We start from the raw sequence: 72089 nt of genomic DNA on the forward strand, positions 1-72089 counted from the left end.
ACACAGAATCATATAGCCCCATCTGCAGCATAACCCTCAGATCCCCACCTGGCTTCAGTTGATGGCCCAGACTCTGAGAATTTACAGGGCCCTTGCTGATAAATAAATGGACATCATCACAGTCCCTGGCTGCTGCAGGGCCACAGAGTCAGATATGGGCCCTGGCAGCACCTCAGGCCCAGATGTCATCATGTACCCTGGTGGCAGCACAGGACACCCAGATCAGTATGGCCCCAGGAGCATCTTGCTCTACTACACCAAACTGACCACAGGTGGTTTCCCAGAATCTGGGTATCCCCATGGGCTTTGGTAGCAACATGGGTGTGATGGCTGTCAACACAGACAGACCCTGGCTATGGTAGGAGCGATGACACAGACAGGGCCATATGTGGTAGTCCATGACTGTAGGTCGCCCTGGTCACAGGTGGTAATCATGCCACCTACATCACCCTGTTAGTCAGGACATTCACGTCATCAGTTTTGCCTCTTTCCACAGCACATGAACCAATAGGCTTCTCTTTCTCCCGTTTCTACACCGTATATTTGATAATCTTATTGACACCTACCTTGGCCGCGTGGCTCCATGCTGGCCTGTGGATTCCTTCAGTCAGCCCAGATAGTGAAGGCCCAGGATAACCCCTGGGTGTCTTTCACGGGCCTAAGCCACTTGGCATCTGGTGAGTCTGTGAATGCCTTCAACCAGGGAGGATTGAAAAGAGCCAAGGGGGCCCATAGGTATCATTCACATTCCTGAGCCAAGTGCAATCAGGTGAGCTTGGGGCTGCCTTCAGCCCGCCCTGATTGTGAAGAAACTCGCTGGACAATGGGTGGCTTTCACTCACCTGAGTCAATCCTGACTGAGGATAAACCCTGTCCAGTGAGTGTCTTTCGCCAACTTGAGCCACCTGGCTTCAGGCGAGCCTCTGGATGCCTTCAGCCTGTCAAGACTGTGAAGACCCAGGCTGGCCTTTGCGTCTTTCACCTGCCTGAAGAGCTTGTCATCAGGCAAGCCTTGGATGCCTTCTGCCAGTCTGGACTGACGGGTTCCAGGCTGGCCCATTGTTGGGGGAAGTCCTGTGCATTTGTCAATAAAGTACTGTTGAGCCTATAGGGAACCAAGATAGGAGGGACTAGGAGTCCAGGAGAACTCTGGGAAGGAGAAACACAGAGAGTTCGAGATGTAACGCCATGGAGTAGGATCCCGGAACTATTCTCCGGTAAGAGACATATTTAGATTAACAATTATGGGGTAATTGCTTAAGTCAGAGCTAGCCAGTAAGAAACAAGCAAGGCCAACAGCTTCATAATTCATATAGCCTTCTGTGTGTTTATTTGGGACTGATACGGCTCTAGAACCAGGCTGGCGGGAAAGCGGCTCTGGAACCAGGCTGGCGGAACGGCTCCTTCTCAAGGAAAAAGCTTCTCTTAACAGCCCATGGATGTCTTTCACACACTTCCTCATCTCCGTTTACAAAATTTTCTTAGACATTGATCTCCAAAAGAACAAAAATTTGAAGTGACAAACCAAAACATGAAAATATGTTTATCTTTTAAAGTAATAGCAGATGGATTTTGGTGGTACACTCCTTTATTTCCAGAACATGGAAGGTTGAGGTAGGCTCATCTCTGTGAGTTCAGGCTGACTTGGTGTATAACTACAGTGCTAGCTCATGGACAGCCAAGACTGCTTCCCAGTGAAATCCTGTTTTGAAAAAGCAAAATAAAAATAAAAATAAAAACAATACCATTGAAAAAACAACAAAAAATTAATGACAATTATTAATTCAACTATGCATACTATAATTAGACTTTTTGTTATTCATATTTATTTCTAGTTACATATTTTCTTAGTTTTAGTTCAACTTTTTGAAACTATTCAGAATATAGACATCTAAACACAATAGAGATACCCTTGTTCATTAATGGTTAATATTATCAATTGAAGTATTTCATTTTCTCACTGAGTCATTTGATTTTTCCCCTCTGAATTCTTTTTAGCTTTCTGTACAATATTTACTTGGAAAATAACGTATTATTTGATGTTTCATTGGGAGATGAATTTTATATTTACTTTATGTTTCTGATACTAAAAATTTATTTTTATTCAACATCGAAGTTCCCAGTTTTTCATTATTTTATCTAGTGACATAAACCACACCATAATCTGCTAACAAATGGAATAGTTGATACAAATATAAATTGAATGCTCTGAAATCTCCAGTAGTCATTTACACCGTAAATTGGCCACACTGCAAAAATAATTATTCTTTTCTTTATGGATTCTGAATGCTAAAAATAATTTATTTTGTAGTTATAATATCCAGCTTTCCTAAACTTACACTGCATCTTGGAAAATATTAACATGAACCATTTGAGCTATTTCTGTCTAGTGGCAACAGATGAATTAACAGTACAAAATACCCAATTTGTGAAAGTTCATTGTGAAGAAACAACATTTCTCCTCCTTAGTAATTGACAACTTTGGCATTAATTTTAATTAATCACACTAGAATCCATTTCCTCAAGCTGGAATAAGTCATTAAAATGCCAAGACAACCTTCTCCACAGGTGTTGAAACCAGATCCTTGCCCATGGCAAACTTAATTAAGATAACAGCTGGATATTTCATCCTAAAAAGGAAAATTCAAGAGATGGTAATAATTTCAAAATACTCAAAGTACAAAAAGTGGTAAATGAAGGCATTGGTATGTCATTTATCCCTTTGTTTTGTCATGTATATTAAGGTTTTCTGTTGATGTTTGCTAATAGTAGAAGCAATATATGCCTAAACAAAAATTAGACAAGCAGAATTGGGTGAGAAGAACTCCAATAAGGCATGTAGGTTTATCACCATGCTATCACTGATATTTGAAAATTCTACAATACAATAAATGTGATATGTCATACATCATTTTTTTAAGAATTTGCATCTAAAATTAACTGAGAAGACACATTAAATAATATCTGATTGTACATGTGTCATTGGAACACGTTCTTTCCAAAGAACAAGCAATCCTTCCTTTTTTCTGTAACAAAATACAGTACATTCAATTAATATAGAGACATACTAATACTTAAATAATTAAACAGCCTGGAAAAGAGGTCTTAGACTGCATCTTGGCGAATCTGATCAAGTTTTCTTTGATGAGAGATGGCTTATTCAGGAGTCTGTGTAAAAGAACCTCCTTTCTGCAGATTCACTCTTGTTAGTGGGTTTTTGTTTGTCATTGCATTCTGATATGGGAGTTCAAAACTCTTCATCCTTTTACTATCTTATAAGGTTACTCTTGTCATTCAAAGTGAGCAGACTCACAATGTGTATCCTACCTGTTGCAGCTAAAGAAACAGAGAAGGCATTTAGTTACTGTTCAACATGCTACCAGAAAAATAAAAATAAATAAATAAATAATAACTGAGACAGAGGGAGGGAAGCAGGGAGGGAGGGAGGAAGGAAGGGAGGAAGGGAGGGAGGAAGGAGGGAGTCTGGATGGAAGGAAGCCCACACCCTTGACTTCTGACCCCAGGTTTTGAAAGGTGCTTCTGCTCCAAAAATCCCTCCCTGGTAGGAGACCATCTTCCAATGCAAAGAATGAGTATGTGCTTCTTTTTACTCAGTCAGTCCTGGCTGTGTGCTGGAGTCTGCGACCTTCTTGTCTTGTAATTACTTACTTGATGGAGTAATGGATCCAGAAAGGATCACCCTCATTCAATATTTTAATTCTTTTTTAAAGAATTCTTGTACTTAACAACTTTTTCATCTCTGTTGTATTTACATTCATTTGTCAAAAGAACTGATTTTAAAATGCTCATACATTTATATTTTGTCTCTAAGATCTAGCATGTTAAGTAAATTTATCTAAATCACATCTTAAGAATAATAAATAAATTGTATCTTTAATTTTTTACATTTGATTAGAAGAAAATTGACATAAATGCATTGTATTGCCTAACGCATTTCATCAAAAATTCTTTTCTAATTAGATCAGCAGGCTGTTTCATGACATATCCTAGGATTGTTGCTGTTGGTAATTGTAATCATTTATACTAGGCACAGATAATCTTTTCTGACAGAAAACATGGATAAGGGAACAATTAAATCAACCTCAGTATATGGAATGGGCACAAACAGAATTTTTCTCAAAGTGGCTTACGAAACAAAAGATGAATGACGGTGAATGTAGCTACTTTCCACTTAATTGAAACACATAAAAGCAAGGTTAGTGCACAGGGTTTAGAATTCATTCTTAAGCATGCTGTCTTTAAGATCTTATTTAATTATTTGGTTATTTTCATAATTCTATACGTTATATTTATGACTACTAATGTTGTCCTACACTTGAGTAATTAATGGGAACTCATTACTTGAAATTCTTTACCAGTATCCTATACATTTAGCCAGATTACCTCCTTTTAAAAATAAAATTTTCATGATACATCATCTTCTTGTTCTGTATGACCTTGTATCCTCTTGCCTTAGCTTTGCATTGAGGTTGGAAAGCAGGACTAATTCCCACTGAATTCTTTAACCCAAGAATTCAAACTCAGAATGACTGTAAATATTAAAGAACAAAGGATACCTACAGTATGCCAATCTTAGTTGTTTCTGTATGTTATAAGGTAATTCATTAACATGACATTTATCCTGATATTAAACATCCTGGATGTCTGAAAAATCATATTTTAATATCCATGACATAATTTTTCATACTATTTGTACAAACTAATAGAGATATCCATAATAGTAATTGAATAAGTTTTAGGTTCTCAGTAGTCATATATCATGGGTGCTTTTTCCAAAATTGGTTTTCCTAAAAAATAACCTGTGGCATTTTAGTTACTCATCTTCATTAACATTTAAATGTATACATACTTCTGATCCACCTAGTAAATGGAAGAAAAATCAAGGGAGGAAAGGTAGAAACAAGCAAAAGGATAATTATTAACATAACAAATGATTTTATAGAGCAGTTGAATATCTCTTGTTTTTATATAATCATTTAATAAATACATTTACTTTATAAATTACTATTTTAATCAATATACAAAGAGTTATATTACCCAACTCCATATTTTCCATTCTCATAGTGTTTAACTGCCTTTGTAGATTAGTGTTTTCCTCTAGTCCTTTCATATTTCTTGTGGTGATATATTATTTATGATTTATTAAAACTTGCCTGAGGGTTCAGAATGCAAAGCTACTCACAAGTCATAGAACCATTCAGTGGTAAGATACATCTTTAATCTCAGCATCCATACTAGCTAGTCATAGAGCCAGGCAATGGTGGCACACACCTTTATTCTCAGGACTCAGGAGACAGGCAGACAGATCTCTGCTAGTGCAAGACCACACTCAACTACACAGCTGATCCAGTCTTAAAGAGAAACAGCTCACAAGGAGGTGATCTCCGCACTTGGGATCACACACCTTTAATCCCAGCACTAGGGAGGTGGAGACAGAAGTGATATGACTGGGAAGAGAGAGGTAAAAAAGGAAAGAATCAAAGGTTTTCACATGGAGCTTTACTCTCCGGCCACGATGAGGAGAGGCAATAGCTTAAGATTACAGTCTGCATTTTGGTGGATAACATTGCACTCTGAAGATTCCTGGAGCTAGCTGGATCACCTTTCAATCCGAGGTAGAGGTAAGAGCTAATGGATGGTCTGCTTTGCCTATCTGATCATCAGCTTGAACCCCAAATTTTGTCTCTGGGCTTTCATTATTCCTGCTGCAATTTCCCTTTTTTTCTTTGTTGTCTGTGCTTTCGGGTGCAGTCATGGACCACACACTGAGATTTTCAGTCTATTCTTAGTCGAATATTGAAGAGTGAGGGAGATACCAACTTTTATTCTTCTTCTAGTTGCCATAGCACTGTGTATTGAAGAGACTGTTTATCAGCATGGGAACCTGTAACTCTAGGAGAATGGGTTTATTCCTGGCCTTTTCTTTCTATCCTGTGGCACTGCATGTCTGTTTTTTATATCAGAACCATATAGCTTTTAGTTACTACTTTTACTTCTAAAAGTCAGTAAATATGATCTTTGCTGGTTCCATTTTCATTGGCCCCTTGGGGATCCATTATGAACTCTCTGTCTTATATGTGTGGAATAATATTTAATATTTTACATATGTAAGTGAAGACTATCATTAATATTTTTATATTGACTATATGGTAGTTTCATGTGTTTTATTTACATTTTTGTACTCATCTAAACTTAGTGGAAATAGATACTGAGTTAGCTAACCATACAGTCTGAACTTAAGTGTGAGGGTAATTCCATGGTACTTTTTAAAAAAAATTATTTCCCTTTCCAAAAAAATTTTACCAAAAGTAACATAAAAAATAGAACCAATAATAAACACTATTCTTTACCACCCTTGGGAACAATCATTGTTAAATTTGTTAAATAGATATTTAATTCAAACATGCACACATATATCAAATAAATATGGATATTTTAATAGCTATAGTAATTAAAATCATAAATTTACAAATGCATACAAATCTTAAACTTTTATTATTAACTTAAATATGTGACTTGTATCTTCTCTACAACGTGTTTTTAATTAATGTTAAGAAATTATTGAGTGTAAGAAGGCATTTGAGGAAAAATTGGAGGAGTCCTTTCTCTACTTTTACCATGGCAGGAATTAATTCATGTCTTCAGCATTTCTGGCAGGAAGTGCTTTTTCCACTGAGCTGTCTCCTGCATTCGATAATGTGCATTATACATAATACTGGTTTGAACATAATGCTTTAAGCTTTGCTATAATGGCAACAACAGTAGAAATGACTTTATTTTCTTTTCCAGGTGATCATAAATAACCATGCAGTGTCATTTGTATTGATATATATGGCATTATTCAAGTTCACTTTCATACCTAGCCAGGAATAAGGAAGAACACAGTTACTTTGACCAGTTCTCTTCTTTACTATGCCAACGTATATTATGTATATGTTATGTATGCTTTGAGGGTGTAGGAACCAATGAACCCCCTTAGAACTGTGAAGAATCTGGGAACTCTTGATGTTATATTGAATGCCTTCTGCATGTTAACATGGACATCATTCCATGGATGCTAAACCCACACATTCTGATTGGAATATCAAATATTTCCTACAGTTTGACAATATAAATGCATGCTTGATTCTAAGCTTGTGGTATTATGTGCTTGTTCAAATCAAGATATGCAGGATTAGGATGATCTAGGTTTATTTTATTCAGGGAGAAATCACTTATATGAGACACCGATAACTCAGGATCAATGCCTAGCTGCTCTCCGTGACCCTATTGGAACATCAAGAGAGAGCAAGCCTGACCCTGACCCCAGACAAAATGCTACACTGTCATGTACATACCAAATGGATGTGGTCAGTGCCATATATATATATCTGATAGATCTCTCACTATAATTATCCTTTTAGTCTAAAGAAAAATATTTAGGCTTGATACAAAACTGTATACAAAGAGAGCAAATATCAAGGGTGCAAATATCAAGTGTGCTCTAGGAGAAGAAAAAGTAAGAACATACACCCTCAAGACTTATTGCCAGTGAAGAAACAAGAGCAAATGACAAGAACTACGTGCAGTCCTAGGGTAAAGGCATAACAGAAATTACTATAGAGCTGTCCTAAGATGGAAAGTTTAAGTCTTGTACCTAATATTTCTATCTAGGAAGAGAGAAAAATAATTGTGACAGTCTAATCTTTAGCCTCATCAAAGACCTGAGAAAGAGGATAACAATAATAGGGTAGGCAGGAAGTGCAGATGAGAAACTTCCAAAGGTGCAGCAAAGACAGAAACGACAGGCTACCTGGACAGTCTCTCAAAGTCTCACAGCAGCATAGAGACAACCAGCATTGGCTAAGGCCTAGGGTGTCTGACTTACCAACATAGAAGCAAGGAGGGAGAAAGCCTGTCTTACCCTGACTTGGCAAGGTTCAGCAGTCTTCTAAGTTATCTCCTGAAAGCACAGTAAGACAGCATGTCCAAAGTCAGTAGTTGAGGTGGGCACAGTTCTTTGCCCAAGAGGTTATTAGTAGAGGAGATAATGGACTCCAGATGTAGTAACATCAGTGCCCAACATATTTTTGGGAATGGCTTGGTGCTGTCAAGTGCAATTGTGTCTCATGTCAATGGAGTAATAATATCAAAACATTCAAACATCATATTCTGCAGGTCTCTCACCACAGAATTACTTTGCTAAGTTTTAGAAACTTGGGAATATGTCCTAGTTAGTTGCTTGGGAATAGCCTGTAGGTCATATCTCCTTCTGTTTCTAGCTTGTCTCCTTTGTGTCAAATCTAACAAGATATTCCCACTGCAATCACCCTAACTTTCCCAGCAACTGTACCAGATACTTCCTTTGCAATCACAGCAGCCTTTCCAGCTATAACACATTTCTCACTAAGATAGACTGTGCACCTTTAATCCATCAGTACTCCTATTACCCCACAAAAACTAAACATCACAGAGAGAGAGAGAGAGAGAGAGAGAGAGAGAGTAACAAGTAAATAAACAAAAAGAAAGTTTTCTTAAGTTGTTTAAGTCAGGTATTTTTTCACATTAATAACAACTGTAAATGATACAGTGGGCATACATATTAGGTCAGTGTGGATAACATCCTAAACACACACACACACACACACACACACACACTATTTACCATTGTACTACTCACAATCAAATAGCTATGGTCTACAAATATATTCTCACCTACAGATGCCTAGATAGAGAAAAATGCAGCATATAGATATCAACAGATATAACACATAGTGTCCCGTGTTTGTAAGGGACTATGTTCATAATTTTTCTCATTGTTTTGACTAAATATTTGAAAGGAAGCTATTTGAGAAATGAAAAGAATATTTTGATTGTGGGTTGAACATAGCATTCACCATCACTTTGAAGGCAGGGGGTCAGAAGCATGGGGATCCTAGCTCACACTATTTGCTTTAAGAAATACTGAAAGATAATTTGAGAACTAACAATTCTCCCCATACCATGTTATTTTTCCTATTCAACCCGATTCATGTAGCATATCATTCTTCTGTCCATTAATTGCCTCTGAAAACAATCTTCCAAATATATTCAAAGTTATACTTCATTACCTACTCAAATTTACTAATCTACTTAACTTGACCATGTATATTAACAATCAGTCAACTCCTTGTCCAAGCTAGCATACATCTGTTAAACTAAAATACAATAACAAAGGCAACTTACAAAGATTTTAGTTTGAGTATCATACTAGAAAGTTAGAGTCTATGACCATCCTGACGGGGAGCATTGCAGGGGGCAGACAGGCTTAGTGGGGAGCAATAGCTAAAAGCTCACATCTGGTTCACAAGTATAAGGCAGAGAAAGCTAACCGGGAGTAACGAGGAATTTTAAAACCTCAAAGCCCACACCCAGTGACATACCTGCTCCAATAAGGCCTTCTGTCCTAAATCTTCTCAAGTATTTCTACCAGCTGGGAGTAAGCATTAAAGTACATGAGCTTATGGTGGCCATTCCCATTCAAACAAAACTAGCAGACACTTGAAAGCAACTTATAAAGCTAATTTTTATCTCTTTATATTTCCACAAAGGACTAAATTAATCACGATACAACATAGTGTTGTAATAATTCTTTGTACAGAGGATGGTGTCTTTTCTGCTTTTCTGATGTCTTATATTTCACTTTATTTTGATAATTTTATGTGATTAATATATAATACTTCATTTACAATAAACTACTATTCAATCTGTGTGGAAAGGAATTAATATTCAGTAGCTATTCTGATCATCTTGAAACTATATTGCCTCTTACATAAAATATAAGCAAGCACTCCACAAGGGTTGGGCTCTGGGGTGTTTTGAAAAGTATCTCTAATCTCCACTCATATTGCATTCTTTACAACAGAAACTCAAACACACTTTCCTTTATAGAATTCTTATTGAAGTCATATCTATCTTAAAAGGTTTAATATCTTAAAATATGCTAAGAGTCTTGGAACTTCTAATCAAAGTAGCTATCAAAATGCAAAATATTACTGTCATTGTTCTCAAAGGGTAAACAGTAATCGTTTGTAGGCTTTGTTAAGTTCCCTCCAGCCTCTGTGATCTGATCTGCACACGAAGCTAGTTCACCATTGATTAAATGCTGTTATCTGCATTGCCTCACTAATCTTGTGTGACATCCAAGCTTTTATTTTATCTTCTTTACACAGTCTCCTTCAGACTCTACAGATGTGAGTAAACTTTAAAATAATCGCAAATCATAGTCATAGTTTCCTCTTCCTCAAGTTGATTTTCACAAAGCACCCTGTAGGTCACTAAGTTCTCTTTCAATACACAATCCATTTTTTTCAAAAACTTAAAAATCTTTGAAAGTGTTGAAAATGTGTCTCTCTTCTATGAATTGCTGTTAATGCTAGACAGTGATATGATGGGCTCAGGTATTCATATGGAAGGCATACAGAGCTCTGGAGGGCAGGAAGAGCAAAGATCAGCTACGAATCTTGATAACCTATATTTTGATAATCATTTGACAAAAGGAATTTTAAGGTTACACCTTGAATCAATATTAGTACTTTTTAGTAGTTTCACTTATAGGGAGGGCATTTCGAGCAAATTAAGTATAAATTAATTCTTCAAAGGATATCATTGCCATTGGCAAACTGACATTTTTGCTGTCAATAAATATAGTAGTGACTTGGAAAATTTTTCTACATGTTTGCACAGATTGTTGTGCTTAAAATCTAGTATATAATTTAACATGTCTGGTATTATGAGACAGGTGTCAGGAAGGAGGGAAAATATAAACTTTAGTTCCAGAAAGAACTTTGATAAGGAAACATTTCTCAAGTGAAGGACAGGCCAATAGATGTATAGAAAGCTGAAATGGAAAACTAAATGGAAGTTTTTATGTGATAATCAAATGATTTCAAATAGAAGCGTAGAGAGATGCCTTTTCCTTGTCTGCCACTTGGTTTTTCCCTGCCAGCCGCTTGGGCTCTGCCAAGTTGTAGTCCCCAATAACACACAATACGCTGTATTAATTATGAAGCTGTTGGCCTTGCTTGTTTCTTACTGGCTAGCTCTGACTTAAGTATTTATCCTAAAGTTGTTAATCTAAGTATTTCTCTTACCGGAGAAGTTTCCGGGCTTCTTATGCCTGTGGCAGTTACATCTTGACTCCCTGTATTTCTCCTTCCCAGAGTACTCCTCGACTCCTAGTCCCACCTATCTTGCTTCCCTATTGGCCAACAGTGCTTTATTGATTAATATACACACGACTTCCTCCATCACAGAAGAATATATGCTGTATGTGGTACATGTGCACATATAAAATAAAAAAGGCAAAAATCAGTTCTAAAAATATTGAAAAATAGAAAATAGTCATGGAATGAAGGGAAAGGCTAATTGTTAACATCATAGCAAAGACAAAGATCCCATCAAACTGTTAATGAGTTATAATTTAAGATAGAAATGAAGATGTAAAATATGTAAAGAACAAAATCTTAAGACTTAGAATTCATTCTATTATCTACAAAAATTAGCCCTCAAATATGGAGGCAAAATGCTTTCTCAGACAAATTTATAAGAAGCCAAGTAACTGTTGATGTCAGTAGACATGTCTTACATGACATTTAAAAAATGTCTTGGAAAAAATAAATTACTATGTTAGCAAAACTATTATTTTATAACATGTAGCCCTATGTATGTGTTTTTGTTTATACATGTCTGTAGCTTGTGTGTGTTCAGGTATGCATGTAAATTTATGTAGTTTTGATCCCAGGAGCCCTCCAGCTTAGACAATGAGACAAGGTCTCTTACCGGCCTGGAACTCACTATTACAATTGGCTGACTGGCCAGCAATATTGGATAGATGCATTTTTCTGTGCATATGCTTCTGGGCTTCCAATCATATGCAGTCATTCCCAGCATCTCTATATAGATTCTAATGATTATACTCAGGATATGGTGCCTGTACACAGAACACTTTATAGCATTAGCCCCTAGTTTGATTGATTTCTTTGGTAGAAAAGGGAATGAGTTTAATTTTTAAATCTGACTAGTTCATATAAAAGAATAATTCTAAATATGGATACTATTGAAGAAAAATACATATCAAATATATCAAATGATGTTTACATTGTCTCCAAAAATGACACCGCTGATTTTCCCTTGTTTTTCAGACATATTTGTACATGCTTACATGTGTATGACAAACTGAAATCACATGGATGAACATTCTCTCTCTAAATCTATCATCCATCTATCTATCTATCTACCTATCATCTGTCTATCTCTATTAATCTATTATCAAAAGTCAAAAAATTTAAAAAGATAATATGGCAAAATTTAACCCAACCAGAAATGTTTATTCTGCTATGATATTCATACCTATTTTATATGCACAAAAAGAAATTTAACAATAATTAGTCAATATAAAATAAGTAAAGAATGGAAGCTTCTTTGCAGGATATAAATGCCTTAAAATTCTCTATAAACTAGACACAGATTAAATCACCGAAGACAGCATAAATATACAATTGCTTTTTTACTCTGTAACTTTCCAGGTAACAGTATAAATGAACACATGGAATAATTTTCAGTCTTGCTGTTAAGTGAAAAGTAAAAGCAAAAGTTTTTAGTTACTGTTCTGCTATATATGTGCATACATATATACATATGTATATATATATTATTCTACATTTAAAAATCCAGAAATATGTATGTTAAATACAATTTATAAGCTGTATGCATGCATAATATTCTACATTTTAGAAATAGAAAAATATTTTAAAATACCGAGTTTCATATTATAGTGGAGGCATGTACAGGACACATGAAAAAGCCACAAATGTCCTCAAGCTTACACATTAAAGTTGTATTTACACACAAAATCACATATTTTAAAACTGACATTCTAAAATATATTTGCCAAGCTTTGATTTTATATATTCAAAACTGGAAATATGAAAATAGAAATGTAACTTAAATAATAAAATATAATTATAAATTAATTCCAAATGAATGTTAACATAAATGGTTATTTACAATTTCTGACCCCATAGGGATGAAAGAAACTTAGTGATAGTTTGAGTCTCTAAGAGACCATGTGCTCTTCTGCAAGCACCATATCTGTTTGTTACATATAAATAGCATCTCCATTCTCTTCAAAATTCCTCCTTCAATAAGAATATACACACAGAAGTATAGTCAAATTTTTCTGATGAAGTTTGTCTTTGTTGATTTTCTATTCACATGATGACAACTATTGTCAAAACAACTTATGGAGGAAATAATTTAATTGGAGAAATGAAAACCATTTAAAATGGGACGTTCTTCGCCATCAAAGAAGTGAGTATGGCAGTCGGCTGGCAAGCATGGCTTTGTGATAATAGCTGCAAGCTTATATCTGGCCCACAAGCATTAATCAGAGAATGAGAGCTAAGAGTTAAGTGGGAAGCTGGTGGGTATTGAACCCTCAATGTCCACCTTTATTAACACCCTCCCACAGCAAAGCAACACCTCCTAATCCTTTCTAAACAATTCCACCGAATGAGAAACAAGCATTTAAATATATTAGTGTAAGGGAGTCATTCTTATTCAAATTGCAATGTTACTATAATTTAATGTACCCTTAAAGACTAATATCTTGCTTATCATATTTTAATCATGAAAGAGTGAAAATTAATTATAATTTCTATTGCCTGTGTAATTAAACATGAAAATGAAGCACTGGATAGTGAGAGAAAAAGTAAAATGAATGAAACTACAGACATTCTTTCAATGAATTTTTGTTTCTGTGTATCAATCTCCCTACCCAACATTTCATCCAGCAAGACATTCATCCAAACAGCTATCTAGATTCCAGCTGTCAGTTGTGATCACTTAAAATATTAATTTTTGCATTGTCAATATCTATCATTAGGTTATTTTTGATCTTTGTTGTTTTGATGGTTGCACAAATAACTGTTTCTCTTTCGTGATTTTTGTGTATGCATATTCTGATATGAATGATCATTTTTGCGTTTTTAATTTATGAGCTCTGAAAATAGCTTTGGATATATGTGGTTTGTTCATCATGTTGCTTTGTTTTCTGTATTTCAGTGAACCCAGATGAAAGTACATAGAGAGTTTCTCTCAGCTTTCAGATTTGACATTAAGGGCAACCATGTTCTCTGGACTGAGCATCTGACGGAATCATAAATCTCTCTCACTGCTTTCTGCTGTTGAGATTCAGTAAGGAAAGGGAATTGTGAAAACTCTGTATGGTGTTTGCCAATAACTACAGTTTTTGTCCTAGACATCAGAAACAGTTGTGATCTATATAATTTCTAATAAATGTTTGAGGAAATTTCCATATGTCTATTATCAGTATCTATGTATCCATCTATTATCTATCTATGTCTATGTGGCACTTGAAAATGACATGTTCAATTCATTGTCATTTATAGGAGAGTAATGAGAACACTGATAATTTTCTTCAGGCAGATAAATAGACATTTTCTGCTGTTGTTCACTGCTGTACTGTGTTGCTAATGGCAACTTCAAATGAAAATATATGATACTGATTTTTTCTTTTGATAATAAGATAATTTAAAATGACTAATGCATTTAAATAACACACCATATATATGTGTGATTATGGATGAAATTAGTTTCCTCCAGTTTCCATAATTTAAAATATAATTAACAATATTAATGCATTCTGAAATAGTCTTTATATGTCAATTTATAATAAACATAGTTTAACTCTAGGACCCTGATCACATAGAACAGCTAGTCTTCTGAAGAAAAAAAGCATACCAGAGGATAGATAAAACAGGAAAGTCTGTGTTCTCTTTTATGAAAGTCTGTGTTCTCTTTTAATTTATCACAAAGCAAGGAATTTACTATCCACTTACTATCAAACAATCCTTTAGAAGAAAATAAATTGTATGATACCCTGATGGTATATAGGATCCAGAGCAGTGAGAACGTGAGTCGATGTGGAATCCCCTGGTGTTATTTTGTTAGTGTAGCACCAACATACTTATTCGTGTACAAAAGCGATGGAACATGGAAATCCTGGTTCATAGGAAAATTATACAGGGCCATCAGTAGACATCTTCCACACTCATCATCATATATAATTTAAACTTAAGAGAAATAGCCATGTTAACGATCATCATTCTGGCAGCATGAAAAGCGCTGAGGGCCCAGTTTTGCATACCTTCATTGTCTGAAATATGTTTGTGGAGAAGAACACCAAAAGAGAGGTGGGTATTATATCTAATATTCTGAGCCTAGGAGTGTGAGCAGAATTTGACTTCAAGATAGCATCCTCTCACAAAGGACGATGTTATAGATCAGTCAAGTGCTAGGGAAGTACGGATGATCATATGACATTTAAAACTATCATGCACTTGAATTGTTTAGTTTTCTCTGTACAAACTCTAGATAAATACTTAGATTAATTGATTGAATATCTTGTTTCCTCTAGAATAGTCTGCAACAGTCTTAAGAAAATCCCACCAAGTGCTGGGATTAAAGGTGTGTACCACCCAGCACTCGGGAGGCAGAGGCAGGTGGATCTCTGTAAGTTCGAGGCCAGCCTGGTCTACAGAGCAAGTTCCAGGACAGCCTCCAAAGCCACAGAGAAACCCTGTCTCGAAAAACCAAAATAAAAAAAGGTGTGTTCCACCACCTCGTGGTGAACATTGTAATTTTAGAAATATTAAAAAAAGAAAATATTAACTGCATCATTTTATATTTTCTTAGTGGAATATGCATGATGGGTATAACATAGACACAGAAACATACATGCACACACATATATGTATACACAGATTTATTTGTGTGTTTGTCATATATCTTGAAATCGTGTCTCAAAAGAATTTTTATTTTAAAATTGAATGACTGTTATAATTAAAACTATATCACATTGAATTCTCAAAAACTGTGAGAGGCCTGGAGATGGTTCAGAAAGTGTCGTGGTTTGAATAAGAATGGCCCCCACAGGCTCATATATTTGAATGCATAGTGTCTAGTTTGTAGACTATTTAGGATTAGGAGATCTGTCATTTTTGGTATAGTTGTTGTCATGTTGGAGGAGATGTGTAAATGGGAGTAGACTCAGGTTCCAAAAGCCCTTTCCAGACAAAATCTTTTTCTTTCTCTCCCCTTTTCTTCTCCTCCTTTCTTTCTTGTCAACCTGCCTACTGATCAAGATATAGCTCTCAGCTACTTCTCCAGCACCCTAACTGCTATACATGTCTTCATGCTTGCTAGCATGATGGTAATAGACTTACCCTCTAAAACTATAATCATATATTTGTATATGAATTGCCTTGGTCATGGTATCTCTTCACAGCACTAAAAGAGTAACTGAGACAGAGGGTAAAGGCACTTTATTGCAAGTCTGCCTGCATGAGTCAGAGGTCAACAGCCCATATGCTGGAAAGAGATAATGAAATAAATGAATAATGTATAAAAGGTAAAACCATGACAAAAGTCTTAAAAGTCAAAGTAATATTTGTACAAAACTGTATAGAGTATACATTTTAGTATTTCTCTGGAAAGATTAAAAATAGACATTAAGTAAATATTTTTAAAATAGTAATATCTTTATCAATATATTTAGCAATTACATCCACAAATATTTGAATCAACAAAATGCAAATATTGTTTCCATATTATGCCTACTACTTATTAATCCACTTTGTTAAAAATGTGATTTTCTGTAAGTGAAGACCAACTATATGTGATTAACTAGTAATTACACTGATTTATCATTCTAGGAGGATGTGAGAAAAGTGTACTTAATTTCATAAAGCAGTATCAACACTTCCACGATGCAATCTTAATTATATGCTCTTCTTGGAGTCAGGATAATTATTGCATTAAAATGGTGCTAAGATATAAAATAGAACTTTTATAAAGAGTTTTTGTATTTTCACTTTAATCTAAATATATCCTCACTAGAGGCTTAATAATGAGCACTTTCACACTGTTACTATGTGATGTGAACTAACCTTACTTGAAGAAAATATTAGTTATTAGAGTTCAAGTAAGTTCACATTTATGACTAATTTAGCACACATAAAAATTAACTGTGCAATTGTTTTTTAAAATGTATTTTTCAGTAGATTTCACAAGTTGAAAGGATTGTTTCCAGAGATAGATGGCAAGTCTAAGTCTACCATGCAATTTGATACAACAGTATTAATATAACCCACATCTTAAGCAAACTTTGCCTCTGCCTGCTGTGTCTCTGAGGAAGGATGCTTGCATCTGTAGAGGTTAATCCAGCCATATGTGCTCAATATGCCACTCCATCTCCTCTCTCAGAACTCAGGTGTCCTTTTCTTTTTAAATAGTTTCCTTCAATGAAAATATTCTTACAAAAGTCACTATTGAAATAAAATAAAGTGTATAATAATGAATATCTGTCATCAACAAATTCTTCGAATGTAATTTTGTATTCACATGTCTTTGGGTAATACCATACTTTTAGAAAGAATTCTTAATTTCCATAAAATACGGAAAATCATACGGCAACTATTTTTTTTGTATCCTTCTTTCACACATTGCATCAATTCTGCAGTTGCAGTTTCACTCTTTCTACTCGCCCAGTATCCCCCACCATCCTTTCCCTAGATTCATTCCTCCTCTATTTCTCTTCAAAAGAAAAAAGGCCAGTCCTCTCAGGGTATCCACCAAACATGACCTACCAAGTTATAACAGAGTAAGCCCAAACCCTCATATCAAGGCTGGATTAGAAAATCCAATAGAAGGAAAAGGTGGCAAAGGCAAGCAAAAGAGTCAGAGATGTGCCTGCTCCGCTATTGGGAGTAGCCCTAGAATACAAACATACAACCATAACGCATATGCAGGCACCTGGCTCAGACACATTCAGGGTTCGTGTTTGTCACTTCAGTTTCTGTGAGCCCTTATGAACTCTGCTGATTATATTCTGTGGGCCCTGTTATCAAGGTGTTTGACCCCTCTGTCTCCTATAATACTTTTTCCTGCTCTTCTATGGGGTTCTTCTGGCTCTTCCCAGTGTTTGGGTGAAGACCCACATGAATAGGCAATGTATTTTCCTAGCTAAAATAGACAAGATAAGATTTGGAATAATTCTTTTATGCAGTCTATATTTCATTTCATTTAGAAATACTTTTAAGAGATAATACAATTTGACTTAGTAATCACCTTAATAAACTTTTCCTTCAAATTTATTTGCAGCATTTTAAAGTTGCAGCATCAAATTGCCAATTACTGGATATTTTAATTGGAATAGATCTGGCAAGTGGCGTTAGTTCCAACACTATTTTTTTCTTGCCACAGACAATCTAGATTTGTGTCTTCCATATCTCTTTTGTGTTGAGATTTACCATATGCACATCCAGTATAAATATGTGCAAAAGAAAGAATTATTAACAGGGAAATTTAAAAAGAAAAGCTCAAAGTGTAAGTTTCACAAAGGCAAAATATTTACAAAGCTGATCATTTTCACTGAGAAAATCTGCACACATTTCTTACTGTTTTGACATAACTGTGAATTCTTGAGAGTATCATTTCCTTTCTAAACTGAAAAATATTAATAGAAAGTACTTATGTAAGTGAAAAGCTATACATCACAGTTTTAATAGCCTACTACTTAAGATTTGAACAGATAGTTTTATTAGATTAATAATTTATTTTCTAAACTGTAACATGAACTTAATAATATAAGGTAAAATGCCCTTACACAATTACATATATATGTAAAAACAGAGACACAGACAGAAACACAATATATATTACATACATGAACACATGTAAAATATATGTAAAAAGGAGTTCTTAATTGATCTAGATAATAAAAGACCTGAGTCGCATATAGAGGGAAATGCTGAGAGATCACAGAGAAGGAGCAAGAGGCAACACATCTTACCTCCTAAACATCTTTGCAGAGGAGAAAGTGATTTCCTGTGTGTCCCCACTTACATCCTATGTCACTTCCTGCCTGTCTGTACAGACGACCAGACCTCTATGGTCAGCTAGTGGCAAGCTCCACTGTCTGACCCCCAGATAGACTTTATTTGTAAAAGAAAGATATCACCCCAAATGTGTGTTACACTAACACGCAAATATTTACAAAATATTTGAAATATTTTAGAAATATAAAAAATTAAACTGGTACCTGATAGGTTTTTTCTCAGTAAAAAAATGGTATAGCTTTGGGGGTAGGAACAGATTTATTAGTAAGAAAGTAGCATGGGCATCAAAATGTGTGTAATTCTCATGTGGTTTTTTTTTGTCACTAAATTACAGTGAAGACACTGGGGCCATTATTTTAAAAATATAAATGGGCATGGTTTATGCTAACAATGGCATTGATATTTTTAATATTTTATTTCATACCCACTAATTACAATGTCTGTCAGAGATTTTAAATGAGTCCAAAACAGATGTTTTGGTCTATCTTCTAATATTTATTAAACAGCTGTGTTCTCATGACTTAGTAAAATTCTTAGCTACTTGCACCTAAAGTTAACACAAGTAACAGCAACATCACCTGTTTTGTGACATCATCTTCTTCTTCATAATTATCTTTCTACACTCCCATACATTCATGATATCACACTCTATTAAGTAAAAAAATCATGCCTTGGTTTAATGATTCCCTGATTCTTCAGTGTTAAATCAGGAAGATGAGAACATTGCTAATTAAATATAGGATCACATAAAAATCATTTTAACACATAGGGAAAGATAGAACAAAATCAACAGTACAAGAGGAGGTTATGTATTACAGGGTTGTTATATATAACATCATATATATGTATAATAGTGAAGTGTAGGATTGTAAGAATACATCTTTTCTACAATATGTAAATGTATATGTAAAAAATTTATGTATGTTAATGGTCACAGATAAGTAGACAAACTTGTAAATATTATACTGATATGTCAGTGTTTTTAGCATGCCATGAAGTGCTGGAGATATTCCCAGATACAACAACAACAAAAGTCAAAACCCTCAGAAAATTTACAAAGTTGCATGAATTCTTTGGACGTGTGTGTGTGTGTGTGTGTGTGTGTGTGTGTGTGCATGCCATCATGTGTATGTGTGTACATATATATATATATTTGTAATGTGTATATAATTTTGTGATTACAATATAATTGTATTATTACATCATTCCCTTTCCCCCATCAAACTCCATCATTTACCTACCCCTTGCTCAATTTCTGTAATGTTACTTGTATGTATTATTTTAGGACTGACCATTTGGTAGTAGATAAGAAATTGATATGGTATTCTTCAGTGGGGAAAATTATTCCACATGCTCTCAGCATTCCCTAGCTGCCTGTAGTTCTTTATCTATGACTGAACCCTTGTGAGTTTCTCCAGTCTTATCATGTCCAGTGGGGTTAATCCTTTTTTGGATCATATTTAGAAAGGCATGTTGGATAATTTCAGGAGTAGCTTCTAACACTTTTAGGGGATCAAATCTCACAGCAAATTTGCTATTCCTCTGGCTCCTATGATCTTTCTCTAATACTCTGCAATAGTATCTGGATGTGGAGTGAAGGTGTTGGTTCATAAATATACCAGTTTGAACTGGCTTCCACATATCTGTATTTCGATATGCTGTCGTTTTCTGCAATGGTCTCTGTTGAAAAGAGAAACTTCCTTCATGAAGCATGAGAACTACCCTTATCTGTGAGGATAAGCATAAATATTTCAGATATAGTTAAGGATTATATGATTTAATGAAGTGGTGGTTGTAAATTCTCCTAATTCAGACAGTAACCAATGAACAGTTACACTGGCAATGGCCTAACCAAGTTCATCAGCTAAATCATCAGAGTTCTCAGAATTCCATGTCTATACTACCAATTGTACAAGCAAATCACATGGCTAAACTATCTTAGAGTGAAAATAATTGTTGACTAAGAAGGGAGTCACTTATCAGCTATATTCTTAAGAGTAGTTCATGTAGCTGGCGTGGAAAACATTCTCCTTGACATCGATATCACACCATTTTGGCATGTAGAGATAGTCTCTTTTTTATTAAAATTCATATAGAACATCAACATAAGTAAGAAATGGCTAGGATGAAGTCTATCATTTTAGGTCCACCCTCACATCTTGGGATTATTCTATTAACTCTGACATACCCCCCTCCCCATTTACTGACTTGTCCACTGGGATTGCTAAATTCCTCTCCTTACTAGAATTCAAACCTTAGGGTATTGGCACCTGCCAAATGATGCCTTTGTAAGTTTAGTGGGGTTGTATATGATCAGAAAGACACATATATATACGTGAGTTACTGAGTCAGCTCTGCACTTAAAGGTTGATGCAGATGTGATCAAGAGGAAATCATAAAGAAGCAGTTTTGCTTTTTCCCCTCCAGCACATTAGCCTCCCTGTGGGTGTTCTTAATAGAAAACTGAACTGTGAGCCAGCTATTAAAGACATATGTTGGCATGGGATCTCTGTCAGCAACACAAAATAAACTAAAAGATGATCTCTGAAAGACAGTGTTTGAAAATTAATGGATTATGTGCATACCCTCCAAAACTGTTTCTTAGAACTTGTTTTTATTTTATGCTGCATTGAGAATAATCCATGACAAATTATTGGTTAATAAGAATTCCATGGAGAAAAGCCCTATTTTCCTGGGAGAAAAACACACAATGCCAGTTAAACATTGTAGAATGGGGACATGACAAATACATACAATACGGTCATGCCAGCCACATAGATGTGCCTATTCTAACTTTCTGGGTCCTCATCAGCATCACTCTACTGAGCACAAAAAGAACACCTAGAGACCCATCGTATTTCAGACTTGTACATTAGAAGAAAAATGGAAGTATGATGTATGTTTTCTGTTTACTTAGTTGTGCTTTCCATTTGACTTTCCAATTTACCTTGGGGAGAAGTTTCTCCATGCTCTGCAGCTGACTTTTACAGAATCAAAATCATACTGCTTTTTTTTATAAGGTGTCATTAGCTGTTCACATAATGATTCACAGTACTACATGGTGATAGAGGATAACTCATATTCAAAGCAGAAGCATAAGAACCTAATTTGTTTTGGTGTGTAGAAACATTTATCAAAACTGACTTAGCATTAAAATGCAAAGAAGGTACTGCTAGTTACAGTGATAATAAAGCATTTTATTCTATAACATTCTTCGAGTCAGAAGGTTCATACACTATGGCATTTTCAACATGGGCCTCTAAAGAATAGTGCTATACCAGCTGAAGCACAGAAACAATTGTCACACAGGTCATATCAGACAGGATCATATTGTCACCGAGTGTTGGGTCCCAGCCTCCACGGATTTCTGTGCTTTGCTTGTTAGCCGATAGCTGCAGGTGCATCCTGTTCTTTAGTCTTGGTTTACAGCCCAACCTTGCCCAACTAACATCAACATCTAGCATGAGGAAAACATGATCTCTTCCACCTGGTGTTTTTCCACTGTCCTGCAAGTATGTATATAAGCCTGCTCCCTCTCTATGACAGAGAGGGAGAGAGAGAGAAAGAGAGATGCGTTCTCTTAGCACAAACAGTTGGATGTCTTGTCTTTCATTTCCCGATACTTTGAACTTGTTCATGGTGCAAACGCCACAACTGAGGCAAAATTTTATTTCTAAAATATGAGTTTGGCCCAAATACAGACACATGACTGCCAGAATACCATTAAGGAGGGGCTTAATATTCACTCTTGATCTTCATTTCCTGTTATATGATCTTTTTTATAATTACATTTTAATTTAAAAAGTTACTTTTCATTTTACATACCAAACCCAGTTCCCCCTTCCTCTCATGCTTCCACTGCCCTGCTTCCCCATTCACACCCATATCCACTCCTCAGAGGGGGTAAGGCCTTCCTTGGGGGATTTTAAAATCTAGCATATCAAAGTGAGGCAAAAGCAAGCCCCTCTCACAGTATCAAGACTGAGAAAAGTATCCCATCATAGGAAGTGGGCTCCAAAAGACAGTTCAAGTCCTTGGATTAGGTCGTGGTTAGGTCCTGCCAGTCCCACCCCAACAGATCAAGTCACATAATTGTTACCCCTATTCAGAGGGTGGTCTCTTGCAGTTTCCCCAGCTGTCAGTCCATAAACCATGAGCTCCCATTAGCTCACATCAATTCCTGTTATATAACCTTATGATGTGTTAAATCTATGGGTAGTTTAGTTCTATAATAAAAGCTAAGCAAATAAGCTTCACAAGGCATTAAAGCTAACAGAGCAAGATAGAAACCATAAACTAATCAAAATGCATACTTAAAAACAAGCACCAGAGATACTGAGAAATTCAGGTGAAAATTCCTGGGGGTGATCATCATCAATACACACTGGATATTTTGGTCATTTCTGTAGCCGCATTTGATCTATAGAAAAAGAGCAACTCAAATGTATAGTAATGGGGTTGGAAAATGGCAAACAAATACAAAAAGTGTATGAGAAGTCTGTATAACCAGCTGTCTAGAGAGAGCAAGGTAGTTCACAAGCAATTAACATAGCAGTAGATAGGAGAGAAAGATTGGTTTGGAATTTATTACTGGGATTATAGGAGCCTCATGGAATCCCACCGGAATAGAGATGTGTTCATGAAAATTGCTCATCAAAGCCACAGAAAGGATGAGCCAGACAGTTTGGTTTTCCTGCACATGGCACAGAACAGGAAGAAGGGAGAGAGTTCAAATATTAGCAGTTAGACATCCAAAAAATATTCTCCAGCTTTTTATGAAGAACACCTGTAAAGCAGGCAACACTAAAACTCTGTGAAGCTCCCAGTTACACTGTTTTTTATGTTTACTGGATTTTTCAAAGAAAAATTTTTTCTTTAATGATCAGTATACCCAAACAGCATACAGCATATAATGTAAGAATCATAGCAGAAGCAGTCCTTCCCTATCCTTGGTGTTTTTCCATACCACTTGTTTTGATATTTTGGATGTAGGCCTTGCCTTTATTAGCTCTATAGCCAAATACAATCCAAGTTTTTACTTAATATGGTATCCACCACTGTGAAGATAAACTGTATAAAAAAATGCACATGGTTCTCAATTCTAATAATACAGTAATAAAGACAATATATTAAAAAACATTTATATTTGTCTGATTTTTATGAATTTTTATCTTTTTAAGATTGTTTACAGGATTTAGATATAAGACAGGGGAAGTTGAATACAAAATTCTAAGTGTATTATCATTCTAATTGTTTTAGTATATTACCACACAAATATTATAGTGATTAATGTGTGAAGAGATTAATTGCATTAAAATATATGTAAATATTTTTGTGTTCATGTACACTGTATCAGAAAAAACTCCTTCACATTAACATATTAAGAAGTATTTTGCAAGCTTATTGATATAAAATTTGCAAACTCATTTTAATCAGCACCAATAAACACTTTACCTTGTAATGTATGTGTTCATATTCTAAAGTATTCAATATCAAATTAAATTATTCATTCAGTTTACCTAAGAATACAATGATGTATTGCCAAACTTAATCTTAGGCTTTTTATTAGTTCAATAAAGTAATTCAGTATCTTAATGTGCTCAATTAGGAAGCACAGTTGTATTCATCCACAGAGGTATATTAAGTTTTACTATAAATTCCAGCCCTGCATAAACTTCTAATCACAATTTATAAAATCAAAACCCACACACATTCTGTCAATATTTCAACATGTGGTTCTTTAGTATGAGAAACCACTCATGTAAGGCAGCAGTAAAATACTAAAAACTGAACTTTGTCAGTGAAATGAACTTTACTTTTGTAGGTCAAGATATTTTTATATCAAAGAACTGATCATATTGCAACATGCTGAATAGCATTCATTTTGTAGTTTTAAATCATCAATTGCATTTATTATTTAAGGCATTAAATTGTATTCAGTTTTATAGACATATAGTCTACTTATATTTAAGGCACAGTCCCTTTCATTCAAAGTTAATTTACACTTAGTAATTCATTGCTTTGTTCACCTAAGACATATATACAGTCTGATCACATGTCTGATAATCACCATTCTGGAAAGGGAATAAAGACGGTCTTTTTTTTTCTTTTTGGTTCTGTATGCCTTTAATACCATCAATAGAAACCTTAACTAAGGCAACGCAATAAAGCTAATAGAAGGTCATTTCTATGATCAAAGATCCTGAATTTTGGCATTAAAGTCAGAAAACATGAAGAATGGAATATTGGTGCTATGCTTATTAAATGGCATGGATCATGATTTTGTTTCAGAAAGGTAAATAGTGAAATGATTTGTATAGACTTCATGTTATTTTAATTTATGACAAAAATGAAACATTAAAAACCACATCCTCAAATATGGTGGTCTTCTCCACCCACAGAAACAGAACTAGGACCAAGAAGAGGGAACTACCAAGTATTGGACTTGATGGCACCCACCAAAAGATATCTCCGGTCCCTTAAACACTAGGCCAGGAAGAGGCTCTTTCTGCACCAACGAGAGAAGGGATGGGAAAGAAACAATACAAAAACACACTCAGTAACAGATAAACAAATATAACACCATGGATTCTAGAGACTCTACACCAGCAAGACTCCAACATTCCTATGCAAATGAAGCAGAAGTGAATAACCTTAAAAACAACATCATGAAAATGATAGAGGCCCTCAAAGAGGATATGTGAAAAGCCCTGAAAGAAATGGAAGAAAAAATAAACCAAAAATCGCAACAACTGGGATAAGAAACACACCAAAAAAATCCAAAAAATGTAACTAATGGAGGAAAAGACAAAGCAAAATTGGCAAGAAACAATTCAAACGATACAAGGGTTGACAACTGAAATAGAGACAATAAAAAAAAAACACAGATGAAGGAAGGCTGATAATAGAAAAGCTGGGCAAATATTAAGATACTACAGATGCAAACATAGCAACCATAATTCAAGAGAAGGAAGAGAGAATCTCAGGTGTTGAAGATACACTAGGAGAAATAGATTCATCAACCAAAGAAAATCTTAAGTCCAACAAATCCTTAACACAAAATATCCAGGAAATATAGGACACCATGAAATATCAAACCACCAAATAGAATGAACCATGAAAAGTTCCCTCAACAAATAATAATCAAGACCCCAAACATACAGAATAAAAAAAGAATATTAAGAGCAGCAAAGGAAAAATGTCAAGTAACATATAAAGGCATACCTGTCAGAATTACACCTGACTTCTCCATGGAAACTGAAAGCCAGAAGTTCCTGGATAGATATTCTACCAACACTTAGAGACCACAGATGCCAGCCCAGACTGCTATACCTAGCAAAGCTTTCAATCACTATAGATGGAGAAAAAAAGATATTCCATGACAAAACCAGATTCAAGCAATACATATCCATGAACCCAGCCCTACAGAAAGTACTAGAAGGAAAAGTCCAACCCAAGGAAATTAACTACAACCAGAACAACGTAGGCAATAGATAATCCCACCTTACCAATAGCCAAAAGAAAAAGGGGGTGGAAATCCACATATAATTCAACCACCAATAACCATTCCATAAAAACCAAAAAACAAAAATGAGCAATCAATGGTATTTAGTATACCTCAATATTAATGGTCTAACTCGCTCTTAAAAAGAAACAGGCTAGCAGAATAGATTTGATGACAGAACCCATCCTTCTGCTGTATACAAGAAACACCTCAGCCTCAAAGACAGACATTACCTCAGAGTTAAGGGTTGGGCAAAGATTTTCCAATCAAATGGATCCAAGAAACAAGAGGGGTAGCAATCCTAATATCTAACATTTTACATTTTAAAATAAAATCAATCCAAAGAGATGAAGGAGGTCATTTCATATTCATCACAGGAAAAATCCACCAAGATGAAGCTTCAATTCTGAACATCTATGCTCCAAGTATAAAGGCATCCACATTTGTAAAAGAAACATTACTTAAACTCAAATTACATATAAAGCCATACACTATTTTAGAGGGATAATTCTATACCCCACTCTCACCACTAGACAGGACTATTAGACAGAAAATTAACAAGGAAGCAAAGGAAATAATAGAAGTTCTGACATAATTGGGATTAACAGACATCTATGGAACATTCCATCCAAATAAAAAAGAATATGCCTTCTTTCTAGCACTACATGGAACCTTCTCAAAAGTCTACCACATACTTGGCAATATATCAAACATTAACAGGTACAAAAAATTGAAATACCTCCATGAATATTATCAGAGCACTATGTATTAAAATTAGAATACAACAACACAAATTGCAGAAACCCTACAAACTCATGGAAATTGAATAATGCACAATTGCATCATTCCTGGGTCAAAGAAGAAAAAAGAAATTAAAGACTTCTGAGAATTCAATGAGAATGAAGGCACAACATAGACAAACTTATGGCACACTTTGAAAGCAGTGCTAAGAGGAAACTTCATAGCACCAAGTGCCCACATGAAGAAACTGGAGAATAATTACACTAGAGAATTAACAGAACAGCTTAAAGCTCTAGAACACATAGAAGCAAACTCACCAAGGAGGAGTAGACACCAGGAAATAATCAAACTGAGGGCTATAATCAATAAAGTAAAAACTAGGAAAAGAATACAAAAAATCAATATAATGAAGAGTTTGTTTTTGAGAAAATCAACAAAATAGGCAAACCTTTATCCAAACTTACAAAATGGCATAGTATGAACATGCAAATTAACAATATCAGGAATGAAAAGGGGCACAGAACAACAGACACTAAGGAAATCCAGAAAAGCATCAGGTCATACTTTGAAAATCTGTACTCCACAAAATGTGAAAATTTAATGGATATTGGCATTTTTCTGATTACATATAACTTTCCAAAATTAAATCAAGAACAAATAAGCAATTTAAATAGACCTACAACCCCAGTCAAAATAGAAGCAGTCATCAAACATCTCCAAACCAAAAAAAGCCCAAGTCCAGATGACCTCAATGCAGAAATCTACCAGAAATACAAAGAACAGCTTATACCAATTGTTCTCAAAATATTGAATGCAATAGAAGCAGAAGGGTCTTTCCAAAACTCTTATGAGGCTTCAATAACGTTGATAACCAAGCTACACAAAGATGCAACTAGGAAAGAGAACTTCAGAACAATATCCCTCATAAACATTGATTCAAAAGTACTAAATAAAATAGTGGCAAATCAGATCCAAGAACACATCAAAACAATCATTCACCTCATTCAAGTAGGTTTCATCCCAGGAATGCAGGAATTGTTCAACATATGAAAATCCATCTATGTAATCCACCACTCTCTCCATACCTCTCCAATATTGTACCTGAAGTTCTAGCTAGAGCAATAGCACAACAAAAGGAGATCAAGGGGATACAAATTGGAAAGGAAGAGGCCAAACTTTCACTATTTGCAGATGACATGATAGTTTACATAAGTAATCTGAAAAACTCTACCAGCGAACTCTTACAGCTGATAAACCCCTTCAGCAATGTGGCAGAATACAAGATCAATTCAAGAAAATCAATAGCACTAATATAATCAGACAAAAAATGGACTGAGAAAGTAATCAGAGAAACATCATCCTTTAAAATTGGCACAAACAACATAAAATGCCTTGGGGTAACACTAACCAAACAAGTGAAAGACCTGTATCACAAGAACTTTGAGTGTTTCAAGAAAGAAATTAAAGAAGACACCAGTAAATGCAAAGATCTCCCATGCTCTTGGATAGTTATGATCAACATAGTAAAAATGGCAGTCCTGACAACAGAAATCTACAGATTCAATGCAATCTGCATTAAAATACCAGCACAAATCTTCACAGACCTTAAAAGAACAATAATCAACTTTATATGGAAAAACAAAAGACCCAGGAGAGCCTAAGCAACCCTATTCAACAAAGCACATTCTGGAAGCATCACCATCTCTGATTCAAAGCACCATTGTAGAGATATAGTCTTGAAAATACCTTGTTATTGGCACAAAAATAGACAGGTAGACCAATGGAATCAAATTGTATTCCCCGATATTAACCCATACATGTATGAACATTTGATCTTCCACAAAGAAGCTAAAAATACACAATGAAAAAAAGAAAGCATCTTTTCTTTAAATTTTTTATTACTTTATTTTTAAATAGTTTGCTTCACATGTCAATCCCAGTTCCCTCTCCCTCCCCTCCTCCCGCACCCCCCCACCATTTCCCCTAACCTTCAACAAATGGTATTTGTATAACTGGATGCTGACATGTAGAAGAATGCAGATAGATCCATGTTTATCACCATGCAGAAAACTTAAGTCCAAATGGTCAAAGACCTCAACCTAAATCCAGCCACACTGAACCTCTAAAAAGAGAAAGTGGGAGATACTCTTGAACAAATTGGTACAGGAGACTACTTCCTGAATACCAGTAGCACAGACACTGAGGTCAACAATTAATACATTGGACCTCCTGAAACTGAGAAGCTTCTGTAAGGCAAAGGACACAGTCAACAAGACAGAAAGGCAGCCCACAGAATGGGAAAAGATATTCAATAACCCCACATATTACAGAGGGCTGATCTCTAAAAATTACAAAGATCTCAAGAAGCAAGTCTCCAAAACATCAAAGGATCCAATTAAAAAGTTGCCTGCAGAAATCAATAGAGAATTCTCACTAGAGGAACCTAAAATTCTGAGAGGCACTTGAGAATTGCTCAATATCACTAGCCATCAGGAAAATGCAAATCAAAACAACTCTGTGATAGCATCTTACTCCTCTCAGAATGGCTAAAATCAAAAACACAAATGACAGGTTATGCTGAAGGGGATGTGGAGAAAGGGGAATACTCCTCCACTGCTGGTGAGATGGTGAGAGTGCCAACTCATACAGCCACTTTGGAAATCAGTTTGGAGATTCCTCAAGAAAATGAAAATCAGCCTACCTTAAGACCCAGAAATTCCATTCTTAGACATATATGCACAGTCAAAACAACAAAGATGTCTGTTCCACTATGGTTATAGCAGCACTATTTTTAATAGCCAGAACCTGGAAGCAACCTAGATGCCTCTCAACTGAAGCGTGGATAGAGAAAATATAGTACATTTACACAATGGAGTACTATTCAGCAGAAAAAAAAATGGAATCTTGAAATTTGCAGGCAAATAAATGGCACTAGAAGAAACCACCCTGAGTGAGGTAACCCAGTCACAAAAAGACGAGCATGGTATGTACTCACTCGTATATGGATTTTATACCTGGATCAGGGGAGTGCCATCCTACTATTCCAATACCGGAGAGTCTGGGAAACAGAACCTTCACCAATGACTGATGGAAGCAGAGGCAGACACTCAGTGCTAAACACTAAGCTGAACTCAAGGAACCCAGTTACAGAGAGGGAGAACTGATAATCATAGGGGTCAACATTTGGGCTTCTTTAACCCACAGAAACTGCTGACCTGAACAAGGGGGAGCTCTTGAACCCCAGACTGATGCCTGGGAATCTAGCATGGGACTGATCCAGACCCCCTGAATGTGGGTGTCAGTGAGGCATCCTAGTCAATCTATGGGGCCTTGGGTAGTAGATCAATATTTATCCTTGGCATACAAATGTACTTTGGGTGCCCATCCCACAATTAGAGTTGCTCTCTCAGCCTTGACTCTTGGGGGAGGGCCTAGGCAATGCCCTGGATGAAATGACAAACTAGGGATACTCCCCATGGAGGGCCTCACCCTGCCTGTGGAAAGGAGTAAGTATTGGGGAAGGGCCTAGTGGAAGGGCATGGGAGGAGGGAAGGAAGAGGAAGAGGGTCCTAGAATTGACATGTGAAGTAACTTTGTTTCTAATTAAAATTAAAAAATGAAAAACATTAAAAATTTCTAACAAACATCACATCCTCTTGAAATTTGACATATCTCCGATTCAATTTTGGGTATCCTACCATTTTCTGCAAATGAAGCACAAATATTCAGAAAATGAGGAAACCTGTAAGATAAATTTTCAAATTCTTAGAAATAAATGTCAGCATAACTTTATTTAAGACTTACATTTGAACTTTATGCATATGAATTTAACATCTTTGAGGTTAGTTACATTTATAGCTATTGTGTTTTTCTCCTTGTTAGAATTCACATAATGCAAAATGGCTGACAATGAGACTATTGGTGTTATAAACGTACTGATCTAGTTGGTCCAAATTAAGGAAGACAAGAAATTTGGAAAAGTTTAAAATAAGTACTTATTAGTATTACAGGGTATTGAATGAGGTAATTGTTTCATCAGTAGCAAAGTGAACATAATATAATATAGAGATAGATTGGAGTATTGCTGGATATTCCATGGCATCTTCCAATATTTCTGTTTTAATTACAGATTTTTTTGTTTCTTGTTAAGTTTTCTGGTTTACTTTCTCAGTGTCTTTTGGAGAAGATTTGAATGTAGCATTTAGAAGGAAATAAGACAAAGAAAATTGCTATGGTGTTATGGCAGAGGGACTTGATTTATACTTGTCCTTAAGCACTTGCCAGAAACATGTGCCAGGGAGGGACTCCTAAGGAAAACTTCTCTAGAGACACATGGCTACTAAGTGAGAGTAGTGGGGCACCAGGGGACCTGAAAAGTGCCTTCGTTTGTTGTCTGCCATGAACTTCAGGATTCAAGCTATGGAGAAACTGAGTATGTCAAAATATAGCTGGAAGTACTCTCTCTCCAAACTGCTCACACCAATGAAGTGATGTAACTGTGGTCACGGTAGACTGTTGTCCACATTGTGTCCCTGGAGAAAGGTTCCATAGGTGCTGAAGCCAGCAACTGGAAGAAGTAATGCACATGCATTGACTATCCAGACCACCGTGCAAAGAAGAGGCAGGATTTAGTCACTGTAGGATTTTATATCTCACTATCACTTGAAATTTCATGGTTACCTAGTGACAGAAAAAAAAACTGTTTCTCGGTGGCACACACCTTTAATTCCAGCACTCAGGAGGCAGAGACAGGTATATCTCTATGAGTTCAAGGCCAGCCTGGTCTACAGATTGAGATCCAGGACAAGCTCCAAAACAAGAGAGAAACCCTGTCTCTAAAAGCAACAAAAACAACAACAAAACTGTTTATCATCCATTTCTTTTAACAGAAGAGGAAGAGAGAATAAATTCGAAGTTTATAGAAAAAAAGTTGATGACATACATAGTCATTCAATGTGTAAACAAATTAAAAATCTAATGATTTTTGAAATAAGTTACTCTGGTATAGGGTACACAATATAGATAAATTAATGAAATTAAAGGACAACAAACATTTTATATGAGGGAAAAAACTTGCAAAAAAGTAAAAAGGAATAAATTTTCCAGTAATAAAATGATAGAATTCAATTATATTAATGAGTACCCTCTAAAGATATGCTGCAAGTCACTTTTTAAATTGAACAATTGAAGGGAATTTTTTAAAGACTGAATCAACTTAATTGTTACATTCTTAATCTTTAACTGAAGTTTTAAATTTGAAAAGATTGACATATTTTGATATCTTTCAGCCATTTTAAGACATGTACCAAATATAATGTGGAGAATGGTATTTGACTCAATTCTTGATGAGTTAAATAAGGAACACTGACTTTCCTCCAATGAGATTTGGTTCCCATAGGCTATTGAGAACAGTAGTTAGAGAAATCTGAATACTCATGATAATTGTGATTTGCTACTAAACTATCTCTAGAGGCAGAAAAAAAGTCAATTATTTCTGTAGTTATAATTGGCTTTGCTATACATGGGCACATAAGAGACAAGAAATTGAAAGTTAATATTAAACGCTACTATAGCTCATCATTTTTGCCGTTTGATGGGATTTTTAAAAACATATATTAAAATTAGGCACAATTATAATATTCTCAAAGTCAAAATGTAGACAAATGCTTCACTGAGACACTTATTTTCCAGATATAATCATGCAATTAAACAAAATTTATTGCACATTAAAGATATCTACATTTTTAAGAAATAGAAGTAAGCAGAATGATTATATTAAAGTATAGCTATACAAGATTCAATCTTGTATTTAAACTGATATGTGTTTAATGGGTATTTATAATTTTAAGTATAAAATTCCCTATTCTTCTACTGTGAAGAGGTACAAAAAATACTTTCTCTTATGGTGCTGAGGCTCCATGTGTATATGTTTGAGCTGTGTCAAATACTAAGTAGGTCAGTTTCAAATCAGATACCAAATGTCCAAATGCTAGACAAGAAGAAGTAAAAGAAGGAGGAGGACAAAGAAGGAGGACAAAAATGAAGGTTGAAGTTTAAAAGAAAGGAAAGAAGCAGAAACAGAAGCAGAAGAGAGAATAAGAAAGGGAAGAGGGAGAAGAGCAAGGAGGAAGAAGGAAGAGGAGGAGGAATAAGGAGAAGGATGAAGAGGAAAATAGAGGAGGAGATTGTGACGATTTTCAATAGAGTAAAGATCACCATGGTCTGTGAATGTCACAAAGAGGTTGCAGATGATGCTTGGGTCTAGTACTAGTGAGGATTACTATTGTGGCTAATACTAAGGAATGCCCTCATAAATTTGCAGAGGTCCTAGGTCAGTCCCATTCAGACTCCCTGGTTGTCAGTTCAGTCTCTGTGGGCTCCTATGAGTCCAGATTAATAGATTCTGTGGCTTTTCTGGTGGTGTTTTGATCATTCTGGCTCCTAGAACATTTACTTCCAATTTCAGCAGGATTTTCCAAGGGTGCTCCACAGCTGTGTAGTTGTATAGGAGTCCCAAGCTTGGACTCCTATCAGTGAGATCATGTGCTGTCTCAGTCTCTTTTGATGGCTTTTGGGATCCAATTCTTATACTGGGTTTACTGGACCAGTCTTTTTTTTTTTTTTTGGTTTTTATGAGACAGGGTTTCTCTGTATTGTTTTGGAGGCTATCTATCGGTCCAGCCTGGCCTCGAACTCACAGAGATCCACCTGCCTCTGCCTCCCGAGTGCTGGGATTAAAGGCGTGCGCCACCACCGCCCGGATGGACCAGTCTTAATACAAGGGAAGGTGCTTAGTCTTACTGAAATTTGATATGCCATGTTTTGTACAGATCCATGGGAGCCCTGCCTTTTTCTGAACAGAAATTGAAGAGAAAAGGATGGTGGAGGGAAGCAGAGGGGAGGTAAGAAAGGAAGGGACTGGGAGGGGAACCTTACTTTGGATTATAAAATTAAAAATATATTTAAAAAATCAGAATCCAGTGCTTGGTATTATAGACCTAATTTTATTAAAACACTCTTTATTGTAATAAATTTATGTTAAAGTAATTTAGTGATGTTAGTACAATAAGCAAGCCTACAGAAACACAACTAAACTGTTTAAATTGTTATTGTAGATATAGTACAGTGGATGAGGACTATTATTATGTAAACTTATTGATGTGGATTTTAAAGGACTTTTCTGAGTGTCTGAATGTATTAGGAGTTTCTTAAATAGTAAACAAGATTTAATAATGTTTTAAACAAGATGAAGGGATATAAGAAAAGAGCAGTAGGGAAATGTCCAGAGATCTACGAGAATTACTTACAACTAACAATCTAAGCAGTAATAGAGAGGCTACCTTAAACAGTCTTCCCCAATAATAAGATTGATGACTACCTTATATGCCATCCTAGAGCCTTCATTTAGTAGCTGATGGAAGCAGGAACAGACACCCACGGCTAAATACTGAGCTTAACTCCTGGAATCCAGTTTCAGAGAGGGAGGAGTGATGAGCAAAGGGATCAAGACCAGACTAGACAAATCCACAGAAACAGTTGACCTGAAGAAGGAAGTGCTCATGGACCTGACTGATAGCTGGAAAAGCAGCATAGTACTATCCAGATTCCCTGAACATGGGTGTCAGTTAGGAGGCCTGGGCAATCTATGGGGCCTCTACTAGTTGACTAATATTTATCTCTAGTATATGAATGGACTTTGGGAGCCCTTTCCACATAGAGGAATACACTCTCATCCTTGACACACTGGGGAGGTCCTATAAACTGCTCCAAATTATATAACAGACTTTGAAGATGGCACATGGAAAGTCTCACCCTTCCTGGGAAGCAGGAAGGGGATGAGATAGGCAGCTGGTGGGGGGCAGGTGAGGAGGGGAGGGAGAGGGAGCTGAGATTGACATGTAAAAGAAGCTTGTTTCTAATTTAAATTTAAAAAAGGTAGAAATTTTAAAAAGAAGAGAGCAGTATATAAGTTTTGCTATGTGCTTTTTCTACTGACTCCTTACCATTTACTGATTACAAAAATTACTCACACATGTATGGATTTTAGAGATGAATCAAGGGAGTACCAACCTACAATACCATTGCCAGTGAGTCTGGGAAACAGGGAGGATCCCAAGAGAGATTTGCAAGATACCCCAGAGAAGGAGAATAAAGCAAAATCTCATGAGCAAATTGGGAGCATGGGGGAAGGGGAGAGGGAACCGGGAAAAAGAGAGGAGAGAAGAGGAAGATATGGGGGAGCCCTCTTTCCCCTATCCTACCCCCCCCCACTCAACCTTCCTGTTCCCCCATGACCTATTCTCTTTTCCTCTTCTCCCCCTCTCTTCTTCCCAGCTTCCCCTCCCCCCACACCCCTCACAGAATCATAGAAGACAGATCTGGCACCAGTGAGACCTCTAGTGATCTAAAGGGATGACACCAACTGGCAAGCTAAGCAAAAGTGGAGAAACCACCTTAAATGCCCATTCCTGATAATGAACTTGATGTCTATAACCATCCTAAAACAGTCATCCAGTGACTGATGGAATTAGAGGCAAACACCCACAGTTAAACACTGAACTGAACCCATGAAACCCAGTGACAGAGAGGAGCAATGAGCAAATTGGCAAATAATGGGCTGGCAAAACCAGCAGAGACAGCTGATCTGAACAGGGGAGAGCTTTTGGACCCCAGACCGACAGCTGGGAGGCCAGAATGGGACTGATCCAGACCTCCTGAATGTGAGAGTCAGGTAGGAGGCCTGGGCAACCTATGGGGCCCTGAGCAGCGGATCAGTGTCTATCCCTGGAATACAAACAGTCATTGTGTGCCCATAGCACAAAGAGGGATGCCCTCTCATCCTGGACTCTTAGGGGAGTGCCTGGACCCTGCCCTGAGTGAAATGACAGACTCTAGATATTCCCTCTGTGGAAGGTAGTGGGGATAGGGTGGGAGGCTGGGGGAGATGGAGGGAGGGTGTGAGGGAGGGAGAGGGAACTGGGATTGAGATGTGAAGCAAGCATTTTAAAATTAAAATAATAAAAAGGTAAAAAAAAGATATGGGGGAGCAGTAAGTTTGAGTCGGGGGAAGAATGGAGGAGACCAGGATGAGAGATAGTATAATAGAGGGAGTCATTACAGGTTTGAGGAGAAACCTAACATGAGTGGGATTTCCAGGGATCTACAAGGATGACACCAACTGGCAAACTAAGCAATAGTGGAAAGACTACCTTAATTTCCCCACCCTGATAATGAGATTGACAACTACCTTATATGCTTTCCTAGAACCTTCATCCAGTAACCGATGGAAGCAGAGGCAGATACCCACAGCTAAACACTGACCTGAACTCCTGGAGGCCAGTGAGAGAGAGGGAGGAGTCATGAGCCAAGGGGCACGACTCTGCTGGTGAAACACACAGAGACAGCTGACCTGAGAAGGAGGAGCTCTTGAACCCAAGAGTGATTGATGGCTGAGAGGCCAGCAGCATGGGACAGATCCAGACCCCCCTGAATGTGGTGTCAGTGAAGAGGCCTCAGCAATCTCTGGGGCCTTGGGTAGTAGATCAGTGTTTACCATGACATACGAATGAACTTTGGGGAGCCCATTCCATATGGAGGGAACCTTTCTCAGCCTGGGCACATGGAGGAGGGCCGAGGCCCTGCCCCAGATGTGGTGACAGACTCTGGAGATCTCCCATGGAGGGCCTCACCCTCCATTGGGAATGGTGTAGGGATTGGGTGGGGGGTTGGGGGACTGGTAGAGGGGCAAGGGAGGAGTGGTGGGAGAGGGAGCTGGGATCGACATGTGATGCAAGCATGTTTCTAATTTAAATAAAACAATATATTGAGAAAATATTAACCAAAATTATTAAGTAGGTATGAATAGAGACCCTGTGAGACACTGGTATAGCAGTTTCTTGGGCTGAGAAAGAGAAAGATGAATATTAGATTGAAGCAAAATTAGCCAAACACTTACAATACATGGTCAAACAGGATATAACTCTCCATGAGTTCGAGTGGGGAGTCTATTTCTATTATTTCATATTTACAGTATAAAAATACCTCAATCTAAGGCATTGAGTTCATATAATTATTTTTTTGCTCCCATTTTTGGTAACATGCAAAATAAACACATGTGCAAATTTTACAAAGATGGTTGTATTTGTAGTCAATTTCTGACTTTTGTGAATAATTTCAGCAATGTATTTTGCATTGCAAAAGAAAGCAAGAATTATGGTAGATAATCTCTGTGTCTTAGGATATCTATTGCTACAACAAAACAGCATGACAAAAAGCAAGTTGTGGATTGTTTACTTGGCCTACACTTCCACAGCAACACAAACAGGTCAGGATCCTAGAAGCAGGAGCTGATGCAGAAGCCATGGAAGAGTGCTGCTTACTGACTTGTTTCCCGTGACCAGTTCAGCCTGCTTTCTTATAGAACCCATGACCTCCAGCCCAGGAACAGTCCCACCCACCATGTGCTGGACCCTCCCACATTGGTCACAAATTGAGAAAATGCCTTGTAGCTTGATCTCATGGAGCATTTCCTCAACTGAGACTCCTGCCTAAGTCATGGAACTAGCCTGTGTCAAGTTGACACACAAACTGACTAGCACAGTGTTTAAAATGAATGACCATTGAGAGACTTAGATAAGGAAACTAAACTTTAGTAAGAAGGAATCAAATACACAAGTTGACAGTAGGAAGCTCACAAACCAGGTAGTCATGTTCAAATTGCCTAAAAATGTACATAGATGATGCCCAACACCAAACACCATCTGTGCTAAGAAGCCAATATCAGCAGAATACAAGCCACACTTACTGCCAGGGTCACCCAGATGTCCCAGCTAATCAGTTCCCTCTCTTCACTATCATCTCCTGTTCTTGATTCCTGCTGGTAGCTTAAATGCAACTAACAAACATGAGAACAGGAGAATCAATGACACTTCATCTAAAAATTGGTGCTGCTCTAAAGCTAGAATAAAAAGATTTAGGAGAACAAACTGCCTGTACAAGAAGAAAATACCTTCAATGTCAGGAAATGCTATTTTTAAAAGCTGTTAACAGAAGCATATTAAAATCCAGTAATTTTAACCTAATTTTCCTGAGGATGATGGCCATAAAAAAGGGGAGGGATTTGCTAGGGAACGATGCAGAAACACTCCGAGTGGAAGACACGGATGAATCTAAAATTAAAGAAGCTATCCAAATCAATTTTAACAAATACCCATTATTATGACAGGTAATTTCAAGTCATGGCCTTCATAAAAATTTGATAGACACTAAGTTATCTATATTCATTTCATGTATGGTAGAGAAGAAATTCTAGACCTTGATAAAGTTAACAGACTTTCTACTCATAGTTCAAGAGAATAACTCTTTAAATCCATATGAAACTATTTTTATTCTTTTTAAAGTGTAAATGTGAAAGTTACTTTTTCTAGAGCAGTGTCTTTACTTTCTGTAGTATACATATCATTTATTTATAGCTAATGTCCACTTATGAATGAGAACCTGCCATGTTTGTCTTTCTTGATCAGGATTATCTCACACAGGATATTTTCTTGTTCCCTCCATTTGTCTCTGTAAATTTCATGTTGTGATTGTTTTTATCAGCTGAGTAATACTACTTTGTAAAAATGTTAATTTTCTTTTTTAAACACTTTTTATTATATATTTAAATTAGAAACAAGCTTGCTTCCCATGTCAGTCCCAGTTCCTTCAATCTCCCCTTCATGCCCACTCTCTCCCAGCCCATCCAGCCCCCCAGCTAAATCCACACTCCATTCCCCAGGGAAGGTAAGGCCCTCCATGGGGGATCCATAGAATCTGTCATTTTGTTCCTGTGAGGGCCCAGACCCTCTCCCAAGTGTCCAGATTGAGAAAGCATTCCTCATTTTGGGATGGGCACCCAAAGTCCATTTGTGTGCCAGGGATAAATATTGATCTACTACACAAGGCCCCATAGATTTCCTAGGTCTCCTCACTGACACCCACATTCAGGGGGACTGGATCAGTCCCATGCTGGCCTCTCCACCATCAGTCTGGGGTCCAAGTTTTTCCCCTTGTTCAGGTTAGCTGTTTCTCTGGGTTTCACCAGCTCAGTCTTGACCCCTTTGCTCATCACTCCTCCCTCTCTGTCACTGGGTTCAAGGAGTTCAGTTCATTGTTTACCTGTGGGTGTCTGCCTTTGTTTCGGTCCGTCATTGGATGGAGGGTTCTAGGATGGTATGTAAGATAGTTGTCAACATCATTATCAGGGAGGGGCATTTAAAGCAGTATCTCAACCACTGCTTAGTTTGCCAATTGGTGTCATCCTTGTAGATCTCTGGAGATTTCACTAGTGCCAGATCTCCCCTTAAACCTAGAATAACTCCCTCTGTTATAGTAACTCTCACTCTGTTGTCCTCTATTCTTCCCCCAACTCAACCTTCCTGCTGCCCCATGTCCTCCTCTCCTCTCCTTTTCTCCCACTCTTTTTCATGGCCCCCTTTCCTCTCCCCCCACCTCTCCACCATGCTCCCAATCTACTCAGGAGATCTTGGCTCATTCCACCTACTCTGGGGTACCATGAATATCTCTCTTAGGGTCCTTCCTGTTTCCATGACCCTCTGGCAGTGGGATTGTAGACTGACACTCCCTGATTCATATCTAAAATCCATATATGAGTGAGTACATACCATATTTGTCTTTTTGTGACAGGGTTACCTCACTCAGGATAGTTTCTTCTAGTGCCATCCATTTGCCGCAAATTTCAAGATTCCATTGGTTTTTTTTTCTGCTGAGTAGTATTCCATTTTGTAAATGTACCACATTTTCTCTATCTACTCTTCAGTTGAGGGGCATCTAGGTTGCTTCCAGGTTCTGGCTATTACAAATAGTTCTGCTATAATCATAGTGGAACAGACATCCTTGTTGTTTGACTGTGCATCTTTATATATATATGCCTAAGAGTGGAATTGCTGGGTCTTATGGTAGTTGATTCCCATTTTCCTGAGGAATCTCCATACAGATTTCCATGGTGGCTGTACAATTTAGCACACCCACCAGCAGTGGAGGAATGTCCCCCTTTCTCCACATCCTCCCCAGTATAAACTGTCATTGGCATTTTTATTTTAGCCATTCTGACAGGAGTAAGATAGTATCTCAGAGTTGTTTTGGTTTGCATTTCCCTGATGGCTAGGGATGTTGATAGTTCTCTTAAGTATCTCTCACCCATTTTAGTCACCTCTATTGAGAATTCTCTATTTAGTTCTGTAAACCACTTTTTAATTGGATCCTATGGTACTTTGGAGACATGCTTCTTGAGTTATTTGTAGATTTTGGAGATTAGCCCTCTGTCAAATGTAGGCTTAATGAATATCTTTTCCTATTCTGTGGGCTGCCCTTTTGTCTTGTTGACTGTGTCCTTTGCTTTGCAGAAGTTTCTCAGCTTCAGGAGGTCCCATTTATTAATTGTCACTCTCAGTGTCTGTGCTAATTGTGTTATGTTCAGGAAGCAGTCTCCTGTACCAATTCATTCAAGGGTATCACCCACTTTCTCTTCTAAGAGTTTCAGTGTGACTGGATTTATGCTGAGGTCTTTAACCCATTTGGACTTAAGTTTTGTGCATGGTCATCTACATGGATGTATCTACAGTCTTCTACATGACAGCATCCAGTTATGCCATTAATTGAGGACAACTTCTCTTTAGACTTGTGATACTTCATGACTTTCTCTCTGGTGGTCTTTCGGTAAATGCTCTTCATTCTTGAAAAAAAAAAGTGGTCCTGTAACATTTGCTCACAATCTCAGAGCTGGGGAAAAGGAGAAAGGGTATGGTAAAGTCACTGGCTTCCACAGTTTACAGGTGAGATTAATCAGTGACACCCTGATGTGGAGAGAAAGAACAGTTACCACACATTATCCCCTCATTTCCACACATGTGCCTCTTTCCAATGCATATACAAATAAAATAAAAACTGACCAGAAGTCATAACAAGTAGGTAAATTGCAATTTCATGTTTTCTGCAATAAATCACATTGTCTAAATCAGCAACACACTGACAACCCTCTTTAGATTAAATTATGTAAATTTAAATGACTTTACAAACGTGGATTTATTTATTTATTATCTAATGAAAAGAAGTTTATAAATTATGAAGAATAAATATGTAAATAAAATCAAGCAATATAATGCTGTTTATGTAATATGTAAATATCTGGATCAAATATGAGCTTTACAGTAATCTTTTCCAAATTGATTATTTGAATAATGTTTGAATTCCGTAAGTTTTATTATTATGTAGAGGGAGAGCCTATTCCAAAATTAAAAATAACAATATCAGTTATTTTACTGATTTCTGCATTTTTAATTTTGAAAAAATAAGACATGCTAATACTTTGTCAAAGAAATTGTAAGCCTACATGGCCTAAAATAAGATTCCAAAATGTTCAGATTAGTTTAGGTCAGCTTCTGCTACCAAATAAATTCAAGTTAAACCTATTCTCAACCCATGAGAGTTGTGAATAAGTGTTTGGTTTACCGTTTGTTTCAAATTTATTTTGGATTGTAGGATTAGTAAATCTCTCCTAATTTCTCTAAAACTTATATGTCTCTACACAACGGGATGAAGGACTGCTTTCAAGAATCTAACCAAATTGACCAAATTCAAACAGGAAAATAATGAAGTTGAACATTAAAGGAGCCAGCAGTGTTTGAAGACAATACTCTCCTAAGCTCTGTGCTATACTCCCCTAATAAGATTGGAGGATTTTGTGTCACAATCTATCATAGTTGCTCCAAGAAACATGGTGGTTTGTTTGTTTTCTTTACTACTCTGCCTGTCTCTGTGTCATTCGGCTCAGCCAGCCTTCACCATTTTCTTTTAACAAAATTACTTTCCAGAAACATGGACTGAATATATCACTCTTTCCTGGCCCAAATTACAGAGTCCTGTCACCCTCTGTACAGGCCATGTGCATGCTGTGGCATTCCTTAATGATACTTCAGTCAGGGTGTCATCATCCTATGGCTTCATCTGCTAAGGTACACAAATATAATCAACAGCTTCAACCAAGAAACTAGTGCTACAATAGTTAAGGAGGGAAAGGACAGGAAAACAAGCCAAGTAACTTACTTGTGATCTATGCACAAAAAGGGGAACCTGTACAACACAGGCATCTCCATAGGGAACACTGTTCCTATTTGACTAAAGTTTTTTTTCAACTAACTAAAAATATCAGTTTATGAAAGCAAAGGGATGTCTGTATTTTTATTAAATGCTATTTTTAATTTTAAAATAAGTTACAAAGCCATGAAGTTTATAAAATTTAATGTTGGAAACTACTGAAAATTATCTTACAGTTTTCCAAGTTTTTGTTCATAAGCAAAGAATCCTAGTAATAACAGATTCCTCATGGGAAGCATCATATCACAACTACTTGTTTTTCAGTGGACACATCTAGTACTTTGCTATATTTCTATTTCACCCTGTTATTTCCTTATGAGCTGACATATATTAATCAAATGCAGATGAAATTAAACCATTAATATTAATACATTAGAGTCTAGTGATTTTTTTCTTTGCATAAAACATTCTAAAATTAGGAGATACTGGGTTCACTGTCACTATGAAACGAAAATATCTGTCCTCTCCTTGATTCCCATTGGTCTCTATCTTTGCATCTGTATGTATCTCTGTTAATGATTTTATATTTCTCTCTATCCTTGTGTGCTTTTACTTTATTTAGCTAAAATTATATGGTTAACTAGAACCCTCTATTTTTTGTTAGAATGCCTTGCACAAATGTCATTCTTGAGATGCAGCAGCTGCTTTGGTAGGCTTCTACACAGTTCTTGTTCTGTCTACCTCACTTTGCTCCATAACAGCCACTCACGGGTTCTTCCTAAATGTCCCTTTTCTCAAGAGTAACCCTTTCATGAGCGTCTTGCTTTCTTTGGTGAAATTCATAATTCAAAAAAGAAAACTGCTAAAGAGGAGGATGGAAGAGCATGAGAGCCAGTTGGGATGGAGGACACTAAGAAAACAAGATCCTCTAATTAACAGGAAGGATGCTCGTATAAACTCAGGAACTGAGGCAGCACGCACAGGACCTGAACAGGTTTGGACCAGGTAGGGTCCTAGAGCTAAAAGAAAAAAAAATCAACACATAACCCATCCCTAACCCAGAAGCTATCTCCAATTGTTAATCACTTGCAAATGAAAATTTATTTTTATCCAAGGCTATATAACTAGAGAAATAAACAACTCTTAATGGTTGACTGAATGACCACCAGTGAGAGGGCCAACAGAAAACTAACTCAGTATCATCTTTGGGAGTTCCTTGTCTCATAACGTTGTATCAGGGATTTTTTAATTTTTAATTTTATTTATATATTTTCCCTTTGATTATTAAGCAGATTCTTTGTGTATACATTATGACGTCCTGTTTAGTGTTTTTTAGGATCCCTTAGTGTGCAAACTAGTGGGTTTCTGTGTCTATATCTGTTTGTTGCTCCTTTCTTATTTAAATTTCAGTGTTAAATTGCCATTTACTGCAAAAATATGCCCAATCAAGAGATACACTAATGTCCACTTAATATAGTAATAGTAAATTCAACTAAACATATTTTTTTATAAACACACACATGTTTAAAATGAATTTTGATTACTCTTCCTTCTGGCTCTCTTTTGTCTCCCTCCCACTTCATTAAGCTACCTCTTCTCCTACAATTCCCTTTCTCAAGTTTAGTGTTTTCTTCATTTTGTGACCCATTTAACAGGAGAGTCCTGCAAGCCTATGGGCCTGAAATGATTCATTGGAGCATATTTGCTCACAGGTAGATATACACTGGAAGAAAATTACTCCTTCTCTCCAACATCCATCAATATCCAATAATACCCTAGAGTAGTGTGCAGCTGCATTAGCATGTCTTGCGTCCTTGACTAACCGTTGTTGACAGAATCTTGAGAAGCACCAATACAACAATAGCTGCTATGAGTTTACGACTCCAGTGGCTGTCATACCCAGAGGACTGACTTTCTCTGTCTTGTTCCTAGCATCCAGCTCCTTTAATTCTACTATTTACAAGCTGTAATATCTTATGAATATTACAGATAGTGGGAGAAATGTCCTGTTAAGAGCTGAACACTCAGAAGTCACTTACTTTCAGTATCTTAGCGAGCCATGAGTCTCTGCTTTTACTGACATCCATTATATTGAGAAGTCTCTCTGATGAAGGCAACAGAGTGAGTTGCATGGATCCATTGGTATGTAACTAAATATTTAGATGGTAGCTTGATGCCATGAAGATTTAGCCAAACAACAGTAATAGGTTACTTGCAGGTCTTATAACTTCCACTGTTGTGGGATTTGAAGAAGTCAGAGAGATGGCTACCTCAATAACATTCATAGCAATGATGAATGAAATTTAATTTCATCGAACAAGTATTTATATAAATCATCCTATGAGACTTTCTTTCTTGCCTTAAAACAGGAGCTGGAGAAAGATTTGCTGTCTTCCATATTTTCTTTTAGGGTGAATTTGCACTTGAAAGAAGACAGGACTGGAGTCAATGCAACTCTGGAGTGAAATACATGCTTGAATTTGAAAGGCGGAATGTGCTGATGAAGACATTATTATGGTGTTAAATTGGGTTCAAGATATCATAGTTGTAAGATTCAGATGCATCAAGAAAAGAATTATAAATCTTTTAGCCTAAGATATAATTAAGAGTTCATTATAAGAAAGTGAAAATTAGATTATCTATGCCCTACAATTATTAGATTTTTGAGATAAATGATAATTATGAGTTACAAATTTACAATGGATAATAGAAGAAAGTCTTAGAATGGAATGTAGAAATGAGATATGTCTATTCAGCCTAGCTTTTTCATTTGAATCTTAATTCAGTGATTATCATATTCAACTTCTTACCTCACAGTTTTACTTTTGCTTTCAACCTATTAGATACTTAGAATACAAAAACAAAGCTAGCATCATAAATGTTAAGTAACTTAACACATTACACTATAAATACAAAGGTATCACTCTGGGGATTTTGATTTAATAGCAATTGTTCGAAAATTATGACAGTGTCATTTGCTAAGAATTCAGATTTCTAATCAGTTCCTCTCATACATGTGAATCCTTTGGTGAAAATACAACCTCATTAACAATTTATTTTCCTGAAAATATCAGGGTTTTTTTTGTTTGTTTGATTTAGTTTGTTTTTGCTTTGCTTTGTTTCTTTTTATATCAGAGAATGTGCTTTTACCTACTTGGCTACATTTCTCCATGCAACTATCATACGTTCACATTGCCCTGTTTCATCTCATTTGAAAATAATTGATAAGCTTGCAAAATAACCATCTACATTTAAATACTGGCTATTGATTCTACTCTTTCTCCTCCTCAGGAATGTGATCTATATACATTATGTCAATGGTATGAGCAATGATTTTTGAAGGTGTTACCACAGCAATTCTAATATTAGGGGAAAGGACATTGAACAGGGACGTTTCCATATTAAGAGGCATGATTAATGGCTCAGAGTCCATCTTCTCTTCTTCTCTCAGAAAGTCTTGATTTTTCAGGACTTACTCCACTTTAATTTTTATTTCTATTGTTGTTGGGGAATAGCTACCAAATATGTGTTCTGACACCAAGGGGCTTCAATCATGTTTCAGTGTTTTATTATACAAAATGTTAAATAGTCCTTAAAAAATCTTTAAATTATTCTAAACAGGTAAATGCTATCTGCTAAACTTTGAAACATGCCCTAGACACCATGTAAGATCAGGTCTGTTTACTGCAATAAGTTTATATACTAGTATGCTTCTTAATTTATATAACTAACAATTAATTGAAATCTATAGTATATGAGAAAATAATGTTTCTGATATGATTTATTAACAATAGTAGTGTAATTAGTTAGAAAGCTAGTTTACTGGCACATACAATTAATTTGAAATGACAAAAATAATTAGTAACAGAGGTAAAGGTTCTATTGTTGTTTATTATTACACAGACATGCTCAGGTTCCAGAACTTTTCTTGCATCGTCCCTTAATTCCTCATAAATAATTCCTAAGGTATTATCCAAAAACTTTGAATCACAAGCAGAGAGAATTCTGGGAAATCAACTTACAGGCAGGTTTTCTCAACAACTGAAATGGTAAAGGAAAAACTCTATCTACTTGCACAATGAAACCTTCTCAAGACTATGTTAACACCACTGTAGATGTTTTTGCTAACAAATATATGACAACAAAATAGTTTACCATTAACAATTAACAACAAATATTGAGTTTATATTTTTAGAAAAAAAGCAAGTCTGCAAACTAAAATCAGATCTATAGTAATGTTTGGGTTGATTGCATTTACAAAAGTAACTTTCTTTAAAGGGCTACTTGGGGAAAGTCAATACCACTGACTCATTTCTCTTGTTCTGAGCACAGTTGTTAGTCCCTCTAACCGACATGCTGATTTCTTCTCAGTGAGGGAGATATAATTACTGTGACCTTTTGATAAGTTGGAATATATAGGGTGAGACAAGTGCTCTCTGGAGAGCTATTAGTAGCTTCTGCGCAATTTGCTAATAGTAGAACTACCTTTATTAAAATCATACAGTTAAGAAGATAATTGACAACCACAATAATGAGTGTGTACAGGGAAAGATGAGAGCCTAAAATGAAGTAAAACTGTTAATTACTTAAAATTTGATGAACTTTCAGAGCTACGTATACTATAATTTGGGAACTCTGGATATAAAATGAAGTAGATATTAGGTATGAAAGAAATGCAATCAATTCAATGTGGAAAATAGGTATTTTATTTCTATTGTCAGATACATTTTTATTAAACATTTAGATTTTTATTGGGTCCACCTCAAATATACATAACTCCATACCAATACATGAGTGTTCTTTATGCTAAGTTTGAAAATGACTTTTTTTTTTTTGGTTTTTCGAGACAGGGTTTCTCTGTGGCTTTGGAGGCTGTCCTGGAACTCGCTTGGTAGTCCAGGCTGGTCTCGAACTCACAAAGATCTGCCTGCCTCTGCCTCCCGAGTGCTGGGATTAAAGGCGTGCACCAGAAAATGACTTTTTATAAGCCTAGAAATCCTGGTCCATGACACTCTTTGTTATTGTTCTACAGTAGCAACCTAAACTCATAAAAGTACACAGGTTATTGTTTTCCAAAGGGAAATGGAGTGGGGATTGGATTTGATGAGAAGGCAGCTGCGCAGAGGTGGGAAGAGTTCAGAAGGGAAAACTATTGTTGTGGTGTATTGTATGAGAGAGAAGCTATTAAATATATATCAAGTGTGTTTTTTCCAGGTATCAGTACACAACAGTGTCATTAGGAAGTGTTCTTAAATTAGTGTGGGTACTAAAATAATTTTATGGTTATCTATTGCAAAACTGTATTAGGAAAATGACATCTAAAATTTTTGGGTAAAGACAGACAGCATACAAATATGAAACCATGAGCTATACATTCTGGAGACTAATAATGATGTTACTACCTATAATTTTATTTGCCAAGAATAGAGAAACAATACTGAGCTGTTGTGTAAATACTGAGTTTGGTTGATTATCCTTAGCTATGATCAATCTTTTGTTGACTTGGAGCCTTCACTCCTGCATCCAAGTCTCTTTGGCATTACAAGGTACTCTGCATGCTACAGAAAGAGAAACTTGGACACCACTATAGACAAAAAAAAAAAAAAGCTCCACCTACAGTCCATCTGTCCTATCCGCAAGATGTGTTGTAGAAAGGGTGGCACAGAGTATGTGGGAGTTGCCATTCTAAGCACACATGTGATGGACCTGTGATTGACCTTGACATTGGGTAAGTCGTTTATGTAGATTGTGATGTGTTCAAAAGTCACCAGGTTATTTGAAACATTGCAAACGTGGAATACATGAATGGAAGTCGTCAATGTCCCTCATTTTTTACAAGGCAACATGACACAGCCGAGAAAGTTTCTTAATCATTTGAATGTTTAAATATCTGCAACATTGCTTCACAGAAACATCAGGGACTGTATGCACATTGCTGCTTTCATTGTCTCATATTTTATTGATTTTTATTTTAACGTTGTTTGTATTCAGTAAATTCTGAATGGCTTATAGAAAACATTTAGTTCCTATAACTCTTGCAAACATAAAAGAATATCATAATGTTATGGGTAAAAGGTGTCCTCAACAATGGTGCCTCAGTTTCAGATTTCAGGAGGTGACCATCTATCCTTGCAACAGTCTGCTTTCTTTAGGGAACTCCCAGGGACCACTTCAGCCAACTGAATAAAACCTCATTCCACCACTGGAAGCCTTGGCTGCTTACAAAAGATGGCGGGTTCAGAATCCCTGTACTCTCCATTACTAGGAGTTCTCACTAGGGTCACCTACATGGATTCCAGGAAGTTTCCACTGTATTAGGCTTCCACACAGAACACCTAAATGCCTCCCAATTACAAAAGAGGCATCAGTACATTGATAAAATTATTGTTCCTCATCTGTGTGTTTATCTTTGGAGCAAATGAGAAAAAGATAATATATTGCATATTAATTAAAACAAAATATAATAATACAATTTAGAAAAAGGGTTTTGCCAAACTATTTATAAAACATACCACTTTCAAATAAATTTGAAATTATTTTTAGAAACATCTCACAACACAAATGAGTACGTTGTTGAATATCTTGTAATAACCAGTAATGATTGTGATAGAATCTTAATCAGTCTTTCTCAATCTCACTACTCATATTCTTTACTTCATTTCCAATTTATGAAAAATTCATCTCATTCATCACGGCAAGAGACAGAACCATGCTACCTAATAATATTCTTCAAAGGTGGCTTGTGGAAAAAGAGATGAAAGCTGTGCTTAAATGAGGAGGAATTTCTAAGAGCTTTTTGTATTTAAGCAAAGGAAATACCGGAAATGAGAAAAAGAAAAAAACCTATAAAAATTTCCTTGTATAAAAACATATTACTTTATTAACGTTCAACTTTAACATCACTTGCAGTTTATACAATAGATGATAGTTAGTTGATGGGGTAAAAGACAATGAAAATCCTGGGCTATTGTTAGAGGATAGGTAGTTAAAGGAAAAACAGACAATGAAAACTCTGGATTATTATAGCTATACTGTGTACTAAACTACTCAGTTACTGTCATAGTCACATAAACAAAATTTATATATGACTGAATGATGACATTTGCTCTACAGCAATATTATATTTAATATAGGATAGTATGAAACTTACTAATAAATTAAATAAAATTCACTGTCATATAAAGGCATACAAAGTGGCATTATCATCAGTAGACAGTAATTTATTAATAAATAACTTATATTTTAAAATAATAAGTTGACAACAACAAACAAAAAATTTCTTTCTATTGCTTGGATTGTCATGAGATTGCTCTCCTCCTGCTTTTTCTCCCAAGGACTGGGCTTGCCAGAATGGGTCACTCTGCCAGGGGGGAAAAAAAAAACACAGAATTTCTACCACAGCAGCAGATACACAGTTGTATTTCTTGCCCGCGGGCAAACATGCATATAGAATACTATACATAATAAATGAAATAAATCTTTTAAAAATAATCCATAGATTCAAATAACCAGAGTTCATAGGTGCACAGAGAGACTGAACTAAAAACCAGGGAGCTTGCATGGACTGACGTAGGCCCTCTCTATACACATTACATTTGTGCAGCTTGGTCTTTTGGGGAAACTCCTAACAGTGGGTACAGAGACTATCTCTGACTCTCTCATGGCTTTGAAGATCCTGTTGTTTATACTGGTCCCCTTTTCCAGCCTTAATACAATGGGGCTGGTGCTTATTCTTCCTGGAAATTGATATGCCATGTTTTGTTGATATATATGGGAGGCCTCCCATTTTCTGAGTAGAAAAGTAATAATGGATGTTCAGAGGGAAGGCTGGTGTCAGAGAGGAGGTGAGGTGCAGGAACTTGGAGAAGATAAGCAACAGAAAACTCAAGTAGGCATGGTGTGTGTGTGTGTGTGTGTGTGTGTGTGTGTATCGAATTCAGGAAGCAATAAAATATGAAGATTACATACAAAAATAATAGAAGATCTCCAAAACATAAGATAAAGTGATAAAAATCTAACAGTTTTTTATCAGTACCCATATAACAGAAAATGGTGGAAAATCTCACAAATCAAAAGACAAACTTAGATTTTAGAAGTCTATTTATCACTACCTATAAACACTATGAAAAATTTAAGTTAATATTTAGGATGAATAAAGGATACTAGATATAACTAAGTCTGCATAAATAAATTACAAATACCAATAACTGGTTACATACACAACAATATTGGAGGAATGAATTTCACAGATACATATAATTCAATCTTCTCTTGTATAGTTAAAAATAATGTAAGTAAATAATTCTGATGCCCAGATGGGCTTGAATACATAAATGCCATGAATGTGGCAGTGATACATAGAGGGTGATAATGATAAAACAAGTAATTTCCTGTTACAAACATATAAACTTACTGTAAACCAGCTAGATTTAAAGCAAGTGTGCAACTACAATATCCCCCAAGAGAAGTTAAAATCCCACAAATGCTCAGAATATGTGCTTTTGTAGTTGTTGGAAAGGCTAGAGAGTGACTTTTAATACTGAATTTTCAGTTTAACATTTTTCAGTAGCTGTTGAATCCCTTTCTTTGGCCTTTGCATATACAAAGCTGAAGATAATAGTTTCTTAATACTGTTTTGATGTCCCAATCCAGAATATTTTGTTTCTATAGTTGAATATTTAGAAACTTTTTGCATAATTAGATATTCTTCATGATTATTATTTTCTTATGGAAAATTCAGTTATTTTGAAGACAAATATATTAACTCAGAATTTAGTGTTTATATATTTTCTTCTTATGTAATTGTTATTATTTCCATTAAGTGATTGACTAAACAACCATTTTGAATCAATCCTCACTAATAAGTTTTGAAATATATTTTCTTAATTTATTGGGTACAAATTAATATTTTTATTCCTTCATACTCTGAATTCTATTCTCTGTGGATTATTTTTAGATAATTCATGTTAAATGAGTTTAACACTAATAAAAAGTCTCCTTCCTATGCTTTATGCCATTTTTAGTAATGAAAGCATATGGAGCAATAATAGAATTAACTGATTTTAGCAGTACATCAAATCAAAATTATAATAGAAATTATTATCATAAGGCATGTGTGTATCACATTTAGAATTACTTTCATTTAATTTTATTGTAAGAATTATGCATTTCTCACAGCTTTTTGCATTAGCTTCAGTGAACAAAGTATTTACCTTTTCATTTTCTTACTATCCAACAAATATCATGACAATTGAAAAAGTGAGAATTAATAACTGTTTAGATTATATTTTGCAAATTTAGTGTGAGATGAAGAAATGTTTTCTTTATAATTTTTGTTTTATAACTGATTATTTATCATTTATTTATTGGAAATAGACCACATCAAATATTGAAGAAATCTGTATCTCAGCTTTTTAAGAGGTACTGTGGGAAAACTAAGCCTTAATGGACTTGACAGGTGGCCTAGAGCATGTACAGTTGAAATCTCCTAACACCCAACCTGGGTCTGCCAGGGAGCCTTGAGAACAGCAGAGGAGAGATGACATGGACCTATGGATATTGACCATGTCACCTCAGCAGATGCCAGCACAAGGGATCTCTTCTACTAGGACAGGGTTGGGGAGTATATAAGGCTTAACTCTTCTTGGAAAAAACTGGGATTGTTGTTTCAACTGGTTCCCGATGCCTGTGTCATTGGTGTTGGGCCGACTTTCCCCCACCCCCAAGGGACACCCCTTGGGATCCTGCAACAAGGTATGAGTGATTTATTAGATCATGATTTTTCTAAATTCCCCAGTTATAAATCTGAGACATCTGATTAACTCCCTGGTGCTATTAAAAACAATGGCTATTTATTTGTATCATATTCTGAGGGGTTTAAGCGAGTGCTTTAATAAATTGAGGTGGTTTATTTCTCTATGCTGAACAAAATAAAGGAAATAGCATAACACAATCTATCAGAGAGACTATTAACTCAATTCTAAGATGGAAGTACACTTTGACTTCTAATTCCTATGTGACTGTTTTTGTTCTAATGATAATTCCTCTCCCTAATTAAGCAGCTGATGCTGTATCATATCAGAATCCTCTAAGACTTAGAACTGGTCACATAAACTCATGGTAATTAATTAGACATACATGGTTTAAATTAAAGCCACCCAATATTTTTCCAAGAATTTCAGAAAAATAAATTGAATAAAATATGCTGTTGACATTCAAGTTGAGACAATTGTCCATTTAGGGAAACAACATACTTTATTAAACTCCTAAATATATTTGGAACCTTACCTAATATTGAATAAACATCTATATGCACTGTAGAAGAACAGATTAATATCCAGAATTGCACAGGTAGTGATTTTATCCCCTAAACCAGTAAGTTTCTCTTTGATATAGTCATTTCCTTGGTAAATATAAATACTTATATCATTTAAAATAAACTTTGCAAAAATTGACAAGAATGCATCCATTCTTGCATCCATTTTCATTGTCCTAGTTATTTTTCTATTGCTATGAAAAGACCCCATGGTCAAGGCAACTTATAAAAGAGAACATTTAACACTATCTTGCTTACAATTTTACAGGATGAGTATGCCCAGACCAGCAGGGCACAAAGGGAACCTGGAGACAAGAGACAAGGGGGAGATGGACAGGAGGACAAAGTGGCTGATCAAGCTGCTGTTTAAAGAAAGTTCTGTACAGGCTTAAATAGGGGAATGTGTTTTGGCCTTGGGACGGAGGTTGTTAGATCAGAGAGCCAGGGAAGTGAGGCAGGGGGATGTTAGGAACAGGGAGTGTTTGATATGCTAGAGAGCAGGAGATCTCACCAGGGAGTGTAGGTGTTAGCACTGTTAAGTCATAGGTTATCTCTGGCACCGGGCCATTTGTGGGAAGTCACCTGAGTTTTCAGATGTGCCCTGGAGTAAGAAGTAGATTCAGTAACCTGGTCCCCAATATGAGTCCATTACCATCATGGCAGGGTTCGTGTCAGAAGACAGACTCTCTCTGAGTTGGAGCAGTCCCTGTGTGTTATGTCTTAGCTACAAGTTAGAGGGCAGGAAAATGTGATTTTGCCTGGAATTGGCTTCTGAAACCTCAAAACCCGCCCACAATGACACCTTCTTGAACAAGGCCACACCATCAAGTCCTTTTAAAAACAATCCCACCAACTATTGAAGAAACATTAAAATAGTTGACCCAGTTGACACTGAGTAGACAGGCCATTCTTATTCAAACCGTGGTAATTGGCATTAGAATATTGATTCAATTTATGATTCAGTACACATATTAGATGTTGATATTAAAAGATTATCATAGTATCCTCATATTACTTAAGATCATCAGAGACATATAAATACAAATTGTTAACAAATTAAAGTAAGTACCCATAAGCTACCTTTTTTTGGTAAATGCTTGTATGTGCATGTATGCATGCACACTGATGTGTGTCTGGTTAAGAATCCAAATAGAAAACTTCCAAAATTCATTAACTGTTTGACCTTTCCTGAAGACCTGATTTCTACTCTGGAGTAATTTCCTACTAAATGTCATCAGAAGTTGCTGTAATAGAGAAAAACATGGTGTCCTGGGAGTTCAGAAAAAAGACTTCGTCTGTTTGAAAAGATACAAATTGCTCCCATTGGAGGGTGGCATTTGAATTGACTTTTAATCAAGAGTATGTTTGTTAGATTGAAAATGTAAGAAAGGACCTCAAGGAAGATGTGGAAAATTCTGTAACCAGTTATGAAAGGGGTAGAGAGTAAAGCATTAGGGACTGGACCAGAAAACTATACACACTTCAGAGGAAGGAAGACTTTGCGGATATAACAGAAAGAAAAATCTTAAAATCAGATTCAACTCGGCAACACAGATACTCATAAAGGCATACTGAATACAGTAAGAGACAAATATTTACAGCTGTAGCTGACTTAAGACGTAGATAAGGCAACAACAGCAGAAATATGTAAGTTCCAGCTCAGGATTCTCTGGTCTGGGTCTGAAGTACTTGGTGTCATGAGCAATAGGTAGTCATATTCCAAATTGGGAGAGCCACCAGGAGTGATAGCAGCATCATGTGACAATGTTATGGGAGTCTCTTGGAAAATCCTGACCAATAACTCAAAAAAGAACTCTTATCTATGATCAGAAAAAGCATGCCTTCAGGTATGTACACTCATACACACACACACACACACCACCACCACCACCACCACCACCAAAGCACACACAACACATTAAATTTATCTACATTTTTAAATAATTAAACTTCCCTTTTTTGATACCGGATTTGTCTGTGGAACAGCCCTGCCTGTTCTGGATCTCTATTTGTAGATTAGGCTGGCCTTGAACTCACAGAGATCCCCTGCCTCTGCCTCCCATGTGCTGGAATTAAAGGCATGCACTCCCACCACCTGGTCAATTTCATTTTTGTTAAGTATATAGTGATAGCTATGTCAATAAAAAGAAATATATGATAAAACTGAGATGAGTTAACTGATAATACTTATTAATTAACTGACCAAGTGGGAAGAATTAGATAATTTTAAGAAATATTGTCAGAATATTAATGTTTTACTTTTTCATGCTAGTAGAATTGCTTAATGAGGAGAACACTGTTATATAAAAATTGTCACACACAAGCATTTAATGAAGAATGATAGAATAGGAGAAGCAGGAAAAAACAAAACTACAGAATTGTTTATAGCACACACACACCACATTTGCTCCGGCTTGAAAGTGGAGTCTAATTTTACTCATTTGCCTCATTAGGAACATAGAGAAGTATTTACTAATGTTTCCTTTTACCATCATGAATAATTTATTGTCTTAAACGACATAGTTATTTATGATGTGTGATATTAAAAATTTATAAATAATAGCCAGACATGAAATGAAACCCAATTATTTTGAACATAACTTTCCTAAATACTATCTAATGCATTTTTTATGTGTTTCTAGTCAACAACTTTAAGTAAATAGGTTTATAATTTTATTTTGTAATGAAAGTTCATATTTCAATTTTATATCCAATCTATGCTTACAAATAAAGAGGAATAAGTTGTTCAGAAATATTAATTTCTCATACATTTATTTAAAAAGACTGATAAGTGAAATTCTTTCCAATTACATTTGTAAGTTGATCCTGACTCAAAATCTATGAGAGATAGTAAATTAAAAGATATTTATTCTTTAAAACTATACATAGTTCTCAGTGTAGGTGTTGATATTACTTATGTGTGTGTACATGGTGCTTTAAATCATGTGTTGGGGAGCCCAGTCTTAATGTCTTTTGATATATACCTTATTTTCTTGAGATAGTGTTTCTCACTATAGTCACAGTCATGCTGACTGAAAGCTCCTTCATCTATCTCTTTTGACACTTCTGGGACCTTTGTGACTGATATGTCGTGATATGCTGGGATTTTTACATGATTGTTAGGATGCAGAACTCTGTCCTTCATGGTTGCTCAGCAAACATTTGTCCTGAGTCATTCCATAATCTACTTGATCAGGTATTTTTAAATTGAAGCTATTTGAGCTTCCCAAACAAAATTTTACTGCTGCTTACCATAAATTTTACATTACTTGTTGTACAAAGTTAACTTAAAATATTTATATAAATAAGAATTATAATTTAATTTAAGGTTATCTTTAAGATGTTTAAGACGAGGTAAGTCTAGTATCATTATTGGATCTGAAAGCACTTTTCAGTATATTTGACTCAAACATATCTTAATTAGATTATATTGAATGAAAATGTTAAGCAAGTGAATTTATTGGATGTTGGTTTACATTTCTTTCCCACCTGCCAGTTCCCAAATAACTGACATAAAGTCTTAATATTAATTACAAATGCTGAGCCAATAGCTCAGGTTTGTTACTAATTAACTGTTACATTTTAATTAACCATATTTCTCATCTATGCTTTGCCACATGGCTTGGTACATTTTCTCAGTAGGGCTTGTATATCTTGCTTCTCTTTGAATATGCTCCTGAACTCTGAGTTTTTCTTATCATTCTCAATTTGTCTCTTCTCCCTAAACTTATTCTGTCCAGCTAATAGCCAGTCAGCCTCTTTATTAAACAATCAGAACAAAACATATTCACATAGTAAAAAATATTAATTTTCAATGATCTAATAAGAAATAAATTCTGTACAAACCCATGTATATTTATAATCAGTAAATTTCACTTCACTATCAATTACTAGGCTTGCAGTCTTGTTCCAATGTATCCACTTAGTATCATGTATCATATGATTAGCAAATATACAATCTAATATTAAAGCATGCTGAAATCAGAAATAATAAAATTTCACTATTTAAAAATATATTCTTTGGTTAATTGTCAATCTCAGTGTCTGTGCCACTAGTTTTATGTTCAGGAAGTGGTGTCCTGTACCAACTCATTGAAATGTATCTCCCACTTTCTCTTCTAAGAATTTCAGTGTGGTTGGATTTATGTTGAGATCTTTGATCCATTTGGACTTAAATTTTGTACAAGGTGAAAGACATGGATCTATCTGCAGTCTTCTGCATGCCAATACCCAGTTATGCCAGCACAATTTGTTGAAGATGCTTTCTTTTTTCCATTGTATAGTTTTAGCTTCTTTGTCAAAAATCAAGTGTTCATAGGTGTGTGGGTTAAAATCAGCGTTTTCAATTCAGTTCCATTGGTATACCTGTCTATTTTTGTACCAATACCAAGCTGTTTGCACGACTATAGCTCTATAATACAGCTTAAAGTCAGGTATGGTGATGGCACTTGAAGTTCCTTTACTGTATAGGGTTGTTTTGGCTATCCCGGGCCTTTTGTTTTTCCATATAAAGTTAATTATTGTTCTATCAAGGTGTGAAACTAAGAAAATTCTGTAAGGCAAAGGACACAGTCAACAAGACAAAAAGGCAGTCCACAGAATGGGAAAAGATATTCACTAACCCCACATCTGACAGAGGGCTAATCTCCAAAATTTACAAAGTACTCAAGAAGCAAGTCTACAAAACACCAAAGGATCCAATTAAAAGGTGGGGTACAGAACCAAATAGAGAATTCTCAATATAGGAGGCTAAAATGGCCAAGAGACACTTAAGAAAATGCTACACATCCTTAGCCATCAGGGAAATACAAATCAAAACAACTTTGAGATACCATCTTACTCTTGTCAGAATGGCTAAAATCAAAAACACCAAAGACAATTTATGCAGGAGAGGATGTGGAGAGAGGGGGAACACTCCTCCACTGTTGGTGGGAGTGGCAACTCGCGCAGCCACTTTGGAAATCAGTATGGAGATTCCTGAGGAAAATGGGAATCAATCCACCAAAAGACCCAGCAATTCCACTCTTAGGCATAAATCCAAAAGATGCAAATTCATACAGCAAGGACATCTGCTGCACTATGTTCATAGAAGCATTATTTGTAATATCCAGAACCTGGAAGCAACCTAGATGCCCTTCAACTGAAGAGTGGATAGAGAAAGTGTGGTGCATTTACACAATGGAGTATTACTCAGCAGAAAAATACAATGGAATCTTGAAATTCTCAGGAAAATGGATGACACTAGAAGAAACCATCCTCAGTGAGGTAACCCAGTCACAAAAAGACAAACATGGTATTACTCACTCATATATGGATTTTAGACATGGATCAGGATAGTGACAGTCTGTACTTCCACTGACAGAGAGTCTGGGAAAAAGGAAAGAACCGAAGAGAGATATGCATGGTACCCCAGAGAAGAGGAATGAGGCAAGATCTTCTGAACAGATTGGGAACACGGCAAGGGGTAGGAGGGAGTGGGAGCTGGGAAGAAGTGAGTGGAATAAGAGAAAGAGAGATTAGGTCCAGGGGAATAGGAAGGTTGAGGTGGGGGGGGCAGAATAGGATGAAGAGGGAATCATAGGTTAGAAGACAGATCAGAACCAGTAAGACCTCTAGTGATCTAAAGCGATGACACCAACTGACAAGCTAAGCAATAGTGGAGAGTCCACCTTAAATTCCCATTCCTAATAATGAACTTGATGTCTATAACCGTCCTGGAGCCTTCATCCAGTGACTGATGGAAGCAGAGGCAAAGAGCCACAGTTAAACACTGAATGGAACCCAAGGAACCCAGTGACAGACAGAGAGGAGCAATGAGCAAATTGGCAAAGAATGGGCTGGGAAACCAGCAGAGACAGCTGATCTGAACATGGGAGAGCTCTTTGACCCCAGACCAACAGCTGGGAGGCCAGTATGGGACTGATCCAGACCCCCTAAGTGTGAGAGTCAGTGAGGAGGCCTGGGCAACCTATGGGACCCTGGGCAGTAGATCAGTGTATATCCCTGGCATACAAATGGACGTCGTGTGTACATAACACAAAGAGGGATGCTCTCTCAGCCTGGACTCTTAGGGGAGTGCCTGGACTCTGCCCTGAGTGAAATGACAGACTCTAGATATCCCCTATGTGCAAGGAAGTGGCAATAGGGCCGAAGGCTAGGGGGATGGTGGGGTTGCGGGAGGAGGGGAGGAAGAGGGAACTGGGTTTGACATGTGAAGTAAGCTATCTAAAATTAAAATAATAAAAAATATATTCTTTACAACTCTCATCAGATTTCTATCATCTATGCACAGAATACATGAGATATTTACTTACTTTCTGTGTATTCACAGTCTAAAACTGTTTTGATCACAAAGAAAAACAGGAGTCCTCAATATGCATCTGTTAGTCAGGCATTGGAGGTGCACTCCATTAATCCCAGAACTTGGTAGGCAGAGGCAGGTAGATCTCTGTGAGTTTGAGACCAACCTGATCTACAGGACGAGTTCCAGGACAGCCTCTAAAACAATAAAAACCCCAAAAATTAAGTATCTCTTTTCATGAGAAAAATAAAGAACACACAAATTGATTTGGTATATAAAGAATTTTAAAAACATCATAAATTACTTTTGCATTATTTGGGGAAAACTGGACATTTCGTATTGACTTGCGCTTTACAATTGAAAATATGCAAGTTTTGGCCATATTTGATTACTGATGAAATCAGCAGAACAGTGATGTTACTTTCAAATCCAAATTTGTTTAGTTATTTCTATATCTGTTAAACTCTTTCTTCACTTTTGGAGCTCACCAAAAATTAAACATTACAGTGGTGATCTGGTATGTTGAGCAAATTGTTTTTAAAATAAATTATTTCTTAAGGTATTGTTAATATCAGGTGGATAAATTCTGAATAAAAAGAAAGCATTCATGGAAACAGGTATTTTCAAATGTTTAATATACTTTAATGTATCTTACTAAAATCAAAATTAAAAAATATTTTAGATGTCAGTTTAAGTCTATTCATCTATGACAATAATAATAATCTTTTGATTGTTAATTTTGGTATACATCTTTGTATTTACTAGTGACTGCTTGGCTCACCAGACTCTGACATGTAGTGAGATTTTAGGAAATTATGATTTTAGCATAGTTGGAATTAATTATATAAACAGTGTTGCAATTTGAAAAGTGGTGTGAGAGATAGATGACATGGCATAGAGTTCAAATGGAGGGATTTTTTATTAGAGAGAGGGATCACTACTAGGGGAAAGAGGAGTGGGGCAGAGAGAGAGAAAGAAACAGAGAAAGAGAGGAGGATGGGAGGTAGCCAGGGACCTTTGAAAAGTGAACATAGTGAGTGTGCACCGGTGGTGCTCTTAGTGGCTGCAGCTGGGGGTCTACACTGTAGGAACCCCAAGGACAGGCAAGTATAGATGCCTGAATACTTCAAACACAGCAATATATTAGCGAGGAAGAAAATAAACTATGTGAACTCACTAATGCAAAACATTTCCTAAGATTCAATTAAATGTAAATAATATGCTTAGATTATTCTAAAGGTGCTTCTCATGTTTTATGCTGGAAGAAATTCCATTGACTCAGTGTAATCACATTTTATAGTGCCCCAAACTCATTGTCACTCAGAGAGCCCTGAGTAATCTCAGTGGATCATAAAACAAAAAGAATTATCATAAACATTAGAGAGAGATCTGTTACAAGAGGTGAGAGATAAGGATAGTTCATATGCATTGTATATGTGTGTCAAATCGTCTGAAAACAAGTGTTCTTATTAATAAAAGAGATAAAATATACACTAATTGCATTTGTTACCTTTTATATGTCATTTACACTTTCAGTTAAGCCTATGAATAATCATCAGTTATTTAAGAGGAAAGAGTGAATACACAAAGAATAACTACAGATGATGCAGCTGTTATGAGAATTTATTAAGGGCCCTGGTTTGGTTCATAGGACACACTGCAGCACCTCATTTCATGGCTTGCAACACCCTATTCTCACCCTCATGAATGTTTGCACACACAGTGCATGTCCACACAAGAACATACACATATATAAAAATTAAAATAAAAGTGTATTTTTTAAAATACATAAGATAACAAACTGAGAGGGAACTGCCTCATTCTCCATAACATAGATTGCAATCATCAGCAATTCTTACAGTTTTAGCATCAAAATATAAGCCAGAAAGGGAAATACCATTGCTATTATATTAAAATTATTGTGGAACTATATAGATTTCTTAGGTTGGAGCCCAGTAAGTTTACTTTAACCTCTGGTAAATAGACCTAAAACTCCAGAGTAGAGTATTAATACATACATATATTGAGAGATAGTTGTGGGACATTTGCAAATTTTACCATCTAACTTCACAATTCCATAGAACTGTAGTTTGAAAATGTTTGCATTTATATGTATATCACATATATTTTACATATGTTAAACAGTGAAATATTAAAATCAATGTTGCTATTAAAACAAACCTAACTTCTTTTCATTAATTAAATACCCATCTGCTATAGCACACTACAATATGCACTGTAACATGAAAAATAAAAGACCCAGAGACTCAAATTGGGGTTAAAGAGCTGGTCACTAGCTCTTACCTCTGTCACAGGCTGAAAGGGCTGACCCAGGCATAAGCTCTTCACTAAGTCTCAAATTTCTGCCTCTCCTCAGTGTGGCTGGAGAACAAATGCCTCATACTGACTACTGAAATCCCTGCTTCTATCTTTTATACCCATCTAGTGCTGGGATTGAAGGCATGTGATCTGTTATGCTTTGAGACTGATTCAATCTCATGTATTCCTGGGTGGCCTTGAATTCAGAGAGACCTGTCTACCTCTTAATCCTGAATCCTAGTTTAAAGGTGTGTAACACCACCTCCTAGTTTCTGGCTACTGGCATCAAAAGTTTGAGCCTGGATTCCATGGCTTGTGGCTGGCTTTGCTTTCTGAATTCTCAGGGAAGCTTTTGTAAAATGAGTTCTTAATTGGTCTAGATAATAAAAAGCCAGAGTCAGATATAGAGGGAAATGTTGAGAGATCAGAGAGTAAGAGCAATCCACAGCACACCTTACCTTTTAAACATCTCATTAGATAGTGATTTTCTTTGTCTTCCTGCTTATACCCTGTTTCTGCCCAGCTACTTCACTTCCTGTCTGTCTGTACAGACCTCCAGACATGTATGGTTAGCTAGTGGCAAGCTCCATTCTCTGACTCCCAGACAGGCTTTATTTGTGCAAGAAAGATATCACCAAAAGCTTTAATAAATCATAAACAATATATGACTACAATGTACCATATCAACTATTTGTACAATATTTTTAGTTGTGAGAAATATCAGCATGAAAGAAGGAAATATATTCTACAGAAAAACCGATATTAAGGGAAATCTCATATTTGTAGCTATTACAAGCTGTTTAATAAATACTACACATTTGAAATTGCAACTGATGCAACTGAAACAACTTTGAGTTATAAGTTAAATTGCTGTACTTCACTGGAAAAATACCACTTCATACTGTCAAGTTAATTAGCTATTCTAAAAACACCCTGCAGTGGATATCGAAGTATACATTAAATTGTTGATTCCAAGAAGGAGTCAAAGATGGATTAATTTTTTTCTTTTCTGTTTTTCAATAAAACAATGGTAAGACTATTTTGAAAAAAAAGTTTATATCTTAATTTTCCCGTTCCCTTAATTTCAATTATTATGTAGTTATATGATCCATCCAAAGGAACCATGTATGTCACTGGCACACATTTTGCCTAGTCATTTTGGCTAATCATTATATTTAAAGTTAGAAAAAATGTTTGTATGACATAGATAAAATTGTGTATTAAGTGACTATATTTTAGATCTACACAGCAGTTTTAATTATGTATATGTTGTTAGCATTTTTAGATGGCAGAGCACACCTTTATAAACTGTTTTAAATCAAACTGAATGCATAACACAGATAGACATTCAGTAACACTGTGCTGTGATATCCTCATGTGTTTTAAAGAGAAACAATCATGATATAAAAGTTACTGAGCCAGACCACGTCAATTTCTTTAAGGAGCAGATGTGCAGCTTATATGGTTTGTCAAAGAGTAGCAAGCACATGATGGCTTTCAAAGTACACATACTGAAACAACCATAAAGATGTCAAAATAATGTTTCATGGCTAGAGTTAGTTTTATCAAACCCAAGTTAGGAAATTATCATATCTTCAGCTTTCAGGCCCACTGTAAGTTGTGAACATTTCTTACTAATTATTAAAGAAACTATTTTATTGTGACATTATTTCTTCACCTAGATAAATGGACAAAATTTGCTTTATTATTTTCCTAAAAGTCAATTTTTTTCAGGGATAACATTCCAATCTCTAAGTATCAGACCTCATATAGAAAACAATAGTATAACCACCAAATAGCATGTGAAACACATATGACAAGAGTCACAGATGCTCCTCATGTGTATCAAACCAATATTGCAATGTTTCTTGTGTCCAGTGATCATGTTGATTGCACAAGGTGTACTACTAACGCCAACTGCATGACAATTGTTAGAATGAGTGGTTATGCTCTGTTTGAGCCTGGTTCTGACTTCATAGACTAGCAAACATATGAACATCCACTCCAATTTGATTAGGTTTGCATTTCTATGATACTCTATATTTTCTCTAAATAAAAAAGAAGTTCTTTTAACATGGAGAAAAAGCTCCATTTATCTGTGGCTGTAAGGATAGGTATTTAGAATGCATTTGGGAATTTTACTAAGAAATGTGGCAGGTAGTAGATCACTTCTAGGATCCACCACTTGAGCATTCATAGATACTGGGCTATGTTTCCAATACCAGGCATGAATTCCTTCCTATTGATTGGACCTTTATTTAATCAGATAGATGTTGATTTCTCCAAAGTCAATAGTGCCATTGCTGTGCTCTGGGAGATATCTTCCACATAGGTTATTATTGTGTTCATAAGTTTTACAGCTCTGTAAAACATCTAATTATTTTTCTGCCTCAGAAACTTACATAGAACCTTCAGATATTATGAGACATATTCTTCAGGGGGAGACCTGCAAGTCAGTTTTGCCACACCCTCCAGCCCTCAGTTATTACTGTGTAGTTTCTTTAGCAATAATGTCTTCTCAAATTCTGGAAAGTAACCAAGTTCAGATGAACGTGGGGTGCCAATCCCCAATTGATACATCTATAATGTAGTGTCTAAATCTAAGTTTCAGGGAACTTTATGTAAGAGAGGATGAGAAAGATGTAAGATGATAAGAATTATCTGCAATGAGATAATGTATAATATATATGACATGAAGTTACTTCCCTAAAATCATAATATATTTGCCTAAAAAGACAAAAAATGGTAGCAAAAGTTGATATCTGAAAATGGGTGAGGAATAGCTTATAAGGCACTTCCATGAATGAAGAGTTACAGTCCAAAATAGAGAACAAATAAAAATGTGTTCTACAGGGATATGGCCTCTGATAGGTTAGACAATCCCAAGTGTAAAGTCCTAAGCATATAGATAAAAGCAAAGCTGAATAAACTCATGTGTGTGTTTGTGTGTGTGTGTGTGTGTGAGACAGAGAGAGAGAAAGAGAGATACAGAGAGATCTACTGAATAATCTCCCCATATATATATATATATATATTACATACCCACATATATACTATAAGATATACATATGCAGATATATGTATACTGTAAATGTTATAAGTACAGTACTCATGTATAAGTTTTCTATGTTTCATAAATTAGTAACAAATATGAACATAAGAAATCCAACCCTAAGAAAGTAAATATTCTAGACAAGTTATCTCTCATCACTTAGTTTTCAAAAAATTATATAAACACTGAATGTAATATGAAAGGGAATACTTAAATTTTCAAATTGGTGATATAACCTCATACTCAAAGTGTTCATAGATACTTGCCATAAGTGTCAGAAGATTTTAGTGAAGGCAGTTGCTTTTTTAATGTATACAGCAACAATGAAATATGATGAATTCCTCTAACTTCTCCACTATTGCAGTGATAAGATAATAAGTTATTTATGCTATGATGGTATTTTTTAATTCAACATAAATGAAAATTTAAAAAGGGAACATATTAGTTGAATTTTACTAGAACTTTTATGTGAGATTCTGGGAATTGTTGCAAAAGTGTGAGACCTGCTGAACAATAATGGAATATTAAGAAATATATACATTATTTGGGTTATAGCAACCCTCAAAAATAACATTCTATGCATCAGCAAAAACACATCCCTATCCACCACACACTGTCTTAACTAACTGACCTCTAACAGTTCAGTTCTGGAAGATTATTGTTGAAACCACCGATATTCCTCATCCTTGAAATTGTTGTTGCCTATAGTTTTAAACACAAGTTGCTTATGGTTTGATTAAGAGTGATTAAAATTCAGCAAACATAAAATTATGTTCACAAAATAATTGCAAAGTTTTGATAGAAGATAGTGAAAGCTAAAGAGAGAATATGAGAAATCATGGATCATCAGGATGTTTGAGATTTCAGATGGTAAAGCAATATGACAAAGTGATCTGCATCCCACATTGTGAATGGGCTAAACTGAATATACAGTGGACAAACTAATTATTTTTTAGTTATTTTAATTTAGGTTAAAAACAATCTTGTTTCACATGTCAATCCCAGCTCCCTCTCCCTCCCCTCCTCCCCCGCCCTTCCCACCAGGGCCCCCAGTCCCCCACCCAATCTCCACTCCTATCACCAAGGAGGGTGAGGCCCTCCATGGTGGATCTCCAGTAACTGTCATTTCATCCAGGGCAGGGCCTAGGTCCTCCCCCAAGAGTCCCAACTGAGAGAGCCTCCCATGTTGTGGCATGGGCACTCAAAGTCTATTTGTATGCCAGGGGTAAATACTACCCAAGGCCCCATAGATTACTTAGGCCTCCTCAGTGACACCCACATTCAGGGGGTCTGGGTCTGTCCCATGCTTTCCAAACAGCCATCAATTTGGTCAAAGAACTCCCCGTTGTTCAGGTCAACTCTTAAAACCTTTGCCCATCAATTCTCTCTTTCTGACACTGGATTCTAGTTCAGTTCAGTGTTTGTAAGCAGATACCAACAGACAAAATACTTTCTAAATGGCAAGAAAGCAAATACCATGACTTCACCGAAAATATGAAATCTGAAATTGTGCTCTAACTTTGTAGCACAAAGTGTCATATATCACACAAAATGAATTGATAAGCATATCAATAAAATCTCATTAACAGTAACAGGAAGCAAAGCAGGGTTGATTTGTAGATTGTTCCTTAACAACCCTTGTTCTGGCTCATACATAATCATGGTTATAAATTATCCCTTCCTGGACTAATATCTCTGGTTTAAAGCTAAATTAGTTTGAAAAATAAATGCTTCCTGAGAAGAAATTCAAAGATTCCCAGAAAAACTGATCATGGGTTCCACAAGCAACCGAGTTAATCAATCAAGATCCACTCTACACTGGATATATTATTGTGAAAGGTTAGTTACTGAGGATGAAATGGTGGAAACTGACAAGACAGTCTACTATCATGAGATTTCATTCAATTCTGAGACCTAAACTATTATAAATCTGTTGTAATTTAGATAAGACCTGTCCTACCACAGAATTTGTATGCTCTTATCATGGACTCTAGCTAGAGTCACTGCAACACACACACACACACACACACACACACACACACACACACACACACAAAATAAATAAGTAAATAAATAACCCAGACACCAATATTGGGGTTCAAGTTGATGGTCAATGAAGCAAAGCAGCCAAACCAGTAGCTCTTACCTCCACCCAGACTGAAGGAATCCTGCCCTCAATGTGGCTGGATACTAATTGCCTGAACTTGACTGGAGACCAAAATGCCCCAGACTGAATATCTGTTCCTATTTTACATACCTCAAAGTACGTAATCCCAAATTCTGGGATTAAATGCATGTGACCCCAAGTGCTGAGATCACTATTGTGTGAGTTGTTTCTCTTTTAGACTGGATCAATTTCATGTAGCTCAATGTGGCCTTGAATTAACATAGATCCATCTGCTTTCCTCTTGAGTCCTAGGATTAAAGGTGTTGTATCACCACTACCTGGCTCTATGGCTCTAAGCTTTGCATTCCAAAGACCTAGGCAATTCTTGAAATCATAAGTAAGATATCAGCATGAGACACTGGGTTTGGGCCAGCTAGAAAGTTCAGTAAATTTGATCTTATTGCAAGTAATCTACATGGTCAACTTTTTAGTCCCTGGATTTTTTTTAACTGAGAGCATTTCTCCACAAAATGGTGAAAGCTGTCTTCCACAAATAAACAGATATTCTGTTGAAGCACTTGCGGCAGAACATCCATGATATACTATTAACAAGGACTGTTCAATGAAAATAAAATTTCCACCCTTAAGTTGTTGCTGTTAAGAACTTTGGCGATGATGATACATAAGTAACTAATGTCATATTCTCATACTTCTGTGTTGAGTCTTAGGAATTTTATTATTAAAACAGTGAAAGTAATAGGAGTGACTTCAAAATTTTCCCCAATTTTCCTCAAATTTTTACCATTTGTCAGAATAATTATACACAGATTGATACCTAGCTACTAATCTATTGAAATTGTATAAGAACCCAGCATGACAATTCCTATCAGGTAATGTATATTGTCCCCAAGTGTAAATAATTAATATAAGCATCTTTAACTGATAGAGTGAAATTAAATATGGTCTGACTTGAAGTTTAGTACACAGTTATGCTTATCAGCTCATTCCTGAATTTGGAGCTAAAGTGCATTCCTGGACAGTTTGCTGAATATTCATATCAGTCCTCCAAATTTACAATCAGCAGAAGAACTGAGAATTTTTACCAGAATAATAAACTAAAACTTCTACATTTCTTTTTAATTAAATTATCGATAACTACAAGTATCATTTTAAATTTTATCTCTTCTCCCTGTGATAAAAGTTTTATAAGTTTGTTCACAAAACTAGCCAGCTATTCCTTAATCAGTATGTCTATATATTTAAGTGGGTTTGATAGGGTTAATTTAGAAGCAAATAACTGAAATCCATAGTAAGCTTTCAAAGAATATTTGGGAAAATGTAGTGTCTATATATGAATAAGGAAAAGTTATGTTTCAGTGAGTATGGAAAAATTGTGTAACATTTTATGTCAACTATAAAATCAAATAATGATCAACATTTAATTAAGTTATATAAGAATAAATAGCTAATATTAGTTACTTCAAAGCTACTTTATTTCTCATATGTGATATCTTCAAACTCATTATCTAATGTATAAGGTGCAGCATTTCTCCCCTGACAAATTTTGCTTCAATGAAAGCAATTAAAGGGGAAGATTGTTAACAAGATTGTACAAATGAATGTTTTCCCGTAATTTTAATTATGGAGAAATCATTTAAGCCATTCTTGTTCTATGTGTCATTTGTCTTTGTTAGTGTCGAAAAATGTTATATGTGTGTTGCTTGCATCAAGGGCAAATGTGAAACTATGCATTTTCTATTCATTGTAAGAAAATCACCAGATTGCTACTTTTTGACAGGTAGAACACTCTGGAATTAAAAGACAAAGTGTGCGTATAAGTCAAGTTCATCTCAAGTAAATCTAAAGTTGAAGCAATTAATCAATAATGAAGTAATAGAATTTTAAATGAGTTGTGGTACTGATACAGACTTTGTCATGTTAATGTCATCATGTATAACTGCGGACATCTGCCATCTGCCTTATTCTCTATGGTAATTTGGTACTTTATACATCTATATAATAGTGCAGTAAGTCTTGTTACTTATATCTTACCCAGTCAAGGAGTGCACTCAGACAGTGAATGATTGGAGAGCCTTAGCTAATCTCCATGTATGATTTATAATCCTGTCCAGCATTGTTAGGCATAATGTCCCCAGCAATGTAGCATGGAAGGAATAAAACAATATTTCATTTTAACTCTCTATCATAGTTTATGATTTCATGATTTGGTATACTGACTTTGAAAAGGAAGTGTGTGTGTGTGTGTGTGTGTGTGTGTATGTGTGTGTTTAAGAATATAACATTCAATAATGAGATAGCATCACATTGGGAATTTCTTTGTAAGTGAAAACCTTAAAGCATCATTATATTGATGCAAGCTTGAATTCAATTTCTGCTTTATCAGCTTAGTAAGTCTAGCTTGACTCTTGGTAAATCATGTAAAATTAGAATAATATTTTATTTAAAATGTGATAGAATGTTATGTATACACACACATGTATGTACATATGTGTGTATACATATAGAGAGTACCTGGTTAGTCAAATAAGCTATAGTAAATGTTGCAATGAATTTGAGCTAAAAATCATCAAGGAAATATTGATAAAATTATTTACTTCACAAATAAGTTAGTTTAAAATATTTTATGTTAACATTATTAAAGTATTGTACCTCAAAATGCATATTTATTACATTATGATGTATTATAATATTAATATGTATTATTTTTAGTGTATCAGAAAATCTATTTAATTGGAAGTGAATAAAATGTCTACTCATTGTCAATTGCAATTGAAAGTAGGAAAATATGACTATTTTGATTACAAAACTAAATAAATATTGAAAGCCTATGCACTGACATTGGTTTCCAGTGTAGTCATGTTTACAAGCCTTTAAATTTTGAGGGCACAATCTCTAAAAATGTAATAAGTCAGTCCCACATTCAGAAACTAATGTGTTATTGGCAAGTTACATAAAGTTTATTAGTGAAAATATATTGAATACAGTAAATGCATGGTGATATGACCATGGAGGTAATGTCTACACTTCTATATCTATCCCATTTTTGGTGCTTTCTGGCCAACAGAATGTGGGCAGCCAGGCCATCCTGGTCTCAATGCAGTAGTATTCTGGAAACCACACACTAATAATCAGTTGACCTAGCAATAAAGCAATTAAGACTTCTGAAATTCTGCATCAAAATAAGTATTTCTTCATTCAAATTTTCAGGTACTTTGTAAAGTGAATGAAAAGCTTAGCCTAGAGTGCAAAATGAAATGCTTATAACACATACTGAAAAAATATTGTTTATAACTCTTTTGGAAAGTGATCTATATCTGTTATTTCTTTAAAACAAATTTAGTGATGAAGTGAGTACATCTATCCTCATTTCTCTTATACACACAGTTTACGCCCAGGGTACAAAATGTTATGCATAAATCAACTATCCATGCATTTCAGTGATAACTGTTATTTTTCTCTAGAAAACTATTTTAGTTCCTCCTTTAAAGTTTAAATGATTAGAGGAATAAAACTTACTTTGTGCTTATGTCATCAATACATACTCAAAATGAAACCTACAATACAACAGAAACAAATGTTTATTTTGTTTTTCTAAAGAAGCATCCTATCAACTGTGTAATTTTCTTATTCTCAAAACTGTCATTGTGGTTAGGAACTCACTCCTGTCAGTTCTTTTTCTCAAATTAGACATATCTTTAACCTCATTAATTAATTACATCAATATTTTTAAGGTAGTAATGAAGATTTCATAATTTACTCATGCGCATCTATATTGCATTGTATAGATATTTCTAAATATTATTCTCATTTTTATTACACATTAAAAATGTAATATTTGAAGAGCTAGCTATTAGTACATGCATGAAGTATCATTATAAAGGAAGACAAGGGTGTGTTTTGTATTTCATGATATATGTGTTTTATACATATATCCATGTGTGTATGAGTGTGTCTCTGTGTGCACATGCACATGTTTTGTCCATATAGATACAATTAATTTAAAAAGACATTATTTGAAGGGGAAAAGCAAAGGGGATATGAGAGACTTTAGAGAGTGGAAAAGGAAGGAGAAAATTATGCAAATATATTATAAATACATAACGTATTTTTCATAAAATATATTTTGGTCATATTGTTTCTGAAATAAAAAATCAAACAAAAAGTGTACATAGACACATGCAAACATGGACTCTGTTTGTATTAATCAACTTTGGATGGATGTGTGGCAGCACTGGAGGTTATATGCAATAGCCACTGACACTAAATTGGAAAATTCTGATTTTTAACTTGACAGAAAGTATCGACGGCAAATAGCTTCTTGGTTATGGTTGGGACACTGTGCCCACTCCCACTTCTTAATGTTGGGACTGTCTGGCTACACTTGGGCAGTCTTGGACATGCTTTCAAAGTCTCTCTAAATTCATATGCCTATCAGTTGTGTTTTGTCTACAAGACAATTCCTCGGAGTCATCTACCAAGCCTGTACCTTATAGTATTTCTGCCTTATGTTCAACATAGATCTGTGAACCTTGAAAGAAATAATTTACTTATGACATTCCCATTTAAGGCTGAATGTGCCAGTCTCTCAGACTCTGCACATTGTCCTGCTGTGGGTCTAATCATCATGTACCGCAAGAAGAACCTTCTCTGATGAAGGATGAGCAATGTTCTCATCTGCAGCCATAACGTATTAAAGTAATATGAGGAATAATTTCATTGTCATGTTCTTCCGTAGTATAGCAGATACATCCTAAACCCACTACTGTACATTTCTTCTGGTTCCTGGCCATTGTAGCAGAGCAATGTAAGTGTTTTATATCTTAGAGTGGATATTAAATCCAAGCAATATTTACACTCTCTATCCTGTGTGCCAATATTGCATCAGTATTTCTTGCAGACAAGTCTGTGTTTAAGTTACAAGGTTTGTAACATGGTGTGGTTGATAGTTACTTTTCTCCTTTGTTGGTGTGCAAATAGACTTTCAGCAGCATAGCACAGGTCAGTAGAACACTGAATCACCCTTTTGAACAACAGCCTCCATGTTTGTTCACATAAGTAAGTTTTGAAATCATGCAGAGATCACACCATTTTTTGCTTATTATTTTTTATTTTATTTTACATTCCAATCTCAGTTCCCACTCTCTTCCTTCATTCTACTCTCCCCATAAACCACCTCATCCACTCCTCAGAGAGGGAAAGACTTCCCATGGGAAGTCAATGAAGTCTGACACATCTCTTTGAGGCAGGACCAAGGAACTCCCTGTAATATCTATGGTGATCAAGGTATCCCTCAAAAGAGAATGGTCCTTGAACTGGCCTGTTGGCAATTGCACCTTCACATGCCAACATAAAAAATAAAGCACTATGAAAGTAGTAAATGGCCATGAATTCTCATACCCACTCCCAATAATGTCCTTTTTCAGCAAGGCTGCATGAAACTGTCAGCTCCCCATTCAATATTGTCAATATTCAAATACTTGCCTTAGCCTATTGTGTACCTTCTCATTCATCCCACCACAAACGGAAAAGAAAAATAGTTGAAATTTATTTTTCAATGTGATGATACATATTTTACATAAAATAAAATTTTTCTATATTATTTAAAGAACACTTAAGTATAATAAAATTATGTTACAATAAATTTAACACTTTAATATTTAATGCAATATACTTCATT

Source organism: Mesocricetus auratus, unplaced genomic scaffold (assembly GCF_017639785.1).
Source record: "Mesocricetus auratus isolate SY011 unplaced genomic scaffold, BCM_Maur_2.0 Super-Scaffold_100015, whole genome shotgun sequence".
In the NCBI taxonomy this organism is placed as follows: domain Eukaryota; kingdom Metazoa; phylum Chordata; class Mammalia; order Rodentia; family Cricetidae; genus Mesocricetus; species Mesocricetus auratus.